This window comes from Notamacropus eugenii, chromosome 1 (assembly GCF_028372415.1).
Source record: "Notamacropus eugenii isolate mMacEug1 chromosome 1, mMacEug1.pri_v2, whole genome shotgun sequence".
Taxonomy (NCBI): domain Eukaryota; kingdom Metazoa; phylum Chordata; class Mammalia; order Diprotodontia; family Macropodidae; genus Notamacropus; species Notamacropus eugenii.
The window spans coordinates 451577666-451649754 of NC_092872.1; the positions used below are offsets into that span (position 1 = coordinate 451577666).

Genomic DNA, 72089 nt, shown 5'->3' on the forward strand with positions numbered 1-72089 from the left:
ATGCTAAGGGGTGATATTCTTTTCAAGAAAGGCTAAACAAATTTTGATATATGAATCTGATGGACTATTATTATGCAATAAGAAAATATGTAATGTATATTTTCAGAGGAAATCAGGAAGATCTCTATGAATTTATAAAGAACAAACTGAGGAGAACTGGAATAGTTTATATAGTGATAATAAAGAAAAAAACAATATGAAAGAATTCTGATCAGTACAATAATAAACCATATATTCAGAAGAAGGATAAAATATATCAGTCATATCCTACCAGAGAGGTAATGAACTTGAAATATAGCTATACATCTTTGAACATGGCCAATGCAGTAATTTGTTGTGTTGGACTATGCATAAAAAGTATTGAAAGCTTTACTGGGGGTGTTTTTTTTTTTTTATTTGCTCAATTTTAGGTGATGAGTTAGTGGGAAGATTTTTTTTTAAAAGAAAAGAATCAAAAGCTATTCATATTATTGCACTTTTATTTCAACATAATTTATTGTTGCACAGTGGTGTTGCTCTGGATTAAAACAAAAGAATCCAGATCCCAGATTCAAAAAAATTATGCAAAAAACTCAAAATGAACAAGTTTGTACTTAGTAGCCTACTATGCCCACCTGCTTCTTAAAAGGACTACATTATTTGCATATATATTATTTGTTTACAAATATATGGCATTCACATTTTAATAGTTTTGATATTACAAGGACAATATTTCCATGATTTAGAGAGCTGACATTTTGGGTTCCTCTCCTACATGAGTTCTCCAATGTTGAATGTTTGATAACGTGCCACTGAAGACTCTACCACATTTGCTATCTTTATAGATCTTTTTTTCCTCCATTAATATCACTAATGGATTCACTAATATCAAATAAAATATATATTGTAGCTACAGGAATTGTCATATTCATATAGTTTCACTCCTGTTTGGACCCTTTGACTATGGAGAACGCATAATATTCATAAGACTTTTCTCCAGCATGAATTCTCTAATGTCAAATAAGAGATGATCTGTCACGGAAAACTTTTCCACATTCATTACATTCTTGTAGTTTCTCTCTAGTATTATCTAGACATTGAATAAGAAATTAATTTGTTCTTATATATTACATATACAGGTTTCTCTCCAGTATTATAATGTGTGCTACTCTTGTTAGCCTTCCCACATATTTTACATTCATAGTGTTAAAAATATGAATTTTTTGGTGGCCAAGAAAATATAGATGGGTACTGAAGGCTTTCCTACATTGGTTGCATTTACAGGACTTTTTTCTTTGCGTATATTATTCTATGATGTTAAACAGGGGATGATCTGTAACTAAGTGCACATATTTCCTTTGGAAAGCCTTCTCATATTCACTGCATTTGTAAGGTTTCTCTCCCAAATGAATTTTTTGATGTTCAATGAGATATTCTATTTGAAGGCATTTCTGCATTCATTATTATACTTTTCAATGTAATGTTAAATAAGAAATGAGCTATTGTTGATGGCTTTGCCACATTAATTACATACATAAGGCTTCTTTCCAGTGTGGATTTTCTGCTAACAAAGGCTGAACTGTTATTGAAAGATTTGCACACACATTACATTTATGAGAATTCTTTCAGTGTAGAATCTCTGATGTTGATTATGATGTATTCTCTGTCTAAAGGCTGTCACATGGTTATTACAGTGTTACAGTTTCTCTCCATTATTAATGTTCTGAAGTGTGGTAAAGAACAAGCTGTCACTGAAGGCTTTTCCTACATTAACTACGTTTATATGGTATCTCCTTTAGATGTTGAAGAAAGTATGAGTAGATGCTAAAGGATCTGCTACATGCATTACAGTCATAGGTTTTCCCCCGCAATATAAATTTTCTGATGCTTACTTAGGTTTAAGTATTAAAGGATTTCCCATATTCATTACATTCAAAATATTTCTAGGATGATTTTTTGATGTTTGCCAAGGGATGTCACTTAAGGTTCTGCTACACTTGGTCATAGGGTTTCTCCATAGTGTATTTTGTCATATACTTTTTAAGAAATAAGATATGACTAAATGCTGTGGTAGATGTGTCATATTTATGATTTCTAGTGTCAACAATCTGATATTAAAACTAAGGTGTGTAGTCTAAGTAAATGTCTTGCCATGTTCATTACACTTACAGGGTTTTTCTATAGTATGAATTCTCAGATGTTTAGTAAAGGATGAGCTATCATGGAAAGCTCTGCAACATTCATTGCATTCATATGGTTTCTCCTCAGTATAAACTGATACTGACGAAAGTATGAGGAGGTCCTGAAATCTCTGCCATATTCATTACATTTATGGGGTCTTTCTTCAATACAAGATCTCTGATGTTGAGTAAAGGGTGTTCTCCAGGTGAAGGCCTTCCTATATTTATAAGGTTCCCATATTTGTACAGTTTTTTTCCTTTCGATAGGTATTCTGTGATGTTGGATAAAGTTTGAGTAGTAACTGCTTCATGAGTTGGACCTGTGTAAAGAGCATCTTCACTTTTAAAATAAATTGGTTTCTACATGCTTAAAGAAAGCCTAGGAAGAAGTCCACTCCTTATTCCTACCTATGCAATTCTAATATTAAGGAAAGCAATTCAATTCCCTAATCCTAGTAAGACTCACATATTATTTCTGATGTTTTATCACCAAAAATGATGCAAAAATGTTTGGCAGAAGCCCCAAACTACAAATATAGGTAAAATATGACTCAGCAATAAAAAATTGCTTATTAGACAAGTTAGTGTTAAATGAATCATTAAGCAAATTGATCATAGAAAGTACTACTATTGGATGAACTGATGTAGAACCTTTTGTAAAAGCTAGGGAATATACTACCAGAGAAAGCTATACAGCAGAGAAAGGGATGGGGAAGAAGCAGCATATTTCTCATTTAAGTACACCAAACAAAATCATAGCTGGTACTATTATGACCACAGGCTATTTGAATGTGTGGGATAATTTCAAACGAAACTTTTTCATTTACTATATTCCCAAGATCGTATTTCGTTATGAAGTCTCTTGATATATGACCAGGGCTGAACTGTGTCTGAAGATATTCCTATACTTATTACACATTTAAATTTTCTCTCTTGTATGAGTTCTCTGATGTCGAGTAAGATGTACACGCAAGCTGAAGGCTTTTCCACATTCATTACATTCATAAGGTTTCTCACCAGTATGAGTTCTGTAATGTAGGGTAAGGTCTGCACGTCGGATGAAGCCTTTTCCACACTTACTACATTTATAGGGCTTCTCACCAGTATGAATCCTTTCATGCTTGTTAAAGGATGACCTATCAGAAAATGCTTTTCTGCATTCACTACATTCATAAGGTTTCTCTCCAGTATGAATTCTCTGATGTTGAGTTAGGTTTGTACTATATCTGAAGGCTTTCCCACATTCATTACATTTATAGGGTTTCTCTCCAGTATGAATTCTCCCATGTTGAGTACATTCTGCCTTCTGACTAAAAGTTTTCTCACATTCACTACATTTATAGGGTTTCTCACCAGTATGAATTCTCTGATGTTGAGTTAGCTGTGTACTCCATCTGAAAGCTTTCCCACATTCTTTGCATTCATAAGGTTTTTCTCCAGAATGAATTCTTTTATGTCGATTAAGACCTGTCTTTTGGTTGAAAGCTTTTCCACATTCATTACATTTATAAGGTTTCTCTCCAGTATGGATTCTCTGGTGTTGTATAAGGAGTGTAGTATTCCTGAAAGCTTTTTCACAGACATTACATTCAAAGGGTTTCTCACTAGTATGGATCCTAAAATGTTTTTTAAGGAGTGCACCCTTACTGAAAATTTTCCTACATTCAGTACATTCGTAAGACTTCTTTGGTATACAGTCTTTTTGATGACTTATTAAGTACGAATTACACTTAAAAGTTTTCCCACATATATCATATTTATGGTCTCTCTCTCTAGTGGGAACACTTGGCTCCATAACAGGGATTGAGTCCAGATGAAATTGATTACATTCAGGGTTTTTCTTCCCAAGTAGTATTTCATTCGGGGCAATTCTCATTTGTTTCAGATATTTTTCATATACTTCTTGTGGGATGTCAAACTGGTCTTCAAATCTCCAGATTTCACATGACTTAGAGTAACATATACTATCCCTTGTGAGTCTTTCCACTTCTACCTTCTGGGATGATTCCTCTTCAGAAATGTCCTGCTTTGGAGTTAATTTTCTGGTTTCAGGTGTTATCTCCCAGTCTGAAAGAAAGAAAAATGTAACTCTGTCTTGCTGCTTATGTTATAAGAAAGAAAACCACTGAAGTGAGAACAGAAGAATGGAAATGGTAATGAGTACAATGATCTGACAATCTTCAAATATGGACTTGGAGACTGGGGAAAGGATGGAAAAGGGGAAGAAATGGAAATGATAAAAGGGTAATTTCTCTGAGCTAGCTGTGGCAATGCATGTATCAACCTCATCATCAATGTGCGCATCCCTAGAAAGTATACTGCCAAGGTAAGTGAACTTATCCATGTAACCAATGGTTTCACATGTGGATGGTATGGTACTGGTTGGTGGAGCACCTGTATTTTCTTGATGTTAACTGTTAGGCCAAAATTAACACAAGCAGCAGAGAAGGGATCCATATTTGGTTGCATCTCAGCTTCAGAGGCTGCACTGAGTACACAATCATCTGTATACTAAAAATCACACATCAATGCTCCTTCCACTTTAGTCTTGGCTTGTAGCCTTTTCAAGTTGAATATTTTACCAGCAGTAGCTGAACCTTGATGCTATGCTTATCCTCATTGAAAGCATTTGACAACAAGGTTGAAAACATCATGCTAAAAAGTATGGGAGCAAGCACATAGCCTTGTTTCACTCCACTGGTGACTGAGAAAGTGCAAAAGTATTGTCCATTATCAGAATCAGGGCAAGCATGCTGTCATGAAAATGAAGCATAATACTGATGAACTTCTCTGGGCAACGAATTTTGATATAATTTTTCATAAGCCCTAGTACAGAACTCTTCTCTGCTCCTGGCATTTCTCTTGGAGTTATCAGGCAAGTTCCTTAGCCCTGTCTGAAGCTACACTGGCTCTCAAGTAGATGAACATCTTCCAGGTGAAAGATCAGCCTATGAAGGAGGACTCTGGCAAGAATCTTGCTAGCAATGACTAAGAGAGAAGCCTCCTGGTGATTGTCACAGGAAAATCTATTTCCGTTACCTTTATAGAAGTGGGCAATAGAGGCACTTTTGATCTCCTGGGGAATAACCTCCTCTTGTCATACAACCTGGAAAATTTCAGCCTGCTTTTATATGAGCAGTGGACATTAAAATGGCATTAAAATTATTATTTACTAATATAAAAATTATTATAATTATATATAATTATGTAATAAACATAATTATACATAAATATATAACTAAAATAATAATTATTATCAATGTGACTCCATCAGCACCCAGTAGCTGAAATGTACCATGTGACTTTGGCCCATAAATAGCCTTCAGGGCATCATGAAAGTGCTTTGGATTGTTACTATCTGCATAAAACTGAAATTCACCTGCCTTCTTACTGAGTCAATAATCCTGCATCTCTTTCTTCTCCCTGTAACAGCAATTTAAATGGAGAGATCTTTTAATAGATATTGGGGCAGAGGTCTCCCTTATATATGGAAATCCTGATAAGTTTAAACATGGAATTCCTATCATCATCACAGGACTAGGAGGGGCTGAAATATTAGCTAGACAAATCAAACTAATGATGAAAATTAGACAATTACCTAAGAAAGAATATGCTGTGGTAATTGTAGTCATTCTTGAATACATCACTGGAATAGATATATTGAAAGGTATGACTTTAAATTTACCTGAGGGGAGATACCAGTTTGCAGTAAGGAAGATGCAATATCAGTGGGTAAAATAAAAATGGACCCAATAACTTTACCCGAACCTTCTAAAGTAATTACTTTAAAGCAGTATTGTGTGCCATATTCCTATAAAGGAATATGCTGAGGCAGGAGAGTTAGTCCCTACAATCACTCAGTGGAATAATCCTGTCTTGCTAGTAAGAAAGTCAGATGGGACATGGAGGATGACAGTGGATTATAGACAACTGAATAAGGTCATTCCTTATGCTGCTATTCCAGATACTATAACCTTAATAGAAAACATCCAGAAATATGATGGGGCTTGGTATGCAGTTACTGATTTAGCCAATGCTTTACTATCCCAATAGATTCGAAACAATGGGACAAATTTGCTTTCATTTGGCAGGGCTCATAATTTACTTTTACAGGCTTGCCACAAGGATATCTGCATAGCCCCACTATTTGTCATAGGATTGTAGCTGAACATTTGGATGAATTAGAGCCACCTGGTGTACAGCTTACCCACTACAGAGATGATATTATGATACAGGGAGAAACTGTAGAAGTGGAGAAGAGTTTGACACTTTTAATTGAGCACATGAAAAGCAAAGGGTGGGAGACTAACCCTGCAAAGATTCAAGGGCTAGCTCAAACCGTAAAGTTTTTGGGTATACACTGGATTCAGGGGTTGCGAGAGATTCTCCCACAAGCCCAACAAAAGATTTAGGATTTTCCTATCCTCACCAATAAGAAAGAGGCCCAAAAGTTTGTAGGATTATTTGGATATTGAGGACATCAAATACCACATCTAGGACAAAGTTTGAAACCCTTATATAAAAGTACTAGGAAAAAAATATGAATTTGACTGGGGACTTGAGCAGAGTAAAGCTTTTGAAGAAGCAAAGGCTGCTATACAATTGACCCTCAATTTATGACTTACGCAAAGTAGCCTGGTAGAATTACAAGAGATGGTACAGGATGAATATGCAAACTGGAGTTTATGGCAAAAAACAACAAAGCTGAAATGTACCCTTCGGATTCTGATCTAGGAAACTCCCTTCATCTGAGGCTCAATATATCCCTTTTGAAAAGCAGTTGTCAGCTGCATATTGGGCTTTGGTAGAGAGTGAAGAGATCACTTTAGGCCATGAGGTAATATTAAGGCCTAGAATCCCAACTATGATCTGGGTAATGAGTACTTCATTTTCTCACAGAATTGGACATGCACAGGAAGCTAGCATAATTAAATGGAAATGTAATATTCAAAATAGATCTAAAACAGGCAAAAGTGGAGTTTCCGCTTTACATGAATCTATAGCAAACATAGACAATGAGGGAAATGATACACTCTCTGAACCAAAGCAACAGTTGTTACAGTTCTTGGTAAAATGGAATGAGGGATATGATGGATTAACTGAAGAACAAAAGAGACATATATGGTTTACTGATGGGACAGCAAAATATTTGGGCCACAAAAGACATTGGAAAATGGTAGCCTATAACCCATGAACTAGGCGGACTTTAGAAAGTACTGGGATAGGTGGAAGTAGTCAATATGCTGAACATATGGCAGTACACTAAGCTATCAAAACAGAGCAGGGAGCACAGTGTCATATATTCATTGATTCATGGGTGGGAGCTAATGGGTTAGCTACATGGATCCTCATGTGGAAAAATCAAAATTGGGAAATTCATAGCAAACAATTCTGGGGCAAAGAATTACAGAAAAATATACGAGATATGTCTTTGGTTACTAATTTGTCAATTTTTCATGTAGATGCTCATGTGGCCCTCACCATGACAGAATGTGAGTACAATTCACATGCTGACAGACTAGCAGAGATTGCTACTCAACATATTGTCCCTACTCTGACACAAAATGATGATCTGGTACTAGCAAAATAGGTTCATCAAAAGATTGGTCATTTAGGGGTCCAGGCCACACACCAGTGGGCACAATACCAAGGTATTAGAATCACTCATTCATTGTTAAAACAAGTAGCAGAGGAATGTTATATATGTCATTTGGAAAAGGAATGAACTGTTCCTCAGGCAGTAATTCGAGAGAAAGCAAGGGGAAAAGTATCATTTCAAATTTGGCAAATAGATTACACTGGACCCCTATTCCAACATAAAGGACACAAATTTATATGTACTTGTGTCGACACCTATTCAGGTGTACTACTGGCTTGTCCCTATAAGAATGTGACCCAGAAAAACACTTGTAAAACTGTAGATATCATAAGTCTATATTATGGAATCTCAATGCAGATTCAAAGTTACAATGGGCCATATTTCAAAGTTAATGAAATGGAGAGATGTTGTGTATTAACCAACACAGAATGGCTATATCACATTCCATAATATCCACAAGTCTGGGTTAATTGAAAGAATGAATGGATTATTGAAAGAACAGTTAAGGAAGTTAAGTTCTAATAATGCTTATCAACATTGGAAAGATAATTTGTTCATTACATAATTTGAATAACAGATCATTGGAAGTATACCTCTAACCAAAATGGTGATCCCAAATCTGCAAATTAGAAAACAACAAACACGTAAGATCCCAAATGCTGAGTACTGGACTATGAGGCTAGATGTCCCAGCATCCAGGGACACTCGATTTAGCAGGATATGATTTACACTGTTTAGAGGACTCCTGGCTGGATAGGAAAGAAATAAGAAAAATCTCTACTGTAATATGTATGAGGATCCCTAAGAATCATTTTGGATGGATATTATCTAAATCAGGATTAGCAACTTGAGGAATACATATATTGGCTGGAGTGATGGATTCTAATTATCAAGGAGAAATTATGATGACATTCCAAAATTTAGGTGATGAACACACAGTTTTGTAAAAATGATAGAATAGTTCCAGTGATTATTATTCCTTGTGAAACAATACCATTTGTGAAAAGTGATCCTCCTTTGGAAATAACTGGCAGAGGAATTGAAGGATTAGGTTCTATTGATACAATAAAATTGGGAGCTACAGTATGGGTAAAATGGAAGCTGGACGACATTTCAAAGGCTGTGGAAATTATAGCACATGGGAAAGATAATATTGTTAACTGTTTTTTATTCAGGAGAGGATGACTACCAAATTGTACCCTTAACTCATATATTTTACCATGAATGAGGCTGTGATAGTGGGTTCATGGACTCCAGAAGCATGGCTGACCCTATATCTACCCCGCTTCTGGTTACTGTCTCCTTGTTTCTTTATGGCTTTTTCTCTGTTAAACTTGTTTCCTACAAGCTTAGTACCTTCCACCTGCAGATGCCTGATAGCTTAAGCTGAATGCTATCCCCTATCCATGACTGTGATTGTCACAGTTGGACTTGATGTTGACCAAGCTAAAGAACTGATGTCTCAAATGGGATGTCTTGGTGCAGAGACAGCTCTACATCCAATTTCAGCAGGAACTAGCTATGAAAGAAGAGACTTTTGTCTCTTACCCCAAGATTTTAGGCCCCATTCATTTGAGGGGTGAATGATGGGGCGCTTGTGCTCAAGCCCCACCCTAAGATATTGTTTTATATGCTTATATTCTGTTATCTCTGTTACAATTCTGTTGATATCCATTGAATATGAAAGATATTGGGGCTGAATGTAATAGCAATTTAAATGGAGAGATCTTTCCCATTTATTAATAGGCCCATGTGACCTGCTTAAATAACCTGGAAGCCTAAGTCACATGTGGTGGGAGGAACTTGCTGAAGGGTGGAACAGGAAGGGCAGAGCAGAACTGGGAAGAAGTTGGTGAGAGCAGTCAGGGTAGAGGACAGAAGACGCAGGTCAGCAGGCACAGTAAGGCTCATGAGTGTTTGCTTGTGAGAAGCCCCCAGCAGAGCGACGGAAGCTTGGGAATGCCTTTGTCCCCAGCAGCGCTTGGGTACCATGACAGATTTAACTTTCTGGTATTGGGATTTGGATTTCTGGTGTCTGAATAGGTGTTTTTTTTCTGCCTTCTATATGGGGAATCTTTTGTACTTTGTGATTCAGAACTATGCCAGCATATACATAGCCATCCTCAGTGCTGTGAATATTGCTTGGGTGATACACTCCTTTTAAAAAAATAATTTATTAATTTTAATCAACATTAATTTCCAAAAAATTTTGAGTTCCAAATTTTCTCCCCAACTCTCCCCTCTCCTCCTCCCACCCCAGATGGCTTGTATTTTGATTACCCCACCCCCCAGTCTGTCCTCTTCTCTATCACTCCCCTATCTCCCTCCCCCTCATTCTCTTGTAGGGCAAGATAGATTTCTATACCCCATTGCCTGTACATCTTATTTCCCTGTTGCATGTAAAAACAATTTTTAACATTTGCTTCTAAACTTTTGAGTTTCAAATTCTCTCCCTTCTTCCCTCCCCACTCACCCTCACTGAGAAGGCAAACAATTCAATATAGGTTAAACGTGTACTTATGCAAAACACTTCCATAAGTCATGTCGTGAAAGATTAATAAATGTTTTCCTCCATCCTTTCCTACCCTCATTTATTCTATTTTCTCCTTTGATCCTGTCCCTTTTCAAAAGTGTTTGCTTCTGACTATCCTCTCCCCCAATCTGTTCTCCCTTTTATCATCCCCACCTTTTATCCCCTCCCCACTACTTTCCTGTAGGGTAAGATACCCAAATTGAGTGCACATATTATTCCCTTCTTAAGTCAAATCTGATGAGATCCCTTAATACAGAAGCTAATAGATCTTGTGTTATCCTGATTGTGTTTCCACAATACTCAAATTGCTTCTTTCTGGCTGCTTGCAATATTTTCTCCTTGACCTGGGAACTTCTGAATTTGGCTACAATATTTCCAGGAGTTTTCCTTTTGGGATCTCTTTTAAGAGGTGATTGGTGGAGCCTTTCAATTTCTATTTTACCCTCTGATTCTAGAATATCAAGGCAGTTTTTCTTGATAATTTCTTGAAAGATGATGTTCAGGCTCTTTTTTTGATCATGGCTTTCAGGTAGTCCCATAATTTTTAAATTATCTCTCCTGGATATATTTTCCAGGTCAGTGGTTTTTCCAATGAGATATTTCATGCTGTCTTCTATTTTTTCATTCCTTTAGTTCTGTTTTATAATTTCTTGATTTCTCATAAAGTCATTAGCTTCCATTTGCTCCACTCTTATTCTGAAGGAATTATTTTCTTGAGTGAGCTTTTGGACCTCCTTTTCCATTTGGTCAATTTTGCTTTTTAAAGCATTCTTTTCCTCATTGGCTTTTTGGGCTTCTTTTGCCATTTGGGTTAGTCTATTTTTTAAGGTGTTATTTTCTTCAGTATTTTTTGGGTTTTCTTTAGCAAGCTGTTCACTTGTTTCTCATGATTTTCTGAAAAAAGCAGAATGCAATCCCAACCTGCTGTGGTAAACTGGTCAGAGTTGAGTAAACAGCCAATTTTTAGGGCACCTTTTCTAGCTACTTTCTCACACCAGGAGGTGAGCAGTACAGTTCTTAAAAGGCTGCTCAGATACCTAGGGGACTGCCAAATCCCACTGCTGCTTCCAGTGAGAAGATGACCCTAATGCCTGGGCTGTCTATGAGTTGGGTTGTGACTACAGCTCCCAGTGTATCTATCTGCACCTATTGCTTTGTCACTTGCCTGTCTTGGCCACAAGACTTCAAGATAAATAAAAATGGTAAAATGGTACAGGTGCTGTTGATTTGCACATAAATTGGATTTAAGTGAGGCAGAATTACACAAAGTAGTCAGCCTCATTCTCTTGTCCAGAGTTGTCACAGTCCAGTGGTGGGACAGAGTCAAGATGACTGGTGATGGCTCAAAATACAGTGGAAGACCTTGGTGTCTTTGATGTTTAACTGAGCTCTAAGTATTCCACAGCATCTCCCTCAGCTGCCTTCATGGCTGTAGGAACAAACTGTTCTCATCTGTCCCTTCTACCAGAAGATATCTTCATATGCTTGGGGTTGATACCCCCCCTCATCTTACCAAGGAGTTTGAGACCTCTTGGTTACCATCAAACTGGTTTAGCCTGTCTCCCAAAATAAGTCACTGGAGCGTGGGCACTGTGCATGCTATAGCTTCTTGGAGCCATAGGTGAAAAGTGGATCAGATAGACACCAAAGGTTGAAAGTAGAACTGAAAAGAGCTCAAGAGTCCTCACGCCAGAGGTACTAGTCTTCTCTGAGCACACTTACAACATATGACCAAATGCAATTCCAGTGGACTCATGATGAAACATTCTACCTACCTCCTGAGATAAAAGTAATGGACTCAGAATATACATTAAAGACTTTTTTGGGGGGTGGGGGAGGGCAGGGAAAAACAGGGCAGAACATGGCCAATAGAGGAATTTGTTTATAACATATTTTTAGAAGTTTTATTCTTCTTAATTTTTCAGCTCAAGGTTGCAAAGGTGGATGAGAAGGAAAGAAGGTTATGAAGATAAAATAAAAACTTACTAACAATTACAACTGTCCAAAAATTAAACAAGCTACTTCACAAAGTGTATGTAATCAAAGCACCTGAGAAATTATACAGCCTTGCCTGAACATCTCTGAAGAGTTGTAGAGCCACTTCTCTCCTTATTCCTGAACATCCAAAAAATGTAAGATTTTACCTTAGTTTAGCAAATTTAAAAAAAAAGTCTTTTAGAATACTGAAGTCTCTAAACATGGCCTATCTATATAGGTATAGTTTTCTGTTTGATCTCTGTTTTCTTTCATTTTTGCAATTCTTTCACTGGATGGAAATTTGGACTAGATGACTTCTAAGATCTCTTTCAACTCTAAGATAATTTCACCATATCGTATAAGCTCAGGGTACTTGTGGAAATTTCTGCCAAATAACCTCAGTCTTATGGCTTGAAAGAAAATTACAGAAACAAATCTACAATCTTTTTTGACTTACATATAGTGATTCATCTCCTTGGGTCTTTCTCACTCACCTGGGAAGGCATATCTTGGGATTTCTCTCTCTACAATCCAAGGTTCTTTTCCTTGCTCCAACTGGGATATCAAATCTGGTTTATAAACTTGATGTCCTGTTTACAGGGAAAAGAAACAAAGGATTTGGATATTTGTGCTAGGGGAAAAAAATCATCCTTGGGTTAAATTCTAACTTTTTGTTCCTTAGGGCTTCTGAAGGATAAGAAAGTGGAGTATCATGGACAGTACAACAAAGCTATCAATTTTATACTCTAAGAAGTATATTTTCACCTAGAAAGAAGGAACAAGAATATATGGTTTTTGTGCCCAAAGTGAATTAGGAAATTCTGATCAATTATCCCCAAATGAGAAGTTTTATACCATTTGTCCCATTTAATGACTGATGAAACCAAACAACCCTGTTAAACAGGAAAACCACACTTACCCACTGAGACCAGATTTCTATAGTTCTCCAGCATTACATCCTTATACAGATATCTCTGACCAGGATCCAATTGCCCCCACTCTTCCTGGGTAAAGTCCACAGCCACATCCTTGAATGTCAATGATTCCTGAAATGCCAAATACATTCCTGCTCAACCTACCACCTATCATGTATTCATTTACATGGCCTTGGAGAGAGTTGCTAGTGATTGAAGAGGACAGGATTGTATATGCTGATAATTTGCAGAGATGTCAGTAAGCCAAGTAAGGTAAATTATTTCCTGATTTCAGACTATGTGGCCAGAACTAACTCTGACTAAACAGGTGGTACAAAAGAGGTAAAATACGTGGTCAGTGTCTTTGATGGAGACATGGTTTTGCCAGAGAGGAAAGCATACATGACACAATTGAATATGGTACAGTGATAACTTATTGATACAGATAAAGTAAATACATGAGTCCTGAGTAGAAGGGAAGCAAGTAAAGACCTCATGGAATTACAGAGCTTTCAAATTTGAAGGACTGTGAACATTATCTCACAACTCTCCGTCTAATGGATGAATATTTGTGCTCTACAACCATTCTGACCTACAGAGATATGAAATCATCTAATCTCAACTGGAACACATTAAAGGAACCACTACTTCAAAAGCTACCCAAGTCATTTTCATGCATGTTAGAGTCTTGCTTCTATTGGAGCTGCAGCCTGACTCTTTATAATTCCTACTCATCGTTCCTAGTTCTTCCACCTGAAACAAAATGAATAAGTCACATTCATATTTTATATGAGTCCTTCAACTGTTTGAAGATAGCCAATCAAAATTATCCATTTTGCATTTTGTAATGCTCTATTTACTCTGGTCTCTACATAGGTATTCCCAAATCTATATATCTAACTCTAATGAACTCCACCCAAATTTCCTGAACCCCACCTCCACCATCTATTGCCTATCTCTAGTTAAATTGTTCTGTAAGCATTTCAAAGGGCAGCTATATGGCACAGTCGATAAAACACTGGCCCTGGAGACTGGAGGACCTGAGTTCAAATCTGAACTTGGACAACTGACTAGTTCTGTGACCCAAGGCATGTCACTTAACTCCTGCCTTAGTTCCTAACATGTAAAATGAGTTGGAGAAGGAAATACCAAAATACTCCAGTATCTTTGCCAAGAAAATTCCCAAATGGGGTCATGGAGAGTTGCACATGACTGAAATAACTGAGTAAAAACAAAAGGCATCTGAAAGTGATTATGAAGGCAGAGGATGGAGCAGCGAGGAAGACTGAGCCAGGTACTGAAGTCACTGAATAAGTCTGGAGATTGGTCAAGGTCTTCCACTTCATCCTGGGCCATCTCCAGTTGTCCTGATCTGTATCTGGCCACTGTACCCAGACAGTTCTGGGCGAGAAAGTGAGGCTAGTGACTCTGCATACCTCTCCCTCCCTCAAATCCAATTCATGGCACCATCTTCCTGATATCATGGTCCTCTTTAAGAATGAAGGACAAACCACAAAACAAAACAATGTAGAGATGGTACTTGTTCTCATGAGAGTAGATAAGATCTCCAAGAGAGTATCTATAGAGAGGAAAAAAGCAAAAGGCAGAGCTTTGAAAAACAGCCACATTGATGGGGCAGGAGATGGATAATGGTCCAATAAAGGAGACTAAGAAGGAGCAGTCAAGCAGTCAAGAGAGCCAGGAGACAATAGTGTCATAGAAGGATCAAATAAAATGGCAACTTAGGAAAGGCTACTGAATTTAGCAGTTAAGAGATTTGGAAACAGATCACTGAGGTGTGTAATGGTAATTTAAGTGGGAAGATCTTTCCCATTTTTAATAGGCCCATGTGACCTGCATAAGTCACATGGAAGCCTGAGTCACATGAATCTAAGTCAAATGGAAAAGGAAGGGAGGGAGCAGGAAGGGTACAACAGGAAGGGGTGGAGCTAGAGCAGAGATGAGAGGAAATTTGGTCAGAATAGTCAGAACTGGGGAAGAGAGAGAAGGCACACAGTTGGGCTCATGAGTGTTTGTTTGTGGGAAGGTCCTAGAATGGGGAAGGCTTGGGGATGGTGTTATTCCCTGCATTATTATGTATAGGTTTTTGTTACTATGATGGATTTGGTTTTCTGGTATCTGAATAAATATTTTGGTTCTGTGTTCCATGTGAAGAGTCTGTTGTATTTTACAATTCAGAATTGTGCTGGGATATTCATGGCTGTTGTAGGCACTGTGAATATCATGTTGGTGCTACAAGGTGTCATGAATTCTTGGAAATCAGTATCTGTACAGGCTCTTAAGGCAAATTTTGTGGCAAGTATTTTGCATAGGGAGAGAATGAAAACCACTAAAACTGCCAGAGCCATTCTGGGGAGTTAATCCCAAACAATTCCAGTGAGTCATGGGAATCTTTTTAGAATAAAATTGTGAAGATACAAACAGAAACAATTCTGATAAGGTTGGAGAGTTATTTTTAGAAAAAGTCCAATGTGAATGCAAAGCAACTCACTGGCCAATTTAAACATAAAAAAGAAATGTATAAAAGATAGAAGAAAAGATAAAAAATTGAATACAAATACAAAAGTATGTCATTGTTCTGTGAGAACTATGTTAGGAATACTACAATACAGAACAAACTGAAACTCTTCAGGAATGCTAAGGACAACAAAAAGGATTATTTAAGCTATATTACTGGAACGTTCAAAGAAGGCATGGGACCACAGCTTCAGGTGGATGGAAAGACAATAATGGATATAAAGTATAATTACATAACTCTTATATTGTTTCTGTTTTCTCTGCCAAGAAAAATCTTTGGACTGCACAAGACTGTACAAAAATATTCAAAGGTAGCTGAAATCTAACACAAGGGGAGAGATAGTAAGAGACCACTTAGCTGTAATTAATGAGGTCAAGTCACTAGACCCAGACATATAACATTCCCAAGTTCTAAAGGAAATTACAGATGTGATAACTAAGGGACAGTTAATGATCTTTTAAACAGGGGTAAGGGGCCAGGGAGTCCATAAGCAAAAATGTTGTTTTGATTTTTGACAAAGGGAAGAAACTCGAGTCTACAACCTGAGGCCAGGGATCATGAATCTAACTCTTGACAAAATTCTAGCACATTATTAAAGAGATGGTTATAAACGTTTAGAAAATAGTGATCACAACAAAAAAGTCATTACAATATGGTTTTCTCAAGAAAATCCATTTCAAACTAACCAAATATCCTTTCATGATTGTGTTTCTAAATTGGTAGATAAAGCGGGTGCTATATATTTAGGTTGGACCCAAGATTTTTCACTAATGGGTACATGATAACTTGGAAGGTCTCTAGTGGAGTATCTCAAGGGTTTGTCTTTGACCCTGTGCTGTTTACCATTTTTATCACTGACTTAAATAAAGGCACAGATAGCATGTTTATTAAATTTGCAGATGATATAAAAGCAAATAGTTATTAGGTTGAATGATAAAGTCAACTTCAAAAATATCCCAAAAGATTTGAACATTAGGCCAAATCTATTTATAGCAGCTCTTTCTGTGGTGGCTAAGAATTGGAAATTGAGAGGATGCTATCAATTGGGATGGCTGAATAAATTGTAGTCTATTATTGTGATAGAATATTATTGTTCTACAAGAAACTACAAGCAGAGGGGGGTGGAGCCAAGATGGCAGAGTAGAAAGATGGACCTGTAGAAGCTCTCCCCCATAGGCCATAAAATAACTGTAAAAAATGATTCTAAACAAATTCTAGAGCAGCAGAAGTCACAAAACGATAGAATGAGAGATTTCCAGCCAATGGAGCCTGGAAGGCCAACAGGAAATGTCTATCACACCAGGCTTGGAGCGGAGTGCAGCCCACCCTTGGCGTGCAGCAGGGACAGCATAGAGCAGGCTTCAAGGCACCACCAGCAGCAGCAGTTCCCAGATTTCTCAACTCACAAATGTCAAAGACAGCTTCAAAGGTCAGTGAGAAAGCTCCTTCACCTGGGTGAGAAGGGAACGTGGTCTGGTCCCACCAGCAGCAGCCACTGCAGCAGCAGCTTCAATTTTTGGAACCCTCAGCTTAAAGACCCTGAGGGAACTGAGTGGCTGATCTGGGTCTCAGCCCTGAGTGGAGGTCCTGGGGCGAGGTTGGTGGAGCTGGTGGAGGCTGTGGACAGGGAATACTATTAGCAGATCCTGGGCAGAAGAGTGCTTATGGTTGCTCCCAAACCAGAGCACAGGTCAGGAGAGAAGTAAACTCCTCTCCCTTGAATGTGCCACCCTGGAGGAACTGAGAACTTACAGGTCCCCAGAGTATACCCTCCTTTTGACAAAGTCAAAAGTCAATGAACTGGTTGGGAAAAATGCCCAAAAAAGGGAAAAAAAATAAGACTATAGAAGGCTACTTTCTTGGTAAATAGGTATTTTCTTCCATCCTTTCAGATGAGGAAGAACAATGTATACCATCAGAGGAAGTCATAAAAGTTAAGGCTTCTGCCTCCAAAACCTCCAAAATAAATATGCAATGGTCTCAGAGTTCAAAAAAAATTTTGAAAATCAAGTAAGAGAGGTGGAGGAAAAATTGGGAAGAGAAATGAGAGTCATGCAAGAAAAACATGAAAAGCAAGTCAACAGCTTGCTAAAGAAAACCCCCCAAAAATGCTAAAGAAAATAACACCTTTAAAAACAGATTAACTCAATTTGCAAAAGAGGTCTAAAAAGCCAATGAGGAGAAGAGTGCTTTAAAAAGCAGAATTAGCCAAATGGAAAAGGAGGTACAGAAACTCACCAAAGAAAATAGTTCTTTAAAAATTAGAATGCAGCAGATGGAAGCTAATGACTTTATGAGAAACCAAGAAATTACAAAACAAAACCAAAAGAATAAAAAAATAGAAGACAATATGAAATATCTCACTGGAAAGACAACTGACCTGGAAAACAGATCCAGGAGAGACAATTTAAAAATTATGGGACTACCTGAAAGCCATGATCAAAGAAAGAGCCTAGACATCATCTTTCATGAAATTATCAAGGAAAACTGCCCTGAGATTCTACAACCAGAGGGCAAAATAAGTATTCAAGGAATCCACCGATCACCGCCTGAAAGAGATCCAAAAAGAGAAACTCCTAGGAACATTGTGGCCAAATTCCAGAGTTCCCTGGTCAAGGAGAAAATATTTCAAGTAGCTAGAAAGAAACAATTCAAGTATTGTGGAAATACAATCAGGATAACACAAAATCTAGCAGCTTCTACATCAAGGGATCGAAGGGCGTGGAATATGATATTCCAGAAGTCAAAGGAACTAGGACTAAAACCAAGAATCACCTACCCAGCAAAACTGAGTATAATACTTCAGGGGAAAAAATGGTCATTCAATGAAATTGAGGACTTTCAAGCATTCTTGATGAAATGACCAGAGCTGAAAAGAAAATTTGACTTTCAAACACAAGAATGAAGAGAAGCATGAAAAAGTAAATAGCAAAGAGAAGTCATAAGAGACTTACTAAAGTTGAACTGTTTACATTCCTACATGGAAAGACAATATTTGTAACTCTTGAAACTTTTCAGTTTCTGGGTAGTGGGTGGGATTACACACACACACACACACACACACACACACACACACACACACACACACACACACACAGAGACAGAGAGCACAGGGTGAATTGAATAGGATGGGATCATATCTTAAAAAAAAGAAATTAAGGGGTGAGAGAGAAATATATTGGAAGGAGAAAGGGAGAAATGGAATGGGGCAAATTATCTCTCATAAAAGAGGCAAGCAAAAGACTTTTCAGTGGAGGGAAAAAGAGGGGAGGTGAGAGAAAAACATGAAGCTTACTCTCATCACATTTACTCAAGGAAGGAATAAAATGCATACTCATTTTGGTATGAAAACCTACCTTACAATACAGGAAAGTGGGGGAGAAGGGGATAAGCAGGGTAGGGGGGATGATGGAAGGGAGGGCAATAGGAGGAGGGAGCAATTTGAAGTCAACACTCTTGGGGAGAGACAGGATCAAATGAGAGAAGCAATGGGGGGCAGGATAGGATGGAGGGAAATATAGAGGAAATATAGTTAGTCTTACACAAAACAACTGTCATGGAAGTCATTTGCAAAACTACACAGATATGGCCTATATTGAATTGCTTGCCTTCCAAAGGGAATGGGTTGGGAGGGAGGGATGAAGAGAAGTTGGAACTCAAAGTTTTAGGAACAACTGTCAAGTTCTGTTCTTGCTACTAGGAAATAAGAAATACAGGTAAAGTCGTATAGAAAGTTATCTGGCCCTACAGGACAAAAGAGAAGATGGGAACAAGGGAAGGGAGGGATGATAGAAGAGAGGGCAGATTGGTGATAGGGGCAATTAGAATGCTAGGTCTTTTGGGGTGGGGGGAGGGGACAAATGGGGAGAAAATTTGGAACCCAAAATTTTGTGAAAATGAATGTTAAAAGTTAAATAAATAAATTTAAAAAAAAAAAGAATTTATAGAGGATTAGATGACCTCTGAAGTTCTTTCAAATGTCTACATAATTTTCCCTCACCTTTCTTATGAACCTAAGTCTGCATCACCAACTGCCTGGACATCTCCACCTGGATAAAGGTATCTCAAACTCAGCATGTACAAAAATGATCTCTTTCCCTTTATCCTAACCCTACTCTTCCTCCAAACTTTCTTATTTCTGTCAGGGGCACTACTGTTCTAGTCACCTAGATTTAGAACCTTAGCATAACCTTCAGCTCTTTACTATCTCTTCTCTCTCAACATCCAAAAAGTTATATAACTCCACAACCTCTTTCTTCCTCTCCTCCTCACTTCCCCATCCCCAACCATGCTCCATATAGCTGCCAAATTTAAATGCTTAAAGTCCTGAAGATACTCCTCCCACACCCCCATGCTCACTCAAGAATCTTCAGTGATTCTTTATTGCCATGAGGATAAACTAGAAAATCTTTTATCCTTTAAAACTTTTCAAAATCTGACTCCAGTCTATCTTTCTAGACTTCATATTACTCTCCTTCATCAAGTCTATGTTCTAGCCTAACTAGCTTACTCACCATTCCCTGAATACTACATCATTTTCCACCTCCATGACTTTGTAAATTCCCCCATTCCTGGTATGCTCTCCTCCTCTTCATCTCTACCTCTTCAATCTCAAACTTCTTTTAAAACTAAGCTCATATGCTAGCTCCTACCTAAGGCCTTTCTTAAGGCTCCTTACTCCTCAGGTGTTAGTAACTCTCTCTCAATACAAAATCAGATTTCCTTACTTAGCATAAATTTGTATTCACTTAGCTATGTACATATGATATTCTCTTTCTCCTTCCCTTCCATCCCCACCTTAAACTATAAACTCTTTGAGATTAGGGACTGTTCAATTTTTGTCTCTGTATGCCCAGCATCTGGGCAAGAGGTCCTTATGCTGTAGATGCTTAATAAATTTATAGTGAATTGAATTATGACAGATGAAAACAAAAATGGGCAAATCCCAGCCTCCTCCATCCCTCTCCTTACAGTGCTTTTCCCTTCCAAATTACCTTGTATATAACTTATATATCTATCTCCCATGATAGAATGTAAGTTCCACAAGGGCAGGGACAATTTATTTATTTTTTAATTTGTAACCCCATGGCTAGTACATAGCAAGCACTTAATAAATACATGTTGACTGATTATCCATATATAATACACATACAAACATATATTTGAAATACTATAAAAATTGCTTCTTTTGAACACAGGATCACAGATTTAGACTGCAAAGGGCCTTAGTAGTCATCTAATACAACATCTACATTTTACATATCAGATATATTAAATGACTGAGCCAAGGTCACACAGGAAGTAAGCAGTAGAGCTGGGATATGAACCTAAATCTTCAGATGCAAATTCAGTACTCTTTCTACTGAATTATTCTCAAATGTAACAATACCTTGCTATTCCAATATTAATTGTTGAATGTCTATAGGTCAGTATTCTCCAAAGCTAATTTTGCCATTGAACACATTTGTGTTTGAAATATATTATGGAACTGGTAAGTATAAGTCTAATTTTACGGGTATGAAAGGATGGAATTGTCTCAGAACAAAAGGGGATAGGAGAAAATTTGGAGCAGAAAGAGGAAATTTAAGATTACTTTTACACAAAAAAGTTAATAAGAATGTGATACTTTCACATAATTCTATTATCCTATTTCCTAGATAAATGACAATAGAAATCTCTATTGAATTTCTGTTTTTGTTTTAAATTCATCCAACTGAGTGTGAAAAGATATTCACTAACTTAATGTTGAACACCATATTTATGGGATATTCTCTCTTGAATTATAAATCACTGAGCAAGATATATTATAGTGAAGGTTGTCTTAGAAAATACAATGAATTATGAATCTTGCTTTTTCCCAAAGCCAAAAGAAACTAGCTCCTCTGAATCATCTGATTTTATAACAATGACACATAAATGTGAAAGTTGTCCTATGATAGTTAATCTAATTAGGTAAGTACCATGATATTTAACACATGAATTAAGAAACTACAAAAGGTCATACTGAATACTTAACCTCCTGGTATATATTACCCAAGGATTTGGTTTTCTTTTTAAAAAATGCAGAAATTAGCAGATTCAAAGAAAATACCAATCAATTCCAAACTCCAGCTTCTGTGAATGGTGTCTCCAGGCCCATTCATCTTACTGGACAGGAAATCACATAGGACTCCCCAGAACATGCATAGCACATGGAATTCTTTTGGTGAAAACTTTCACATGTGCTATGTTTAGATCACTGTTTATGTACTGTGACACCAACTTTAAACAGTCATATCCATCTTTACTACCAAGATCCCCATTCTGCCAGTTGCTCAATGAAGAAGATTTGGAGTCAGCTTTGACTCTTTCCCATCTTTCATAACTTTTAGTGAATCAATTTTTTTTAAATATAGTTTTCTCTTCAAATGTATCATCACAGTTTCCCTTAACAGATGCTTTTCTCTGTAAGGAAAAATTCCAAATTCCTCAATCTGGCATTCAAAGTCCTCTACAATATGGCCCTGATTACGGAGTCAACTTGTTTCCCTCCATTTCCTAAAACATACCCTTCATTACAGTCAAGGTAGTCTTCAGTGCATCTTACAGATGACACTTTTGCTCTAATCTTCTGTCTGTAACAACCTCTGCCACTTTTGTTAACTATCTAAATCTAATCCATCAAGATCAGTTCCAGTCTCACTTCTCTCAGAAAGCCTTTTTATCCCACCTTTCCCTTGGTTATAACTCATATACATACTTGTATCATTTAACTTTTTCAAGTGTATTAAAAATGAATATTTTATTTCATGAGACTATCTTTCCAATGAGCTTATAAAGCCTTTAAGGACAAAAATTATGCTTTCTACTTTGTTCTGTTTACAGGTTCAAATTCAGTTCTAAGAATATGGGAAGATGGAACAATCCTGCTGAACAGATAGATGGCAGCCACAGGAAGAAAAGGTCACTGAAAAGTGACACCAGACAAACTGGTGAACACTTCCAGCGTATTGGGGTCAAATAATTGGGACTCAAGTTCCTTAATAGGACTTGGTTAGGCAGAATAGCTTGAGGACAAAGGAAAGAAAAGTTTTTACTCTTTGAAACTAGAGATATAGTACTTCAGGACAGAGACAGCCTAACTTACCTGGGACCTGGTGATCAGCAGCCCAGAGTTCATTCTCTTCTGCTCAGTGGTCGCCTGTTGAGGAAGGGTCAAGTTTTGAGAATGAAAAGCTGGGGAAAAGAAAGAAGCCATGAGAGACAGCTTTTTGTCTTGTGGTTTTCACAGGCTAGAAATTCTCATAGAAGATTTCAGTGTGATGCTCCACTTCCAACCCCAAACACTTTATGAAGGAATTAAAAGGAAGTGCAAACTCCATATCCATCCTGGACCAAAATAAAAGTCCACTGACATCACTGCCTGGGTCTCACACTCTATTTTTTCATGCTTTTTTATGTTTTAGGTGTTGTATCTACTATATACCATCAATGAAAGATCACCTCCAAGGAAAAATCTGATCACTCAAGGTGTAGTTCTGAAAGCTTTCATTAATGTGAAACCTACTCCATGTACAGCATCAATGAAAGCCAAAGAATTCTGTTGCATACCTTCCTGTCTATATTCAAAATCTTATAAATCCCCATTTTTTATCCCAGCCTGCTTCAGAGGAGGGACTAACTTACAATTCACTAGAATATCCCTTCTTCAATTACTTCCCAGAAACATCCCTTAGAGAATATAGAGTGAGAAATGTAGGGCTAGGTCCACTTTAGACCCCACCATGAATATGTTACTTCATTTGATGGGTGTTTTAAAGGAAAAGGTAATTCCATGTTGAAAAAAAATGCAATATTTTCTATACAGTGATGGTTCTGACATCAATACCAGGTACAATCACCTTCTTAGACAATCCATAACCTTCCCTTCTTCTCTGTAATGCTCACCTTTTTTCTCAAGCATCTAGATCAAATTCTTCAAAGTCATTCACTCTTTACTGAGTTCTCAATGTTCCAATGTCACTCCGGTTCTGTATCACCCAGGCAGGATGATCATGAATTCTTCTGGCAGCAGACACAATAGGATATGCAGCTTGTTCTAGGTTCTGCTCTAGCACTTCGGCCAAAGATTTCAGGTCAATTGTTTTTCTGCTTGGTATGGATTCCAGGTCTCCAAGGCCCAAGAGTTCAGAAACAAGGTCACTTCATTCTGGTGATCAGATCTCAGTAGGGAACCCTACTTTTACTGCCAAACCTGGATACTTGTAGAACTGCTGCAGGATTGATGTAAACAAAGAGAAGATGGAGTTAGAAAAAGGGACCTAGCAGATTTGGTTATAGGTTGAACCTTAAAGTGTAAAAAAATAGAGAGAGCTATGCAAATAGGTATATGGCAATTTTTTTTATTCATTTAGCAAACTGGTAAGGGCTGCCTACTATTTTCAAGTCCTTGTGCCAGCTGCTCTATGGGATAGAAGGATGAATAAAACAAAGTCTCCAACCTTGAAGAGCTTAAGATGTAGAATAATGGTAGGGGACAGCATCTAATGCTTAACAGTCAACATACATGCATCTTACCCCGGCATTCAGCCTTTTACACGCTGGCTCCATTAAAGCTTTCTAGCTATAATTCCTATGACTGCATTGGAAGGGGAATGACATACTCTATATCTGAACAATACTAGACCACTCTCCAGTCCTTTTTTGGACTGGCCTTTTCTTCCCTGAGCATGTGCTAACACTATATCAAGGTCTGCACCTGGACTGGACTCCTAAGCCCCAACCTCACTTCCTGATGCTCCTCTTTTCCTTCAAGGCCCTGCAGGAGTGCCATCCTGGACCCACCCAACATATCCAGCTGTTTTAGGTCCATGTAGTGGCCCTTTCCACTGCACCTATCTAATAATCCTGCATGTAAGGGCTTCGTGGATACATGTCTTTTCTTCCTAAGACATTATACAATGGGAGGAGGCCAATATTTTATTGGAGATCTTTGCATCCCCAATGTCTATCACAGTGACTTACACAGAGCAGACTGTTAATAAGTTATTGCTGACGCAGAACCCGGGGCTCTTCTGAGCTCCTGTATAAATAACACACACAAGGGAGCTTGTCTTTCTACGTGTAAGACACACACATGCCCAACAAGCACCTTCCCCTCAGCCGTTAAGACCTTTCAACCGCCCCTCTCGGGGGAGGAAATGGCCCAGATCGCGTGCTCGGCTCCCGGCCCTCAGTCCCTTCCCGAATCAAGCCAGTTAGGGTTCAGGGTGCTATGTGGAAATAAGATCCGGAGACCAAATACCTGGAATTGGGCTCTAGGCCTGACCTGACCTCTCATAAAGAACTGATTCCGGGCCAAAGAACCAATCACTGCATCGAGGCTGCGCGTATTTTTAGCCTCAGAAGAGGGGCGGGGCCTGCCACCTGGGAATGTCAGGACTACCACACCCAGAATGCACCGCTTCCATTTTCAGGCAGGTTCCGGTCAGTTGTTTCTCCCAGGTCTTGCGGGTTTGCACCGCCAAGTTCCTGCACCCTTTCCGAACTCTACCCAGAGCACTTGGACGTCAAAAAACTAAACCCTGTTTTATCTTGTAGGTAGTGAGCGACCTTTCGACAAGGATAGATAGTGGTCCCTCTCTACCATTCTGTCACTTATCACGGCAAGTTTTTATGGTAAAGGCTGCAGTACGCCCTTTCCGGTTCTCACCATTTGTGGGCCTGGACCCAGAGAATGGTTTATTTATTTTTATAGTATTATTAGTGGGAACCCGGAACCTCTAGATTTGAACTGGGAAAGTGAAGGGGACCTCGGGAGGCGGGACCTGGGGAAGGAATCAGAGGAGGAATCAGAGAAGGGCGGGGCGTCGTAAGAATCCTTTGGGGGCGGGGCCAAGAGGGTTGGCCAAGAAGGAGATTGGACGGGCCTTGAATGAGTGAAAACGGGAACCTGTAAGTTTCAGAGCTAGTAAAGTCTTTTGTAAGGAGAAATTGATTAATTTTCTGAAGCTGCTTTAGGTGTGGGAGGACCCATGACGTATACCTTATATAGTCTTTTCAAAGAGTTTTGATAGGTGGTTTTTTTTTTTTTGGTTTGGATTTTTTTAAGGGCAGTGAGTCACTAATTTAGAGAGAAGACTCTTTATTTTGGGGGGTGAGGGGGGGGGGCGGAGCTTTTAGGGAACTGGCCTTACCCTTAGCTGCTTCTGCTCTTCTGATTGGAGGGAGGAGCAAAAATTACTTCCCAAAGCTTCCCCCTGCTCCGTTGGTTTCAACTTTACTGTCATCATCCAGCCTCCCCCGCCTTTCAGCTTCGTTTTGTGTATTGTCTTTTCTGTTAAACTGTATACTCTTTGAAGGTATGGGCTGTCTTTTTCTTATTTGTATTCCCAGTGCTTAGCACAGCGCTTGACACGTAATACAGATTTAATAAATATTTATTATATTGTACGTGCAGGCAACAAAAAGTTGGAATAAACAGATGTATTTGAAGGGAAAACTAAATAAAAGAGGCACCCCAGACCTAGAGCAGAGTCATGAAATTTAATATTTTAAAATCTAAATCCCTCTGTCTTTCATTGAATGCCCAATAATATTCCCCGGCCCAAGTCCTAAGTGGCTTATTGTTTAGGGCTTAGAATGAATCTAAACAGCAATTGTTTTCTACGAGGGTCTTCCCCTCCCAAATTGATATTTTTGTGATGGTACATTGGGTCATCTTTTGTCTCAATTCTTACCTGACCCCTAGTCATTAAATGGGTGTCACCTCAGACAAGCTGAAACCTGGGAAAGATCTTAATTTAGAAAGGCCAGTGACAGGAGGAGAGGGAGGCTGACAACTTTGAGCTACTCCGTTTCATTTAAATCCCAATTCATGGGCAAATCAAGACTTTACCCTTGTAATGCCATTGGTTCTTTTCTGGAATGAACAATAGCAAAAGTAGTCATAATGGCAATATTTATAAGCAAAAAACTGGAAACAACTGAAGTTCATAATATGGATTTTGGAAAATAATGGATTAAAGACATATGAAACATTTTTATATATGTGGGTTTGAAGTAATGTCCAAAAAGGAGAAAGACCTTGCACATAATCATCCAACTATATAAAACATTTAGTTGCAAGTAAGGAAAAGTAAGATAATTTGGAATGATGTAAATATTTTTAGGACATTAAGATGCTATTTAGATAATTTAAGTAATGTGCATTTTAAGCTTTACAATCCTATAAAAATGATAGTTGTTAATGTCACTACCACTAGAAATGGTGAGGTTCAGGAGTACCTCACATCTTGAAAGAATTCACTCAGGCTGTCTCCAAATCAAGTAAAGGTGTTTATTATGGAACACACACACACGCACGTACACACATGCACACACCCCAAGCTGGCTCCTTTACCCTTTAAGGGAGAGAAGCAGCTTAAGACAGACCTCTGCTCAAAGGGGTGTGCAGTCTCGAAAAGGAGATGGCCCCTTCAGGGACATGCCTCCCTCTAAAGGGAGACAGATGCCCACGTAAGGGGAATGCCCATCAAGGGAGACCAAAGCTTAAGAGAGATGGGTCCTTAACAGAAATGCCGTTTAAGGGAGACATCCTCCAATTAAGGAAAACCCCACACTAGCCAGGAGAGGCTAGGGATTCTTACAGAGGAAAACTTGCCGAGGTTGGGGAGGTGAGCTACCTGAATCTTGAAGTCTCTTAAACTGGCTTTAATTGGTACGTGAGATAATGGGCTTTTCTGTGACCTCTCTATTTGAATCTCATCACTACTACCAAGGCACAAAAATGCCTTGGTTAGTAAGTCTCACCTAGTTTAGCCCCTAGAAAATGTATCTGATTAACAGTTCTAGCTGACCTAGGTGCTCTTGCCCATCAAGCTTTTCCTTGAGCACCAGACTTAAACCTCCTTCTCATAGCTAAGATCTGAGTCACATGTGATATGGAGGGATAGCAGAGGATAGCCGGATCATATTCTTTAGACTCCAGTACCACCCTGTTCTGCCTACCTGAGTAAAGACAGTAAGCATGATGGAAACTCCAAGCAGTGGGATATACTAACTATGGCTTGAATTTTACATTCAAATGCTGCATCTAGGTTGGATGAGTCCTTGTTTTAGCTACAGCTAGGCTGCTTCCAGAAGGTCATTCATTGGGCCTCAAAATTCCTTGGACTTGTAGCAAAATCTAGCATGGACCAATTTCCTGAATCTCCTAGTGGATTGCTTTCTTGACCTTTCAAAATTCAAAAGATCTCCAATCTTTATCAACTGAGGAACCTAAAATAATGAACAGAGTCGCAAAGAACCAAGATCTCTATTTACAACCACATTCTGATACTATAAGAAACAAGTGTCTTATCAAGAACTCCACATAGCCATTAATGAATTCAGGGGGGAAAAAAAGATTTTTATTGAACATTCTTTGAATGGGTAACCTGACAGGCTCACACCCCTGTGGCACAGAAACGTGATCTTTTATCTTCCTGTCCCAAATGCAAACCCCTCCCTTGGTTCCCCATTGGTTGAGTACTGCAAGGTTCACAGCCTATCTGAAAATGCCTTGGTGCCCTCCCGCCTCCCTCTGTGAGTCTCTTCCCCTGATTACATGATTACATTTCTCATTCCCGCATTTCAAGCCCTAAATACTTTTCAGGATAGGATATCTGTGTTTGCCCTACTACTAACATAAGAGAAGTCTTATTATTCAAGACAGTGCCTTGGGCTGGTGCTCTCTCCTTAATCAATGGAGCTTTATCTGGCTCTGCAATTGCCTATACAGTAAAAAGGCATTCTTAGAGAACAAAGAAAGGAATGTCTGCTCTATTACTGAGCTATATCCCCCATTACATTTTCAACCAGTTCATTTCCAGAAGTAACCACAAATCATGAATCACATGATTTCTGTGAAAGTAAAAGTTCAGTCATCCCTCACAATATGAAAATGACACAAGGCTTCTCCCTTTTAGCATTGCCTCTCACCAAAATGTCACCAATTTGGAACAAGCCAAACCAAGATAAGACATAAGGTTGACTTTTGAATGCACCCCAGTTTTGGCTATGCAGCCATAGCCAATTAAAGTGGTTTTTCCTATTTACCACGTGATTACCAGACTGGAACCAGTTAAAGAATGCCTATGCATTCTCAGAAGTTCTTATTTGAACTCCATGAGCTGAGTCTTCACATGCTCATAAACACTGGGTTCATTGGTCAGTCTTCAGGATCAGGGTGAAAGAAAGTCAGATTCTTATTTTATGTGGGGGTGGTTGTGGTAGAAAGATTGTGAAAAAAAGTAGTATTTCTTTAGGTAGTAATCTTGTCTATGGGAGTTCTTTAAGGCATTAGGAAAATAAATAGATACATCTCTCCTAGGATAAAGCTTCTTTTAAAGGTCTAGGCCCTAGACTCTAGGGGAAGGTAGTGGGAATGAATCACCACTAGAGGCAAGTGGGATGGAGATGGGGAAAGAATTTTTTCCCCCTGAATTTGTACTTGTATGAGTGCATCAGTAAATGAATATACTAACTACCTCATCTTGCTTGAGTCCCCCAGTTATCCAGGTAACCAAGAAGAGCTATATGAAGACTAAGAAGCAGAATGGCTTGACATAGCAACAATCCTTTGCAGTGACTGAGAGTAAACGCAGCTGGACATTGATAATATTTAATATAAATTTTGGACTTTAATAAAGGCGAGAGTGGAATTAAGAAGAGTCTGGACCTAATAGTCTCTTTTTTATGTGACATAAACTCAGAGAATGCCTTTTACTATGTCAACAAAGCCAAATGGGACGGACTTAACATTTCTTAAGAGACCCTTATGGCATGCTAATGGTAAAGAAAATACAGATATTCTGAATCATAATTTCAATTGAAACTTTGTTAACTCTGTTAAAAATACCCTTTCCTGTGTCAGCAATTTCAAAGACCTGTTTATGACAGAATGCCTGCTACCAGAGTGGTGGGATTTTCTTCTTATCTTGTGTCACTGAGACATATGCTATACACACAGCCTGGAATCATAAATTCTAACTGACATTACTTTGTTAATTGTCTTGTCTCACTAAATTTACAGCTTGTTCAACTAAGAAAGTTCCTTTCTCATGGTAAAATGTATTTAAGCCTAATTGTTCTTATACTGGGTAGTCAGATTAATATCTGGCTCCATAGATCTATGTAACCATTACTTTAAAGGGAATAATAAGTACATATGCATTTAGTCTGTTGCCTTTTCTTTAACCAAACTTTCAGGTCAATAACATGCAGAAAAGCAACAACTCTGAAGCCAGTTAAGACTGTAGAAGCTTTGAAGCAGACCCTGAACCATTTGGTGGTTTATGGACCTCTAAGAGCCATCCCTATCTTCAAAGACTTTTCCGACTGCAAGTTATGATACTATGGGCATATCCTGTTTTATGTTTTTTGGAGACAATCTTATCTCCAGAGACTCTCCTAACTTTGGTTATGGGACTCTCAGAATTTCCTGTTTTTGGAGACATCTTATCAAACCTTGAACTATGAACTGCTTATTATAAAGGATGCCTTCTGATTTGTGTATCAAAGGGCCATAGTTTTGATACCTGAAATCCCCCTCCCATCCCCGTGGGACTCACTGACTCATTCTTTTCTAAGCCCACCTTTCCCCTTTACCTTCCTTTATTTAAAAGGTATATAAATTCTTCCCATCCATTACCTGTTGTCCTGTTCAGCAAAGGCTGGATAGTATACATACACGTTATTTTTTTCTTCCCTGCTTAATAAAAACCTTTCTTTAATTTCACAAGCATTGTCTTCCTTCGATTTTTCTTCCCTTTAGGGAAAAGGGGGGTTTAAATCTTGAGAACTGGCCTTTGCTGGCATTTTTTCCTTTGGGGAAAAGAGATCTAAATTCCCTCAAGAGAGCGTTTGCCTTGGTTTACCGACTTGACTTTGGCATTGGAAGAAACAACAATGATTCATTCGTCTCTGGAAACTGAGCCATGCAGGAATCTAACATTCAACTTTTTTATAAATGCTCTGCATGAAGAAGCTCATGGCAGTAAAAAAAAAAAAAAATTCCATGTTCTTTGATTCAGCAAAAAAAAAAAGAAAAATAGATCAGCTTTGTAGCTGCAAAATCTTTTACTCTGAATGCCTTCTATGATCTAGATCCCACCTCCTGCTTCCATTTGAAATTCTTATGAGCAGGCTGCTTAGCACAATGGAAAGAATTGTGGCTCTGGAGACAGAGGATCCTCTTGTGACTTATTGCTTCCATCACCTTGGGTAAGTCATAGTCTCCCTGGGCTTCAGTTTTCTCACTTGTAAACTGAGGGCATTGAAATAGTTGCCCTCTAATATCCCTTTTAGGTCTCTGATTCTATGACTCCCCTTCACACTGTCTTGATTCCAGTCAAACTTGCCTCTTAGCTGTTCCCCATCCATAATATCGCTTCTTCTGCTTCCTATCTGCCTACCTGGGCACAAGAATGCTTCCAAGTCTGCAATCCACCTTCCATCCCTCTGCCTTGAAGATTCCATAGCTTCCTTCAAGACATATTTTGAGTACTATCTGAAAGACATGAGATCTCCCTGGATTCATCTCCCCACCTTATTCCTTCCCTCTCCCTTGAAATTATATGATTTTTATATATTTTGTACTTATTTAACAAGACTTTTAAAAAGCTATGTCCTGCAGTTCCAAAAGACTCATGATGGAAAATGCTATCCACATCCAGAGAAAGAACTAAGGAATCTGAATGCAGATCGAAGCATACTATTTCCATTTTTTTGTTCTTTTTTTCATTAACATGGAAATATGTTCAATGTGATTGCACATGTATAACCTATATCAGATTTCTTGCTATCTTGGGGAGTGGGGAGGGAAAGGAGAAAAATTTGGAACTCAAAATCTTACTAAAAAATGAATGTTGAAAACTATCTTTACATGTAATTGGAAAAAATAAAATACCATTTCCTTAAAAAAAAGTTCTGTCCTATATTATCTTCTCTTTCTGTATTCTCTTAGTGATCTCATCAACACCATGGGTTTAATTATCATACCTATGCATATGGCATTTATATGTATATGTATACTTATGTGTGTATATGTATATGCAAATGCATGTGTATATCTATATCTATATATCCACTCACAATCACTTTCCCTTGAGCTTCAGCCTCATGTCAGAAACTGTCTACTGGACATTTCAAAGTAGATTTCTAGGAGCCATCTCAAACTCAGTATATTAAAAACAAACAAACAAACAATCTTCCCTTCTTGAAGCCACCACTCTTCCAAACTTTCCTATTTCTATCTGATGCCATCATTATTCTACTCTCATAGGTTTGTAAACTCAATATTATCCTTGATTCTTTTTTTTTTTAAATTCTAATTTATTTATTTGTTTTTAGTTTTCAACATTCATTTCCACAAGATTTTGAGTTCCAAATTTTGTCCCTATCTCTCCCCTCTGCCTGCCTGAAGACAGTGTGCATTCTGATTACCCCTTCTTTCAATTTGCCTTCCCTTCTATTACACTCCTCCCTTCTCATCCCTAACCCCTCTATTTTCTTGTAGGGCAAGATAGATTTCTGTACCCCATTTCCTGTATATCTTATTTTCCAGTTGCATGTAAAAGCAATTTTTAACATTTGTTTTTAAAACTTTGAGTTCCAACTTCTCTCCCTTTCTCACACCCAACTGAGGATGCAAGCAATTCAATATATGTTATACATGTGTAGTTATGTAAAAGACTTCCATAAAAGTCATGTTGTGAAAAACTAACTAGATTTCCCTCTATCCTATCCTGCCCCCCCCATTTATTCTATTCTCTCTTTTGACCCTATTCCTCCTCAAAAGTATTTACTTCTAATTATGACCTCTTCCCATTTTTCCTCCCTTCTATCATCCCCACCTCCACTTATTCCCTTTTCCCCTACTTTCCTGTAGTGTAAGATAGATTTTCATAGGAAATTGAGTATACATGTTATTCCCTCCTTAAGCCAAATGTGATGAGAGTAAGGTTCACTTTTCCCCCTTACTTCCCCCTCTTAATTTCCACTGAAAAAAGCTTTTTCTTGCCTCTTTTATGTGAGAGATAATTTACCCCATGCTCTTTTTTCCTTTCTCCTCCCAATATATTCCTCTCTCTACCCTTAATTTTATTTTTTTTTTTAGATATCATCCCTTCCTATTCAAATCACCCTGTGCCCTCTGTATATATGTATATAATCTCTCCAACTCCCCTAGTACTGAGAAAAGTCTCAAGAGTTATACCTATTATCTTTCCATGTAGGAATGTAAACAGTTCAACTTAAGTGCCTTATGATTTCTCTTTCCTGTTTACCTTTTCATGCTTCTCTTGAGCCTTGTGTTTGAAAATCAAATTTTCTATTCAACTCTGGTCTTTTCATCAAGAATGCTTAAAAGTTCTCTATTTCATTGAATTACCATTTTTTCACCTGAAGTATTATACTCAGTTTTGCTGGGTAGGTGATTCTTAGTTTTAATCCTAGTTCCTTTGACTTCTGGAATCCATATTCCAAGTCCTGCTATCCCTTAATGCAGAAACTGCTAGATCTTGTGTTATTCTGATTGTATTTCCATAATACTTGAATTGTTTCTGTCTGGATGCTTGCAATATTTTTTCCTTGATCTGGGAGCTCTGGAATTTGGCTACCATATTCCTAGGAGTTTTCTTTTTGGGATGTCTTTCAGGAAGTGATTGGTGGATTCTTTCAATATTTATTTTACCATCTGGTTCTAGAATATCAGGGCAGTTTTCCTTGATAATTTCTTGAAAGATGATGGCTAAGCTTTTTTTTTTTATCATGACTTTCAGGTAGTCCCATAATTTTAAAATTATCTCTCCTGGATCTATTTTCCAGATCAGTTATTTTTCCAATGAGATATTTCACATTGTCTCCTATTTTTTCATTCCTTTGGTTTTGTTTTATAATTTCTTTATAATTTTATAAAGTCATTAGCTTCCATCTGCTCCTTTCTAATGTTTAAGGGAATTATTTTCTTCAGTGAGCTTTTGGACCTCCTTTTCCATCTGACCAATTCTGCTTTTTAGGGCATTCTTCTATTCATTGGCTTTTTGGATCTCTTTTATCTTTTGAGTTAGTCTATTTTGTACAGTGTTATTTTCTTCAGCATTTTTTGGGTCTTCTTTAGCAAGCAGTTGACTCATTTTTCATAATATTCTTGCATCACTCTTATTCTCTTCCCAATTTTTGCTCTACTTCTCTTACTTGATTTTCAAAATCTTTTTTGAGCTCTTCCATGGATTGAGACCAATTCATATTTTTCTTAGAGGCTTTGGATGGAGGAACTTTGACTTTGTTGTCTTCTATTTGCATGTTTTGGTCTTTCTTGTCACCAAAGTAAGATTCTATGGTCTGATTCTTTTTTTTTTTTTTTTTTTGGTTTTTACTTATTTCCCCAGCCATTTACTTGACATTTGAGTTATTTGTCTAAGTAGATCTCTGCTTCCAGTAGAGCTGGGGGGGCTAACCACTTGATTGCCCCCCAATCTGTTGGTCTAGTGCTCCATAAACAGTGCTGTCTCTGCCCCTGCTGCTGCTGTGACTGCTGCAGGTTCCTCCACCCCCTCTCCCCTCTACCACCCTGGGGCCAGACCACTCCACAATCCCACACTGGTCCCACAGGTTTTTCCTACTGACCTTCCAATTTGTCCTCGGTATTTTGGGGTTGTGAAGTCTGGAAACCGTCACAGATGTGAGAAATTCAGTCCCCCCAAGACCTGCTCAGGTCCCCTCTGTATACTCACAGCCCACACTAGACTGTACTCTACTCTTAGCTTGGCATGATAGACACTTCTCAGGGACCTTCCAGGCTGTCTTGGGCTGTAGATTTGCTTCACTCCATCATTCTGTGAGTTCTATAGCTCCAGAATTTGTTTAGAGCCATTTTTTTGCAAGTATTTGGCTGGACTTGGGGGCAGTGCTCTAGAAAGTGCGTGCTATTACTCTGCCGTCTTGGCTTCACTTGTTCTTGATTCTTTACCTTCTCTCACCCTCATAGTTACAGTCACTTGCCAAATCTTGTAGTTTCTACCTGTGTAACATCTCTCTCATCTTACCCCTTCTTTGCGATTTATGTAACCATTACTTTACTTCAAGCCTCAAGACTCTTCCCACTCCAATTTATCCTCCACACATTTGCCAAAGTAGTGTTCCTCAAGTACAGATCTGAACATGTTATTCCCCTCTTCAGTAATCTCCAGTGACTCCCTATCGCCTCAGGAATAGGAAGGAACTAGGTATGTTTATGTTCACAATTTGTTGAGGCATCCCCCAGTTTATGGTTATTAACTTAGTTGCTAATTCTTAGCTATCACAAAAAGTGCTCCTATAAATATTTTGGTGTATTTGTAGACTTTTTCTTATTTACCTCCTTGAAGCATAAGCCTAGCAATAGACTCTCTGGTTCAAAAAATATGGACATTTTAGTCACTTTATTTGCATAATTCCAAATTGCCAGTGTGCTTATCTTCCCACAGGTTCTCCAACATTGCCTAGTTCTACCTTTTTGTTGATTGCCAATCTGTAGGGTGTTAGGTAAAATCTCATGGTTGTTTTGATTTTTCTTAGTGATTTGGAACATTTTTTCTAATGGTTGTTAGTAGACTACTATTCTTTTGAGAACTGTTTGTTCATATTCTTTGCTTATTGAGAATAACTTCTAGTTTTATATATATGTGTGTGCATATGTATATATGCAAATATATATGTATATACACAAATACATATGTATATACACAAATACTTATGTATATACACAAATACATATGTATATACACAAATATATATGTGTATATACATACATATATATGTATATACACATACACATATGTATGGTAAATGTTTATGTATCTTGGATATCAAACTTTCTGGAGATGTTGGATCCTATTTGATTGCTTTCCTTCCTATTCTTGGTACATCAATTTTGTTTGGATAGAAGTTTCTGTTCCATATAATCTGTATGATTTTATCTTTTGTTTTTGGTTTTATCAGTTGTTTAATTAAGAATACATCTTTCACCCGCAGCTGTGAGAGGTATATTATCTTCTCTTCTAATTTTTTAATAATCTGCTATTTAATATTTAAAGTCATATATTCATTTTGAATGTATCATGGAATATGGAATAATATGTTCATCTAAGCTAATTTCTGACAGATTATATCCATATTTTCCCAGAAATTTTAATGGAGTCTTTTCCTGATTAGGTTTTCTAGTATGAAAGACTAGGGTATTGAGTTCCATTTTTTTCTAATTCCCTCCTCCCTACCCTTGTCTAGTTTGTTCCATAGATTCATTGATACATGCGCACATATACACAAAGACACACACATAGTCACATACACACAATTATCAACACCACATAGATTTTTTGACTGCTGCTTTATAATGTAGTTTGAGTTCTTCGAAGTGTTAATCCTCCATTGTTCCTACCTCTTTGCATTATTTCCCTTGATCTTCTAGTATTTTTGTGTTTTCAATGAATTTATTATTTTATTGAGTTCTTTAAAGTATCCCTTTGGAAATTAGTTTTTTTTAGCATTAAAAATATAAATTAACTTTGATAGCATTGCCAGTTTTAGTATGTTGGCACAAATCATCCATGAACATGCAATGATCTTCCAGCTATTTGTACTTTGTAACTGAATCTATATAAGTGTTTTCTGTGCTTTGATAGTTTGATCTATAGGTACTTCATTCATTTTGGAGTTATTTGGAATAGAACTTTCCTTTGAATCATTGCCTCTTTAATTTTATTATTATTATATATTCTTTTTATTTTTGAGGTTTTATTTTGTAGCCTGCATCTTTGTTGAAGCTATTGTATCAATTCCTATCTTTGCTGATTATCTAGCATTTTCTAAGTTAACCATCATGTCTTTAGCAAATAAGGATAGTTTTATCTGCTTTTTCTCACCTTTATGCATTTAATTTCTTTATCTTATCTTATTGATATTGCTAGTATTTCCAAAACTATGTCAAATAATAGTAGAAAGAGTGGACATCTTTGCTCAAAGGCCAAATTTGTTGGGAAAGATTCTAATGTACAGTAGAATCGCATTACACAAGTAACCTCGTTTACATATGCTTTGCTGGATAAGGAAAAATTTTTTGCAAAATTTGTCTTGCAGGATGAACAAATGTTTGCAGTATGAACATCATATTTGGACTTGAATGGCTAGTGAAGGAATGACATTCAACTAGTGAAATGGGGTTTTTTGAACCTATATAAGATTGCATGCCTGCTTGGAGAGGGATAGGGGAGGGAGAGAAAATTTAAAAGTTATGGAAGTGATTGTTGAAAACTGAAAACAAATAAATTAATTTAAAAAAAATGTAAAAACTAGTGTTATTAGATTCCTAGTCAGAAGCCAAAGAAGAGGAAAAAAATTCAGAAAGTAAAAAAAATCAGTGAGTCAAAACATGAAAGTGATTCTAAAACAACGAAAAATAAGTGAAGGCAGTAATGTTAGTCTTACTTTTAGTGAAAGTAGCATAGGAGAGAACACTCTGCACATTGAAATTCCAGATGTTCTCATAGAAGGAGATTCTCCTTCCAAGCAGTAATGCTTCTTCTTCCTCCTCTTCCTCCTCCTCCTTCTCCTCCTCCCTCTAGTCTCTCTCATGCCAGCCACAACTCTTCTCAAAGGTAAAGTGCAGGCGAATTTTATTTTTGGTTTATATTGTGTACTAATCATTGCTATTGTATTTCAGGCACATTAGGGACAAAAAACTTACTTAAAATTATGAATAATTATTTTTTGGGATGTGGTACCAATCATCTGACTTTACATTATTTCCTATGGAAAAATTCACTTTGTAATATGAACAAATCACATGGCGAACAGAATCTCTGAATGAATTAAATTCGTAAACTGAAGTTCTACTCTATTATGGTTGCTTATGATACTTGCTTTTGGTATAAAATAGTTTCTAATGATGATAAAAAAAATCTATTTATACCTATACTTTGTAGTGATTTGTGGCATAAATATTATGTTTGTCAAAGGGATTTTCTACTTCCATTGGGATAATTACATAGTTTTGAATGTTTTTGTTTTTAACATAATTGATTATATTGTTTTTCTTATAGTGAATTATCTTTTCATCTTTGATATAAACCAAATTGGTCATAATGAATGATTTCTTGGATGCATCTTTTTAGTCTTTCCTAGATTTTATGTAATATTTTAAAATTTATACTCATTAATGATATTTGTGTATAGTTCTTTTTTTGTGCTCTATCATTCTCCAGATTTAAGTATTAAAACTATATTTATCTCATAAAAGGGATCTGGTGGAGTGCTTTTCCTCCCAAATTTTGGAGAAAAAATTATTTAATATTGGTGCAAATTATCCTTTAAAAGTTTGATAGAATTCTCCTGTGAATCCATCAGGACCAGGGATTCCCCCCTTCTCTACCCTTAGATATAGTTCCTGTACAGTTAGCTCTATTTTCTTTATTTAAGATCTGTCTTTGGTCATTTGTTGTTCAGTCAATCATCCTACTGTTGGTGACCCCATGGACATGTTTGTCCATGGGATTTTCTTGACAAAGATACTAGAGTAGTTTGCCATTTCCTTCTCAAGTTGATCACCTTTTTGTTAGTGATCCGTTAAACAAATAGAGGTTAAATGACTTGCTCAAAGGCACACAGTTTGGAAGTGACTGAGTCTGGATTTGAGTCATCCTGGCTCTAAACCCAGTGCTCTGTGTACTATATCACCTATCTGCTCTTTCTTTTATTTGAATATTTAAATTTTTGAAAGGTATTCCTCTATTTCATTTGTGTTCTCAGTTTTCAAAGAACCAGTTTTAATTATTTATCATTTCTATTATTTTTTTATTTCCTATTTACTTTTGCTCTTTTTTAATAACATTTTTGGGTGTTTTTTTTTTTTAGGTTTGATCATTTGTTGGCTTTTTAATTTAAAAAATGCATATTCCGTTCATTAATCTTTTCTTTTCCTATTTTGTTAATGCATATTTAGAGAGATATGATTCTCCCCTTCCTGATTATTGCTTTAACTGCATTCCAGAAATTTTGATATTTTGTTTTATCATTATCATTTTCTTTCACATAATTATTGTTTCTAATATTTGTTTTTTGACCACACATTATTTAGGTTTCATTGGTAGGTCTCCATTTGGGTCTGCATCTTTTGTTTGTGCTGTAGTAAACGTTTTTGTGTTATGATCTTTAATGAATATATTTGTTCTGCCTTTTTTACATTTGTTCATAATATCTTTCTTCCCTAATACATGGTTAATCATTATAAAAGTTCCATATGGCGCTAAGAAATAAATATATTCTTTAGTAATTATATTTAGGAGATGTCATACATCTTTTAGCTCTAGTTTTTCTAGTTGTTTATTCAGTTACATATTTTCTACTTTAACTTATTTTTATATTTGACTTATCCAAAACTGAAAGAGGGACATTGAAATTCCCTGTCACTATTGTATTAGTCTGTGTCTTATTGCAGCTCAGTTAATGTTTCTTTTATGAATTCAGAAGCCAAGACATTTGGAGCATATAAGTTTAGTATTGATACTGGTACGTTTTCTGTGGTTCTTTTCAGCATAATAAAATTTCCTTGTGTATCCCTTTCTGTGTTTTGAGACTTTTGCTTTATTTGATAGCTTGATTGTAATTCTACATAAAAATTCAATTGCTGGATAATAAATTTTTTTCTTGACCCTCATTTTTATTCTTTCTATATTTTTGTTTTTTAGAATGTGTTTCTTATAAGCAACAGATCATGGTTTTTTTTTTTTAATCCAAATCTTTTAATTGTATTATTTAATTCTACTTACATTTAAAATTATGAGAACTGAGTTCATATTTTTCTCCATTTGCTTCTAATGCTACTGTTTTTTTTCAGATTAAGATGTTTACTTATGATCAATTAGCATTGTATCAGATTTTTTACTGTTTAGTATCTCTCTTGACCACTGATACAGTTTGTTTTTCTATTCATGCCACCATGGATAATGTCTTGGAAGCCATTTTTGTGCTGAGGAATGGAGGTCTTTTCCCCTTTAGAGCACTGAATTTGGGTTTATAGTTTCTCCTATCAAGTGGAAGACTAACTCTACAATGCTATCTTTCCCCCTAATACATAGTTGTTTACCCTTTCCATTGTAAAATTAGGTGAGTTCAGTGCATATAGGGCAAAAACAGAAGCCACCATCTCCAGAGCTCAAAAGAGAGGACTATGGGGTTAAGTTATGTGACTATAGTACACAAACTTTATTATTTTTCATATGTTTTCTTTTTTTCTGGGACCTATGATAATTAAAAAAATAAATTGTTTTATTTTTCCTGATACTTTTGTTTTTCTAATTCATTCATTTCTTTATATATTTCTCACTCTTCCCTGATATAGCAAGTCATTTCTTTGTAACAAAGTTTATAAAACAAAGAGAAAAAAAAGCAGTTTAGCAAAACTGACAAATACATCAATGGTGTATCTGAAAGTAGATTCTATATTTCATGGTCTCCCACCTATGCACTGAAGAAAGAGAGGTGTAACTCTCCTTCTGGGACAATTCTGGTCATTATAATATTTTGGTGTTCAATTTTTGTTATTGTATTTCATTGTTGTTTGGTTCTCCTTGCTTCACTCTATGTCAGTTCACTTAAGTCTTCCCATGTTTATTTGAATCCTTTCATATTCAGAGGTTATTACAAAGAATGTGATAGTGTTGTAATATCCTATTACATTCATATACCATGTTTTGTTTAGATATTCCCCAATAAATGGAACCTAATTTTGTTTCTAGATCTTTGCTGCCACAGAAAAGTGCTGCTAGGAATATTCCAATTTGGATGGGACCATTCATTCTGTCTTTGCCTAGGAGTGGGATTTTTAGCTCAAAGGATATGAATAACTTTCTCACTTTTTTTTTTTAAAGCAAAATTCCAAATTGTTTTCCCGAATGTCTGGACCAATTCATAGATCCCCTAAAAATGTAACTGTCTTCCTTTAACCCTTCCGTCATTGACTAATATTGAGCCTCTTTTGTTATCTTTGTCACTTTAATGTGAAACTTGAGGTGAAATTTTAGAACTGTTTTAATTGAATTTCTGTAATATAACTAGAGTTAAAGATCTTCCCTGCCCATTAATAGGCCTCAGATACTTTTTATTAGTTTCTAATGAGGCACTGGATCACAAAAGGTTGTGTTCTTCAGCTCTGAAAAGTGTATATAGACTCTGAAGTAAAGTTTTAGTTTGGGGCTTACTCTTTGGAAGAAGGTTCTTGTGCCAGATGAGACTCTGGGCAGCCATTTTAAGAAGCCCCCTGGCTTTGAAAACTCAGATGTTGTTGCTTCTCTCTCTGGTAACTATGTATGCATGTAAGAGTAAGATAGTTGGCTTGCTCTGTTGATCTGTGATTATATATATTGCTTATGGTCAGGCAGGTAGAAGCCCCATCTGTTGGTATTTATTTCTCTGTTTGTATTTCTCTGTTGGTAAATGTAATTAAAATAGATTGTTGACCCCTCAAAAGTTGCTTTCCTTTTAGAAAAGCAGATCTAAGAAACTGTGCAGCAGGCCCTCCTGGGTATGCTGGTGTCCTTGCTACTACAATTTCTAACATTGACATACTGCTTTATGTTGCGCTTTATGTGCATTATCTCATTTGAGCTTCACAACAAACATGGGTGGTGGGTACTACAGGTATTAATATTCTCAATTCAGAGATGAGGAAACTGAGGCACAAGAAGTTTAAGTGATTTGCACACATATAATAAGTATTGCAGATGGAACTTGACTCCCAAGTTCAGCTCTTTATTTCCTTCACCATCCTGCCTTTTTGCGTTTGTCCTTAAATTCTATCCCTACTTAATTCCATTTCCAGCAAAATTAGTCATAATTTGTGAGAGCCAAGGGATTTTCTGAGGGTCCGCTGGAGTGCAGCTTTCACTTCACTGTTCCTCAGGCTGTAGATTATAGGGTTCAACATGGGAGTCACTACAGTGTAGAACAGTGAGAGCAGCTTCTTATTCTCAGGTGAGGTGTTGGATCGAGGTCGGAAGTAGGTGAGGATGGCAGTGCTATAGAAGAGGGAGACAACAACTAGGTGGGAAGAACAAGTAGAGAAAGCCTTGTGCTTTCCCTCTGCTGAGGGCATCCTGAAGATGGTGGAGAGGATTCGCACATAGGACCCCAGGATCAGCAAGAAAGGAAAGAGGATAAATAAGACCGTGGCTGTCAGTGCCTCCAGCTCAAATAAGGAAGTGTCAGCACAGACTAGTGCAATTACAGGAGGGCTGTCACAGAAAAAGTGATTTACTCTGTTTGGACCACAAAATGGGAAGCTGAAAATCCATGTTGTTTGTACTGTGGCCACAGGAAACCCGGAGAACCAAGAGGCAGCAGCCAATTGGATACAAGCTTTCTGGTCCATGAGGATGGGGTAACGCAAAGGGTCACAGATGGCCACATAGCGGTCATAGGCCATGGTAGCAAGGAGGCAGCATTCAGCAGCTCCAAAGAAGAAAAAAAAATACATTTGGGTTGCACAGCCAAGAAAAGAGATAGTTGTGTCTTTGGTTAGCAGGGTACTTAGCATCTTGGGCACAATGACCATGTTAAAACTAATTTCCAGGAAGGACAGGTTCTTGAGGAAGAAGTACATGGGGCTATGTAGGGCAGAATCAGATGTAGTGACCAGGATGATAAGGACATTGCCCATAAAAGTGACAAAATAAATAATCAGAAACAACAGGAACAGTAGAATCTGTAGCTCAGGGGGCAGGCCAGAGAAGCTAACAAGGACAAATTCATTCACTATTGTCCAATTCCCCCAAACCATTCTAGGCCAGAACTGTTTACACTTTGGGGAGGTGAAAGAATTTCTTTCAGCCCCAAGGGGACAGAGAATTTACCATCCACTGTCTACATCTCCATTCCACCTTACAGAAAAATGTCTTTATATGAATTTTCTCCTTTACTTTTTTGTCCTCACTTTCTCCTCAAGTTTCTGAAGATCCAAGGACCTGCATCTTCCAAAAGACAAACATTTGGCACTGTTTCACATCCCATAGGATAAATAAAAAGATCATGTAGATCACCTTTAACCCTTCAAATTCTTCTTCATGATCTGTCTTCTCTGCAGGGATTTGTCACAAATGTTTCACCATTGTATCCCTCTTCCCTCGCTTTGTCTGTCAGTTTTCTAAGACAGGAAGTAGGGCTATTGCAGCAATAATGAAAGCTGTTCAAATCAGATGGAATTCTTATCTGCAAAGCAAAAGTTGGGAAACATAATTAAGACAACACTTCTTTATCAGCTAGTCATTGCCTTCCCTGTGATCAGAGCCCTGGACTAGATGCCATGGAGGGTACAAAGGAAGGAGAAGGTACAGTTCTTCCTACTAACAGAACTCTTTAATGAAAAAAAAAGTAATGCCCTCAAAGAGCTCTCAGCCTAAAGGGAGACACACAGAGGATAAGGATGGGATCCCAGACCTCTTCATCTGATTGTCTTAGCACCACAGGAGGTGCCATCAGACACAGGAGCGAATCTGTGACACAGGTGAGGGATTAACTATTACTCAAATCAGTCTAATAATTCATGTTAGTTCCAACAGCAGGAGAAGCATGAGTCTTAATTTTCTTTGTGGTATTACTCTTTTTTGGGGGTGATGGTGGAGGAGGAGGATTTTTTTGCTTCATTAACATTTTTATTATGCCTATAAACTTAAGTTAGTGTGAATGTGTAGGTAGCTAAATTTTCATAGCTACAGTATCTCATGAGATACAGTAAAGACCATAGTCTAGGGTGCCAGGCCTAGAGGCCTGTGGGCTACCCGAGTCTTCCCTTACCTCTATCGGAGGTCTTCGGTTGGCCAAACCGGATGCTCGTATGAGAGAAAGGATGTTCCAGAGTCGAACAAGGGTTGAGCTTTATTCAGGGTTCTGGTTACAAGTGCAGGGGAATTCTTCCTTAGGAGGGAGCGAAGAATCTCCCAAGGAGGCAAAGATCTTACAATAAGAGATTGGAAGTAGAAGTGTAAGTGGGGAGAGAGGGGGAGGGGAGAGAGGAGAGAGGAAAAGCGGAGCCTTCTGTCCTGTCCGCTCCACGCCCCTCTGCCCAAGAGAACTTTCAGGCTTTCCTGATCCTACTTAAGCTCTCCAGTCACGTAGTTTGCACGTCAATACCGAGCCTGTTAGGTAACTAGGTGTGCCCAGATCCGGGACAATCTCGAGGGCAGGGAGAGCTCTTTCCCATCACGTTTCTCACGGGAAGAGGCAGAAATACACGAGATAGCTCGGTTCACTTCGATTCCCAGTCGTTTCCTGGGGGGGCCTCGTGAGAACTCTAAGATTTAGAAGTTCCCACCTTTACCCGCCCGAGACTGTCCACCTGGAATTGAGCTTCCATCCCCAGCACTAGGGCATGTGAAAGATAATCAGGCCATTGTAGCTATGTCAGTTATAGACTCCTTAAACTGCATAGACTGGAAATATCTAATCAAATCTATACCTTCTTCAGTATCCATTTAGCCAATTGACTTTTGGCAAACTCATCAGAATTTTTTTTGTTTTTGTTTTTGTTTTTTTTAGTTAACAAACATTTATTTTCTCTTTCCTCTTCCCTTCATCTCCTCTAAATTCTTTATATTTAGCCAGTTTGCTCCCTGCAACTTCTGCCACCTGGGGCTGAACAACACACATTTTTCCAGAAGGAGAATCCATTAAATATCTTAAGAGATCTATCATGGTCCTTCAAATCTTTTCTTCTGCAGACTAGACATTCTCATTTTTTTTCAATTCATCCTTATATTTACTTTGGGCAATTTGGCTACAGCAATCTTATTTCAGCTACTATCCTCAATAGTCGATCAAGATCTTTTGCCTTTACTGTTTATTGACCCTATTTCTCATAGGCTGAAACTAAGGCCAATGAAAATCATTAATCATAGTGAATAGGCAAAAACTTTTCTTATGTGAGACTCTACATTTTCTGAACCTCAGTTTCCTCATCTATAAAATAAACAGAATCGACTAGACAACCTCTGAAGTATCTTTCAGCTTTAATTCTATGATCCTAAAAATCTGATTGACCTCCCACATCTTCATTCCAGACTGTCACTATCCTTCTTGAAATACAGTGCCCTTGAACAATGCATTGCCAATATGATCTGATGAGGGTAGAGTTCAGCAGGAACAAGTTCCAAGGTCAAGTAACAGCCGTTTTTTATACCAGCAATGTCTGTTCCCTGTTGTTTATGTATTCTGAATAAATACAGCTCCCAAATAGTAACACTTATGTTCTAGGTGTTATGATGGCTGCCTTAACTTCTTCCCACTCCATGATTTCTCCTCTCTGCTCCCACCTCCTCAATGCTTCCTTCTTTGTTGTGCCAGTGTCACCTTTCTTTGGTCTTTTCCCTCTTTACTTTTGACATGATGGGTAGATAGAGGTCCTTAAAATGCCTTTGGTGGAACAAACTCACCATGGATTCATGTTCTACTCCTTACATTCTCAATTTATTAGCTGTGAGATGTTCACAGCATGAGGATTGGGAGCTGGCCATGGGGAGAAGAAGAAATCAGTTTTAAAATTTTATACATTTAAAAAGTCATGAAAGGTTGTTAGAGCAACAAATATTTGTCATAGAATATACTGCTTAGCAGTATCATTTATAATATTATTATGATAACTAGTAAAGGTTAAAGAGCTTCTTGATTACTTAGTATGGTTAGAATTTGAATAAGGTTGTTGCAGCCAAAATGGATGAGTGGTTGGGAAAATCTGTTCAGACCATATCCCCTATAATCTAGTGAGTAATACATTATTCTTTCAATGCTACCTAGAATTTCACAGACAGCATGGTCTTCCCATGGTCTTACTTGGACAAGAAATGGTAATTACTGCTGCTGTTGTGAAGATCCTAAAGAATCCTACTAGAGATTGTATCAGCTTTGGTACTCACACTTCATCAGTACCCTCTGACTGGAGAACTGGAGAGTGGAGCAAAAAAAGCTCCTTCCATAGCTTCTCCTCTCAGAATCCCAGCCATCCATTCCTTGTGTCCCTTCCTCTTTCAGCTTCCTTTTGTGTACTGTCTTCCCAACTGGACTGTGAGCTCCTTAAGGGCAAGGACTGTTTCTTTTTCTTATTTGTATTCTCAGTGCTCAGCACAATGCCTTGTACAGAGTAGTTGCTTAATAAATGTTTATCATATATATTGGTTTCAGGTGTGAAATATGGAAATGACTGAATCTTCTAGGTCCTGGGTTATCCCAACCCAAAAATAATTATGTTAAATTTTATATAATTTCATTTATGGCATGAGTTATAGTGTTCTAACGTAAAGGAAGACCTATTAGTTTCCTTGATATTAACAAGCTAAATTGAGGAGTTTGGCTCTTTCTTAGTTTCCCTGATTCCTGACTCATTCATATGAGTGTAATCAAACTTGTGTTATATTCAGTTCATCTTGAAAATATTTCTCCCACTTGGCCAAAATAGGTTGTGGAACTCAGCCATATAGTAATTTGAGCAGAGATATCCTAGTGGTCCCGTATAAGGAACTCCTTTTGGTGAATCCAGGCACAGGTCCAGTCAGTTCAGTGTTCCATATAGCAGTGTAAACATTGCTTAACATGCCATTTTCTTTATGACATACCCACTTGCCCATGAATTGTAGGTTGCTAAAAGTAGAAGCTAAACTCATCAACTTCTTTTGAAGGCATTTCCAAAATCTGGGTGTAAATTGTAGTTCCTGGACTAGTGGGATCTGTATAGAGAGCCTATGTAGATCCAGGCTTCTTTATGAAAATATCAGGTCATCTAGGAAGTAGATGTTAACTCTGCACAGAAGGTGAAATGGGAGATTGGGAAGACAGAATTAAAATGATTACTGAGCCATTTTCAATTATTTTCAGAAAGTCATTGACTTGGACAGGATATAAATAAACAGTTCAGATATTCAAAAAATGGTAGAAGTTCATTGTTTTCCACTTACATCCCAATGAACTTGATTTAGTTCCAGGCAAGATTCTGGAACTCATTAACTAAAGGAATAGTTTGTAAAAAATTAGAAAGGAAATTAGTGATGATCAAGATCTAGGATCAATTAATGAAGAATAATTGATCCCAGATTAACTTCTTGCTATTTTTATAATTACTAGAGTTGTAGATTCTGGGAATTCTGTATTGATTAATCAATAAAGATAAATTGAGCACCTTCTATGTGCCTTGTACTGTACTGAGCACTGGGTATACAAAAAGAGGCAAAAGACAGTTTCTGCCCTCAAGGAACTTACAATCTAATGAGAGAGACAACATGCAAACAAATATATGCAAAGCAAACAAAATATAGGATAAATAGGAAATAATTAACAGAGAAAAGGCACTGAAATTAAGGCATACTATATCTGTATCTAAGCAAGGCCTAACAAAGTTTTTTGTCCTTGTGGATAAGATAAAGAGGTATGAACTAAATGAGTTCAGTTAGGTCCATTCGGATTGTTCTGATCCACAGAATAGGGATGAAATGATTTATTTCAGTCTGGAGGGAGGTCTTGTGTGGAATACTCTTAGGCTCTGTCCTTGGTCCAGTTCTGCTCAACATCAAAATAGTGAACTTAGATGAAATTTTAGGTGTCATGTTCATCAAATTTGTAGGTAAAATGAAGTTGAGAGGGACAGCAAACAATCTTATAGACTAGAACAATGGACCAAATCCAAGAAGTCAAAATCGAATAGAGCTGAATGTAAAGCACTATACTTGGGTTAACTCTCCTCCCTCCAACAATTGCAGAAGTACAGAACAAGGAGCTGCCTTCCCTTCACCTCCTCCCCTCTACTTTCCTACACCTGATTCCACATCTTCCTTTCTTTTACATGATTGACTACACCATCATATGTCAATCAGAAAAGAAAGAAAGAAACATTTATCAAGAATCTACTAAATGTTAGGCACTGTGCTAAGTACTTTACAGCTATTATCTTATTAGATAGATCCTTGCAGCAACTCTAGGAGGTAGGTGTTGTTATTAGCCCCATTCTACAGTTGGGGAAACTGAGACAGACAGTAATTCCATAATCTGGGTCACACAACTTGAAAGATCTGAGGTCAGATTTGAACTCAGGTCTTCCTGACTCCAGGTCCAGCGCTTTATCTATGGTGCCATGAAAATCCCTGTTAAATTTACAAGAATAGAATATTCTGCTAATCTTAGCTCTTTCAGTCTTCATTTAAGCTTATTTCTGGTGCTCACTCTCTCAAGATTATTGAGTCTGCTTTGAGGCAGCAACAATACATTGCTATCTATTGTCTAAGCATAATGACCAATTGAAGCCCCTCCCAAATGAGATGCACTAGTGTGTGTCCTCCAGTTATGGTAGCACCTGATTCTTTCTGGACCCTGTAGTTTAACTATATCTTCAAGACTATCTCCTCCTAGGCTCAAATGGCCCTTAAACGTCTGCATTCAATTGGTTTATTCACTTTAAAGACTAAAGTGTTGGATACTCAGCAGCATGGAAACCAGGTTACTCTTGTGATGGTTTCATGTTCAAACCACCTGTAATTAGCCTTAAGAGGCTGATTGGAGGATCACTCTCTCAGTCAGAGGAATGACCCAATCCAAAACAACCCCTCTGACCTTGACTACCCTAACCTGGTCTGTTGAACGGATCTGGAGCTAGGATGAACCTCACACTTGCACCAGCACTGGAAAATCCACTTATTCTTATTAACTCAAGAACATGAGACTATTGTCTGGGGGAATCAGGGGTAACCTTTGTGGTACACTCCTGCTATGCCATGACTACATCTTTCCTACACACATCTCCCCACCCCCACCATTCTTGTAGCTGTTCTCCCAACATTTTTTAAAAAAAAAAAAACACTTGAAATAGCCCATTTAAGGGGACTCCACAGATGACAGACAGGGTCCTCAGCTATTCTCAAGAGAAAGCACAAGGCTGAGGAAAATAAAATGCTTTCAGATATGGAGGCTCAAGTTTCTAGCCAAGCTGATCCCGGGACACTAAATATTCTCTGACTAGGAGTTTATAGGTAGATATTTACCAGTATGGTCATGCATCATTATTCTGTTTCTTGAGTCAGGAAGATCCCAGACACTTACTAAAATTGAGTTGTGTGATCCTGGGCAAACCATAAAAAAAATCTGTCTCAGTTCCCTCATCTATAAAATGTAAATGATAACAACACTTACCTCCCAGGGTTGTTGTGAGGGTCAAATGAGAAAACAACTGTAAAGGGCTTAGCACAGCATCTAACACATATACAAATATACAAATTTAGATGTTGTTGTTATTGTTATTATTACTACTTGCTACTTGTGTGATCTTGGACAAGTCACCTAAACTCTCTGGGTCTTGGTTTTCTCTTTAAAATGATGGGTTTGGACAATGTGATTCTTAATCTATGGTACGTAGTGGCACATCCCCCTGCTAGTTACCATTCCTGAATGGGAAATAGAATACACTCAAACACACACACACACACACACACAAATACCCATCCATGCATGTGCACATGCACACAGACCCCACCCATGGAAGGAAAGGTACCTAATAACTCAAACTATGTCACACAAAATCTTTCTATTTCAGAAGTCTCCTTCCTCACCAACACCCCCATCAGTTTTGCATTCAAGGTCTCATGATAGCATTGTGGAGGCCAGTTTAAAGATCCAACAACAGCAATCTCCATTGTAGTCCATGGCTTTAGTTTGCTCCTATTCCTAGCTCCTTCCAAACAGAAGCACCAATGTACTTCCTGGTGCCATGGCTACAGCTGCTTCCTCCCATTTTGCAGTTTGGCTGTACTGCCTTTTACTTTATGTTAATATCCTCCAGAATTACATTGATCCATCCATTAACACTTTTGATTATTTTTACTTTTGATCATTTGACCAGTTAATATTTTACCTAATTATACTTTTATTTCTTCATCTTCCTCATGAGGATATCATGAAAAACTATATCAGATTTGTTGTTGAAATCTACATTTCTCTGATTAAATACTAATCCTTTAAAACACAAAAGTAATGAGGTTAATGTAGTATGAGTCACTCTAAATTAACCGGTGCTAATTCATAGTGATCACTGCTTCCTTTTCTGAATACTTAGAAATGATCCATTTAATAATAATAATCTTGGTAGTCATGCCCTATTACTAAGACACCACACCAAGGTTCAACTTCTTTAATTCCCATTTCTCCCTTTGTGTGGCTCTCTGATCTCCTCTTGCTCAACTGATTTTTGCCTGGTGTTCTAGTTCCTGTTGCCACTCCAGATCATGCTATTTTCCCCAGACCCCTAGCTTTTCTGTGATTATTGGCTTCCTAATCCCATCTAGATGCATTGATCCACTTTTGTTCCTATCTTATATTTGGCTTTCCCTGTTCTTAAGATTTCCTAGCCTTAGTTCTTTATCTTATGTTCATGCCTTCTCTTATCACTGCCATTCTTAGTTGTGATATTCTAAAAATGTAGGCATTACCCAGACATGTCTGTCTAGGAATTTTATACATATGCACCCACACATACAAAATGCTAGTAAACAGAGTCCCCTCATTCTTACCCCTTTATTCTTTTCTCAAATATAAAATGATAGAAGGGATCTGCATTCTAAAAGGTCTGAGTTTTGGAGGTCCTTTGAAAACTTCTGTGTGGAAAAGGCACCTTAGCTTATTCCTCAAGACATGAAGGAATGAAATGAATGAGGAGTGGGAAAAAGCACTGAATACCATTAAGGAAAGTCAAATGAATTTTCAGAAATTCAAATCTGTACTCTTATTGCACTCATATGAGAGTACAGCTAGATCTCTTCAAGTTCAAAGGTCAGAGGAATGGAAGGTAGAGGAGGGGGAACAAGATGTGGAAGAACAAGTGATTGACTTCTAGTCAAAACAGCTGCATTCCAATCCCATCTCAGACATTCACTAACTCTTTGACCTTGAGCAAGTCACTGAACCTCTTAAAACCTCAATTTCCTCATCTGTACAATGGAGCAATGACAATAATGACACTATCTACTTCATGAAATTCCAAGGAAAGTACACTTCTTAGGTCTCTAGATAATCCTCAGGTCTGATCAGGCCTGAAATATTACTTGTAAATTGTCCCTGATATATGCTGCTGTGGTCAGTTTCTTTTAATCAGAGAACCACATTTCTAGACACACTCAAGGAAATGGGAGTTTCTGTCATAACTAAAACCTTTTCAAAAGTAGGAAGCAGTTGGGAGAACCCAGTGAAGAGGACCAAGGAAGCAGGACTGCTTAGGGAAGGAAACTAAATCCTCCAAACTCAGCATACCTCAGGAGATTCAGAGGTGGCTGCTGGCAAGCATGATGTAACTGAAAGAATACGACACCATAAACAAGACAGAAACTTCAGACCTGCCACTAATCTTGATGTGATTTTAGTCCCCTAACCTCTCCATCTCTCAGTGACTCCATCTGTAAAATGGGGATAGAACGTATGTCACAGGGCTTTTGGTGGGTGTAACGTATTAGATGTGAAAACACTTAGAGAAGTACAAAAAGTATAAAGAAAGCTGGATTTGTAGTCAAAGTTTGGGGTTTGAATCCTGATTTTGAATTTTTAATATTGTAATCTTGGGCGAATCATTTACTCCCTCTATGCTTTTAGTTTATTTCCCTGCAAATGAAGGGATTGGACTAGATGGCTTTTAGGTTTCCTTCCAGCTTTAAGTCTATGATCCTATGAAGGCTATAGGAAAGTTTGAAGCATTATTATTGTTTTTGTCTCTGTAGCTCTGTCAGGGCAATATCTCAAAACAAAATAGCCTAGACCTTGCCCAAAAGACTTAAGGGAAAATTAAGCATGAGAGGTAGAGAAAAGAGAAGAAACTGAGGCACAGGGAGGTTGCAGACATCCCAGGATTCAATCATGGCTCTAATGAAACACTGAGGAGCTTATATTCTGGCAACAATTCAGTGTCTTCTAGAAGAATTACCCTTTATTCCTAGTCATTGTGTCTGGGAGTTTCCAGTCTCTGTGTCTTAAGAAATTCCAACAATTATAATTGTCATTTTTTCTTTTCTCTTCCTTCCTTCCTTCCTTCCTTCCTTCCTTCCTTCCTTCCTTCCTTCCTTCCTTCCTTCCTTCCTTCCTTCCTTCCTTCTTTCCTTTTCTCCCTCTCTCCTACCCTTTCTTTTTTCCCCTTGCCTCTTTTTATTTCCTTTCCTTTTTCCAGTCTCCCAGAGTTAGGAAAAATGGTGATGGGAAATGTTTCCTTGCCTACTTTCCAAACTCATTAAACCTCTGAAGTTTGCTGATACCTCAAGCCTTTACTCTCAATCCCTTACATTCTTATCTATAACTCCAGACTTTGACCTCTATGCCTCCCATCCTCATAAGAGTGAGATGTGAAAACAGAAATGGTGGAAATAAAGAGATTATTTTTTGTATAGAAAATCCATAATGCCTTCTCCCATCTTCTGTCCTTTATATACCTGATAAGGTCATCTGCTTCAGTCACTTCAGAGTAGCCTTGTATTTAGCCTGTGTCTAAAACTTCAGTAGAGCCCAGGCTGGGTCTGTGTTACTCACTTAAGAGGAACTCTGACCTGAATTACGACTTTTTTTTTTAGCTGTTCCTGGAGACCATAGGGATGGGGAATTCTCCAGGGTACCTCTTCCTTGAGAGTCATATGTAAAATCACAAAACTGTCTCCTGTCAGGAGGGTGAGATGGGATTCCTGAAGTCTCTCTCTCCTCATGATTGGAAGAAAGTTTCAGCTACAGCTTCCACCTTGTAAGCAGATGGCTGGGCAGATAAGTAGAGCTCAGGGGACTGGTATTAACATACTCTGTTTGGGCTCAGGAGAGACTGAAGGAAATGTTAGTTTGCCCATCCCCTTGTATCTTTGCCATATTTCTAGCTTGGCATGGACATGTGTGCCTTGCATCTTGTAAATAACCTCAGGTGGGGAAAACCATCAATTGTCTTGGTAAAAGACAGTCAACGGGCAACAGTACCAAAGTAACCACTGGGTACATTGCACAGAGACTATTACTTATAAAACATGATTTTGTGATTACAAGATGGCCAAAAGTTGTATGAAATGATGTTTCCTGTTGCCTTTGGAAGTGGGGTAAAACCCATCTCTATTAAAACCTATAGTTACTTTCATTTATAGTGAGAATATCAATTGATATGATTCCGATCAAAATACCCCCAAGTCTTACCTTATGCATACAGAGTATGGGGCAAACCTTCTATACCCAGAGATACTCTGCTTTGTAAAACGATCTCAAACTGCTCAGTATTCTCAGAGGAAGAGGCAATGATTGGGAATGGGAAAAAAAACCCAGAAATGATATTTGGGAAGAGTTGCTCCCTCCTGCAGTGTCCCATAGCTTTTCAAAAACATTTCCTGAGAAATTCTGATTTCCATGAAACTAGGAGTGCCATAGTAAATGCCATCTCCTTTCTTCTTCTATGGCAGAGTCACCAGAGGAAAGAAATCCTTCCTCACCAGTGACATTGTCTTATTCCCTTCAGCAGCATGAGGGTAGATGAGGGGAGTTTATGATTACAACAGGGACATAAATGTTAGGGGCCTCAGATAGTAGACTGGCATCTTCTGGGAGCCTATTGATTTTGCTTTAATCAGAGGAGTGGCATTTTTCCCAGAAGGCAATTCAAGGCACAGTGTTCCTTGTTGTGCCTGATGAGGGTATAGGGAAACTGGATTAGAGGAGTCCTCTTTGTGAGAAAGTTTGCTGTAGAGCCTAGGATTTTATCCACTTCTTTGTCAGGAACAAATATTCTACACATTCCATGGTACTAAGTTCTGTCTTTTTTAAAACAAGCTTTGATAGTATAGGATACTATGTTTCCTACGTGTGGGCCAAGAAACGACAGTTAGAACCCAACATGAAACAACTGATTTACTTAAGATTGGAAAAGGAGTATGATGAGGATGCATACTGTCACCTTGTTTATTTAACTTTTATGCAGAGTATATCACTCAAAATGCAAGGATGGATGAATCAAAATCTGGAATTAAGTTTACTGGGAGAAATATCTACAATTTCAGAAATGTAGATGATACCAGTCTGATGCCAGAAAGTGAAGAGGAATTAAGAAGCCTCCTGATGTTGGTGAAAGAGCAGTATAAAAGCTCATTTGAAGCTTAATATATAAAAATCTAAGATATTGGCAGCTGGTTCCATCACTTTCTGGCAAATAGAGGAAGAAGAAATGAAAGCAGTGTCATATTTTATATTCTTGTGCTCAAAGATGATAGTAACAGTTATTTCAGTCATGAAATTAAAAGACACGCCTCTTGGAAGGAAAGTTATGGCAAATTTGAACAACTTACTAAGAAGCAGAGACATCGCCTTGATGACAATGGTTCATATAGTCAAAGCTATGGTTTTTCAAGTAGTTGTGTATGACTGTGAGAGGTGGACTATAAAGAAAACTGAGGGCTGCAGAATTGACACTTTCAAATTGTGGTGCTAAAGAAGACTTTTGAGAGTCCCTTGGGTAGCAAGGACATCAAATCAATCAATACTTAAAGAAATTAACTCAGGCTATTCACTGATAGGTCAAATACTGAAGCTGAAGCTTAAGTACTTTGGCCACATAAATGAGAAGATGGGGCTAAAAGGCTCAGATGTTGGGAAAGATTAAAGGCAAAAGGAAAAGGAGGTGACAGACGATGAGGTGGATAGATAGTGTCATGGAAAGAATGAACATGAACTTGGACAGACTTCAAAGGATAAAGGAGGATAGGAGGGCCTGGTGTACTATGGTCCATGGGGTCATAAAGAGTCAGATATGACTGAACAACTTGAGCAACCAAAACAACAAGGAACTCTGAGTTTCTGAAAACTACGGAAGCAAGGCATTAGCTCGGGAAGATTCCATCATGGTGGAAGGATTTCAGATACCTAGTTACCAACAGACAGTTTCTACTTTCTAAGGACTCACCTATCCAAGTATTGTGGAGGGGCTAGCAATACAGCTACTTTTTGTTAAATTCTTTGGCAATCCATGAAACAAACAAACGAAAAAATAGACAATGACCTTCAGTCCTATGTGATCTCCTGCTGCTGCAGTGACTGAAAGAGTAGCAAAAAAGGGGGCTAGAGGATGGTAAAAATCATACATTCTTCAGACTACTTATAAACATAAACTGAGGTGTTTGTCTCAATATGGGTTCCTTGTCAAATGATGGAAGACTAGACATACTACTAGAGCAACTGAATCATGTCAGTTGACATTCAATCAGCAAGGCAGTCAACAAGCTTTTATTAAACTCTTACTAAATGCCAAGCACTATACTATAAATAAAAGTAGAAGATAAAAGAAAAACAACTCTCAAGTTATTTTTATAGAGGCAAATAAAGGAGTTGTTTTTATCCTGCCTTCAAAGGCAAAAAGAAACATCATTTCCATGGGATTTTTTGTCATCTTGTAGTAGAGTATACATGATATGTATTTGCAAAGTGACCACCATGAAAATCATTGTAGCTTCTGTGCCAACACCTGGTGCAAATGATAAAGACAAAGAAAGATTCTATGTAGAACTCAACAAAATCCTCCAAATTTAATCAATTTATGCTTTAAGGCTTAGAGATTTCAATACAGAGGTAGATATAGAAGAAAACTGAAAATTATGTGTGAAAATATGGTTCAGCAATAAGAAATAACGGAGTTCAAAGATGCAGATTTCTCAAATGCCTTTTTCCAATTTATTATGAATACTTCAGTCAAGAAAAAGAATAATATAATAAATAATATAATAAAAATCAATATGCTATTTTAACCAATAGGAAATAACTTACTTATGTGGGAGTCATTCCAGAATTTGTTGTCTTTATGTCCCTAGACCATTCTATTGTTAGTGGAAAGACCCAAAAAGTAATATAAAATTAAGAGAAAGAATAAAAATGAGAAAGAAGATATGGCATACAATTAAAAAATCTTTAATGTATTTAAGGGAGTAGGATAGGAAATATATAAAGAACTAGAATTGACAACAATTACAATCATTTCCTAAAGAAGTTAGGGTAAATTAATTGCCAAATCAAGAACAAAAGAACCTGGAAATTGTTTCAACTTTATCTCCTTGTAAGAGAAGAGATATTTCAGTCAAGACCAGCACCGATTTAGAATAGAAGTTCATTTGTAAATTTGTGAAGAGAAGGATTGCTGATGATTTTGTGTAGTATTTCCCCATGAGGTGTGTGCTGATTTTACCAAGTATTGTAACATTACAGAGCCCTCAAATGAGATTCATAATTACTCAGAAGAGTTTAGCTCTATGCAAAAAGAAAACAAAAATCAAGTGGATGAAGACTGTCTATTGTTGGCAATATAACGTATTCAATTGAAATGACAACCAACAGTATATATATTATTACTTATTGAGAGAGTTATTAGCATACAGTATAAGGCAACTTCTGCCTCCTGCTGCCCCCCCAAACTTCCAGCTGGAATGTAAAGAACCTTCCGTACAAAGAAGAGCAACCCTTTTTTAAACTTCAGGATTCCCGTCTCCTGCTGCCGCTGTCCTTTGAGGGTAGAGGAATGCCCTCAACCTAATGATGAACTTTCTCACACATGGTCATGCCTTTCATATCCCAGTGACCCTGAACTGTAGAACACCACTGAAATCCCATTCCACACTGCATACCACCTGGTTCCTCATTTCTATCCCCTTCAACTCTCTTACCACAAAATTTCATCCTAACTCTACCAGTCCTTCCACTGTTTCCTCTGGAAAGCTTGCTCCATAGGTAACAAACTTCCCTTCATCTTAAATCTTTTTTCCATCTATTTCCTCTTCCAGCTATTAGCACTTACTGAAACTTGGCTCCTCCCAGATGACAGTCTCTCTGGTTGCCCTTTCCAGTACTGATTGCTTCTTCACTTATTCTCCTCTACTTATTGGTCTAGATGGAGGAGTTGGAATACTCCTTTCTACCCATTGCCACTTACAGGTTCTTTCCCTGGCTCCCTCACTCAGTAACATTTTGTCCTTTAAAATTCATACTATTCACATCTACTATCCAAACAAAATCCTGGTAGCTGTTATCTACAGACCCTTAGGTCACTACCTTCTTTCCTCAGAAAATTTGGTGCCTGCTCACAGTTTTTCTCTCCTTACCAATTCCCTTCCTCATACTAGGAGATTTCAACATATACATTGATATTCCCTCAAATACCCTAAATACCCAGTTCCTTAACCTACCCATCTCCTGTGAGCTACTCCTCCACCCCACCTTAGTCAAACAAAAATGGTCATACCTTTGATCTTGCCATCACCTACATATGTGGGTGTTCCATATTCAAAAATTCTGAAATTCTTTTATCTGATCATAATTTATTGACTTTTCATCTCTTCCTCATTCTTACAAAACCCAACTCTTCCTCTCTACTGGGATCTCTAATCCCCTGATCCTTCGATTCTCTTCCAGGCTGCTTCCCCTGCAGTAGCCACTCTCCTCTCTTCTCCCCATATTGACACCTTGGTGAACCAATTTAATTCCACACTGTCATCCTGTCTTGAATTCCTAGCCCCATTATCATATCACTGATTACACCCAGTCAAGCGTCAGCCATGGATCACTCCAGTCATTCATTGCTTTTGCTCCTATACAGGTACTGTTGAATGAAGGTGGAGACAATCATGCAACTGTTCTGTGTCCACTGTAAATTTATGTTCCACAGCCTCAGATAGGCCCTCACTGCTGCTTGGCAATCCTACAATACTTTCTTTATTAACTCATTATCCCATTCTCCACAACAGCTCTTCCAAACCTTTTCATCCCTACTCACACCTTCTCCACCTACTCTCTTGGCTGAGAACCTTGTGTCATATTTTACAGAGAAATTGAAGTATTCACCCTGAACTCCCTCTTCTGCCCTCTTCCTTATCTCCCATCCCTCAGGTGTCTTATGTCACTTTCTCCTCCTCTTTCCATCTCACATGATGAAAGCCTTCTTACCAAGACTAATCCCTTCTCCTTGTTCAAGCTGTCTCATTCTATCCCATCTTCTCTGACAGACTGCCTCCTCTGCCATCTTTACTCTATCATTTGTTTTCAGTCTCTCCCTATCTACAACTCCTTCCCTAGTGCCTACAAATGTGCCCATGTCTCCTGTATCCTGTTATTTCTACCTCTACAACATTTCTCATGTCTACATCTTCTCTTGCTCACAGTTAGGATTCTACTTCAGGTTCAATAATCATCTCTAGCATGGACTATTATAATAGCTTCCTAATTTGTTTCCTTCCTCAAATGTCTCTCCTCTCCAATTTATTCACCACATAGCTTCCTAACTGATTTTCTCAAAGTGCAAATCTAACCATCTAACTATATCTCCCCCTACTCAATAAAGTAACTTACTTCTATGGTATAACTTACCTCTATGGTATAAACTCCTCTTCATAACCTGCCCCCATTCTACCTTTCCAGTCTTATTACACATTTCTCCTCTTTACAGATGCTGAGGTTCAATGGGTGACCTCCTTGTTATTCTTCACACACACATTCTTCCTCTCTCTGTACCTTTGTATTATCTCTCTCCTATCTCTATGGAAGGCATGACATGTCTAGCTGTCAAGAATATAGTAGATGCTTAACAAATACTTATTGATTGTAAAGATGAATTAGGTCACAGTTTATATAACTCCTCTATTCTGTTGATTGGAATCATGGAATTGATTTGAGGATATACATACTGACAATCAGGGGATTAACAGGAGTTAGAAGGCATTTTATAACCCAACTTAGATTGGTACTAGGGACAAGTTAGCAGTAGGAAGACAATTAAAATAATAGACTCATGTAGCAAAGGCTGCACCCCCTTCCCCCACATACATGTAATATGGGGTAGGGATTGTTATTATAAGGACTCAAAGGGAGACAAATTAGACATCTCTTTCCTCTTTTCCTTCTACCCTACTCCAAGGGAGACTTTAATTCCTGCTAGGAGGGGAAGCAGGAGTTTAGGGCCAGAAGCTTAGCCTATGTCTCACAGATGCCTTATGCCACTTTCTCCTCCTTTATCATAACCTCCTCAGATAGAAGGTTACTGGGTTAGAATTGTATCTATATGCTCTCTTAAATATTATTTGTCTAGGGGCTATGGTTTTCATGTTCAAGCTAAATTCCTGATGAACATTAATTGGGGAAAAAGTGGACCCCAAACTTTATATCCAAGGCTTGACTCTCTTCCCACCAAATACCAGTTCCATAATGAACACAGATAGAAAATGGCAAAGAAATACATTTATCCAAGTTGATAGCAAAGTATAAATCAGAGAAAGGATACATAGGAGAATATATGCCAGACAATACAGAGTGAAGGAGTTCTTCCATTGGGAGCAGGGTGACTTAGATCAACCAAAAGAGTTCCAGATCTCACCTAGTGGGAAATTCTCCAAAGTCTCTAGCATAACAAGCTGGAGAGAGAGACATGATAGAGACTACTAGCTTCTCTCAGGTTGGTTTCTTTCCAGAGTCTTATTCTTCCTTCAGTAACATGAAGTTGATATTGTCCATTTTTCAAAGCTGGAAGCTCGAAGCCCCTGAAGTGACTGCAGAGTCCAAAGATACTGAAGACACCCAACAACATGAATAGTGAAGAGACCCTTCTCTTTCTCTTCCAGTTCCACCCCGCCTCTCACACAGACCTGGGGCATTGATCTTTACCATCAGGAAAGAGTTCCATACCGCTGGGCTTTGGGACTTGGGTTATATTAATATTAGACTGTGGCTTTTGTGGGCTATTTGTTGGTTGTATGGCTTGACATAATTGTTCAAAGCCCTAGACTTTAGACTAAAAGTGTTATAGCCCTCCCTTATTATGGAAAGGCTTATTTAGCTACTTTATCTCCAGAAGATGCTAGCAGACAGCAATGATCCAGAAGAGGTGGAATTGTTGAAGGCCAGCAAATGTTAGCACATGGTACTCCACTGAATAGCTTATTGTTTCTGCTTGTTTTGATTGCTGAGCCAATTTATTTGTATCCACATATAGATTTCAGGGACTTCCCAGATAAAGCTCATAACTAGTTGTCCCTATTGCCATTGCTTTCTTCATGATTTTCTGGAATTCTCAGCAAGAGATGAGTAGACCTAACAGATATCCTTTCTATTATTCTATTCAGAGATTTGATGTAAGCATCACTCTCTACTAACAGGTCCTTCTAAATTCTCAGGAATTCCATCATCATCTCTATTTAGATGATTCTAAGATTTATAGCCAACCATCACTTTTCACCCTAACACCAATCTTTCATTACCAACTGGACATGTTGAACTGGACACCCTATATCCATCTCAAACTCAGCATGTTCAAAACAGATATCATTATTTTTTTCTCCAAATCTATTCTTTTTCTAAACTTCCTATTGCTGCTAAGAGTACAAATATCTTTTGTCACCGAGACTTGCAAACTTGGCATTGTACTGAACTCCCCACTAATACTCATCATACAAATTCAATCTCTTCTTAAGTCTTGTCATTTCTACTTTCACAACATCTCTTATATATGTTTCATCTTCTCTACTCAACTGCCATATTGGTAAAGGTTCTCCTCACTTCATTCCTGGAATATGGCAATAGCCTGTTGGTTTATCTCTTTGCCTCAGCCTTCTTTCCACTCCACTCTATCGTCCACTCATCTGCCATCTTCCTAAAAGCACCGGTCTGATCATGCAACCTACTCCTCTCGCCATTCAATAAATTTCAATGTCTCCTTATTATCTCTAAATATAAAATCCTTTATTTGGCAGCTAAATTCCTTGAGAACCTGTCCCCTCCCTACATTCCAGTATTCTTACACTTCTCTACTATGTGCTGTATGATCTTGTGACACTGGCCTTTTTATTGCTCCTTGTTCATGACCTTCAATCTTTTTCTCTGACTTTTTACCAGCTCTTTCCTATGCCTAAAGTGTTCTACCTCAATATCTCCACCTCCTGGCTTTCCTTACTCCTTCAAGACTCAGTTCAAACCTTACCATCTCTGGAGCCCCTTCCTGATCCACTTTAGCCCCATTTATTAGTGCCTCCCCTCTGAGATTGCTTTCCATTTACTCTTTATGTATCTTGTATGTGTAATTTTTTTTCATATTGTCTCCTCATGTGAGCTATTTGAAGGCAAGGACCACATTTTTGCCTTTCTTTGTGCCACTGGAACTTAGCTTTATATCTGATACATAATAAATGCTTAATTAATTCTTGTTGAGAGAAGGATCTCTAGGTAGGTTGTGAAAAAAATCCAAGAATTTTTCAAGTTTTACAATTTCAACACAGACCTTGAGTATTTTTGACTCACCAAAGGTTCTTAAACTCACTGTGTAAATGCTCTTATTTAAAAATGAATTAGAGGTCTCCTATTTCCTTGTTATTTAACTTTTCTCTTTTATTGTGAGCATTTTGCCTCTCGATAATTTCCACATCTTACTCTTGAGAAGTTTAAGTGCCCCAGCTTTTCTCTCCTTTGTATGTCTGGTTACATTTTTCTGTCAATCATCCCTCTTGCTTCCCATGTTTCTCTCTAAGCTCTTTCTTGAGATTGGTGATGAGCTTATATTTTCTTACACAATTTATTTTTTATTCACTTAGGAGTTAATTCCTCAAGTTCTGGTGCGTACTGTCCCCTTCAAGGGAAGGTCAGTGAAGACTAGACAACTTCTGTCCCATTTTCAGAGAGCTCTGTTTCTCCAATCATACAACCACTTGTGACATCTTTTTTCTGGGGGGGGGGGGAGGGGGTTCAGTACACTCCCATGGACACCTCTTTAAGCAGCTAGAATATAGCCCAAACTAATTAGCTAATTCACCTCATGGTCACAGTAAGTCCTTAATATTCAGTCTTCTCAACATCCCATTTAGCTGTAGTTTTAAACAATCACTGAGGTGTGTTGTGTAAAATCAGAAATAGAATCTGGGGAGAAAAACTTAGTGTGCCACCTACTGTAACTACATTTGAATAATAGTCTTAATAATATTTTCCACATTCTCAAAATTAGAATTAGCAATTTAAAAAATTTAGGATTAAAAAGATATTTAAATATAGTTTTTTATCATTGGGATGAAATGTTATACTCCTGTGGAATTGAAAGTGTCTTGAAAACTTGGAATTTTTTAAATTCATTTTTATATCTTGCAAGAAAATGAAACAAAAAAAGTGAAATATCATCTCAGTTCAAAATGTTAACATAGCTCCTTTTATATGTTGGAATCTAGGTGATTAGGGACATGCTAGAGAGTGATGGACTCCACAGGCTATGTCTTTCACATGACTAGTGAACTCTTTCACTGTCTTCTCTATACCTACCAGCATTTCTTCATTCTTTCAAGTTGTCCAGGGCCAATATGTGGGCAGGGTTATACTAGAGACTATTTACTTTGATACTTCTTCAATGAATGTGTAATAATGAAATAGTAATTGTTTCTCTTTTACCAAGGAACCCTGAGGGTCTTCCCCTCCCAGTTTGATTTTTTTTTTTTGATTAAAGGGGCCATCCCTTGAGTAACTTAAAGAAGCCTATTCATTGAATGGGTATATCTCACTCAAAAGAAAAATTGTGATAAGACCTAAGCCTGAAAGGGCCAGGATCTCACATTATATTCTGGGCTGTCTCCAGTTGTCCTGATGAATATCATGCCACTGAATCCAGATGGCTCAGAAGAAGATGAGGTTGGTGACCCTGCACAGCTCTCCCTCACTCAAATCAAAGTCAGCTGCAAGTCATGTCATCATCTTGATGTCATGGTCCTCTTTGAGAATGAAGGACAGAGGGTGGAGGCAGGATGGTGAAGTAAAAAGACACACATACTCTAGCTCTTCCCCCACAGCACATAAAATATCTCTAAAGAATGACTCTCAACAAATTTTAGAGCAGCACAAGCCACAGAATAACGGAGTGGAGATTTCCAGACCAGGGTGACCTGGAAGGCTGATGGGAAAGGTCTGTTGCACTGGACATGGAGTGGAGCACAGCCCAGTCTTGGCCATGTGGCACTGGGAGGAGCAGGAACAGAGCAGGCCTCAGGGATGGAATTCCCAGCAGCAGCTGAGGTTATCATATCCCTCAACCCACAGGTGACAAAGACACTTCAAAGGTCAGTGACAGGGCTTTTTCAACTGGGCAAGAAGGGAGCATGGTCTTCCCCTAACCCTGGCCCTAGGTGGTGGGGAGGCAGCAGCAGCAGTAGCAACAGCAGGCCACGGTAGGCAGCAGCCAGCATCCATTGTTGGAGCCCTTAGCTTCAAGCTCCCGGGGGAACTGAGCAGCTGATCTGAACCTCAGCTCTGAGTACTGGCCCTGCCCTCTGCCTAAAGCCCCTGGAGGAATTGAGGGGTGAAAATTAATTTCACCCCTGAGCATGGTCCTGGGTTAAGAGGGAGTGCTGACATGGCAGAGCTGGAGGCCACTGAGGAGTGAGCTCCTCTTCCTTGATTGTGCCACCTTGGAGGAACTGAGATCTTACAGGTCCCCAGAGTATACCCTACTCTTGAAAAAGAACCCAAAAGTCAAATAACTGGTTGGGATAATGCCCAGAAAAGGGGAAAATAATAAGACTATAGAAGGTTACTTTCTTGGTGAACAGGTATTTTCTCCTATCATTTTGGATGAGGAAGAACAATGTTTACCATCAAGGGAAGACATAAAAGTCAAGGCTTCTGCATCTCAAACATCCAAAATAAATATGCGATGGTCTCAAGTCATGGAACGGCTCAAAAATGATTTTGAAAATCAAGTAAGAGGAGTGGAGGAAAATTAGGAAGAGAAATGAGAGTCATGCAAGAAAATCATGAAAAGTGAGTCAACAGCTTGCTAAAGGAGACCCAAAAAAATGCTGAAGAAATTACCACCTTTAAAAATAGGCTAACTCAATTGGCAAAAGAGGTTCAAAAAGTCAATGAGGAAAAGAATGCTTTAAAAAGCAGAATTAGCCAAATGGAAAAGGAGGTTCAAAAGCTCACTGAAGAAAATAGTTCTTTCAAAATTAGAATGGAGCAGATGGAAACCAATGACTTTATGAGAAATCAAGAAATTACAAAACAGAAGCAAAAGAATGAAAAAATGGAAGATAATGTAAAATATCTCATTGGAAAAACAACTGACCTGGAAAATAGATCCAGGAGAGACAATTTAAAAATTATGGGACTACCTGAAAGCCATGATCAAAAGAAGAGCCTAGACATCATCTTTCATGAAATTTTCAAGGAAACCTTTCCTGCTATTCTGTAACCAGATGGTAAAATAAATATTTGAATAATCCACCAATCACCTCCTGAAAAATATCCAAAAAGAAAAACTCCTAGGAATATTGTAGCCAAATTCCAGAGTTCCAAGGTCAAGGAGAAATTATTACAAGCAGCTAGAAAGAGAATGAAGGACAAACACAACAACAACAACAATCTCATGCTGCTAATACCATGAATAGGCTGGAGTTCATTCCATTACATACTGACATTCTAGAGATAATCACTGAGTTTGAATATACTAGAACCATAATTCCCACTTTCCTATTGACACCATCAATTTCCTTTTAAAAAAAGTTTACTAGTATCTTTTGTTTTTACATTGACTAAATTTCTCTTTCCAGTTGTTCACAAGAGCCATCCCATATAACAGATTATTTTTTAAAAAAGAAAAACATAAAGAGAAAAAAAATCAACAAGACTGATCAATATATTAAAAAAATCTGACAATATATGCTACATTTCACATCTATGGACAACACCCTACACCCCACAAAGGAGTGAAGGGAGATGTTTTCTTATATCTCTTCTTTGAATTCAAGCTCCATATACTATTGTGACAATTATTTTCAATTATTTTGTGGTTCTTCTTTATATTTGCATTGTATAGTATGTATAGTAATGTATATTGATTTTTTGGCTCTGATTACTTCACTTTTCATCAGTTCATGTAAGTCTTTTCACAATTTTATATTCATCATTTGTTATATCACAATAATACTCAATTATAATTCATATACCATAATACATCTAGCCATTTCCCATCTGATGAGCACTTAATTTGTTTCCAATTTTTGCAAGATCTTAGCACAATAACTGAAACTTGGAAGGCACTTAATAAATGCTTATCTACTTGTTTGCTTCCACAAAACAAAGTTTTGGTGTGTATAGGGACCTGTTTTTTATTAAACCCTGCAGTTTATGCATAGTAGTAAAATCTCTGAGCTACAGGGTGTGGGCATCTTAGCCACTTTATTTGTACAATTCCAAATTGCTTTTCAAAATAGATGTACAGATTCACAGTCCTACCAACTGTGCACTAGTGTGCCTGTCTTCCCCAAATCTCTCTAACATTGAATTCCCATCTTTGGTCATCTCTGCCTGTTTACTGTATGGGAGCTGAAACTTCAGGGCTATTTTAATTTGTCTTATTTTTACTAATTTGGAATATTCTTTCATATGGCTGTGAATAGTTTGTAATTCTTATTTTAGTGCAGTTTGCTCATATCCTTTGACCACATGACTATTGGAGTATAACTTTTTGTCTATACTTTTCTTTTAGCTATTTAAGTATCTTGGATTTCAAACTCATTTGAGAAATTTAATACAAAGGTTTTCCCCCTCCCCTCTTATTTCCACTTTTCTGGATAATTATTTTGTTTATAGAAAAATTTTTACAGTTTCCTGAGATAAAAAATCTCTTTTATTTTTTGCAATTGTCTCTATCATTTGTTCAATTAAAAACATGTACTACCCATAGTTGTGAAAGGTATATGATTTGCTTCTTATGTAATTTCTTTACAGTCAGAACTTTAGCATTTAGGTTGTATATCCATTTTGAATACATAGTTGAATATAGTATAAGGCATTATACTATTAAAACATTATACATTAAAAACTTTTTATGGAAGCTTCAAGTTCACTCTTAAGCACCTCAAATATGTCTAGTCCTTGTCACTCAGTCATCTGAGTCTTGGCCCTTTTGTAATCTGAAAATACATTTTCCACAGATGTTTCCCAAAAAATAAATGACTAGGGTAGAAGCCAGTCTACCATACCACATTGCAGGAAACTACATTCTTACTCCTCAACATCATTTCTGCTCATGAATCAGGTGGAATGACATATGAATAACTATAGGTTGCCATTTTTTTAGTCACCCAGGTTTGCAACCTTATAGTCATCCTTACCTTTTTCTTTCCTTCTCACCCTTAATACCTTGCCATTTTTGTTTCTCCATAACAGTTGTCACACATGTGGTCTTTTCTCTTCTCACTCAGCCACTACCTTAGTTCAGCCTCTCATTACCTTTAGCCTAACTATTGCAATGACCTCCTAATTTCCTAATTTTATTTTTCTCTTCATTCCAATCCATCTTCTGCACAACAGCTCTAAAGAGTGGACCTTTTTTGTGCTGTCACCTCTCCCCTACCCACTGCATTTCTCTAGCTACATGTTGTCTTCAGCGATAGAATCAAAAGTCCTTGAGAGTTTTCTTTGTTTCATTGTTTTGTCTTTTTACCCTCAGCACCTCAGACTCTTTTACTAAATGTTTGTCAGCTGATCAGTTGATTAATCAGAATGCCAACTCAGTATAGACTTATGACTAGATGGATGGTTAAATGAAAATAGCATTTAGGTGGGGAAAAACAGTTTCCAAGGGATGGAAAACATGATCTCAAGAACTTCTTCAATAACTTAAATCATTCATCATGGAAAAAAGGAAACTGAGAGAAGATTTCAATGAAGGCTATAGATTAGGAAGTAGCTTATTGATGTAAAGTTGTTGATCTACTTACTCCATTCATATTGAATACAAGAGATCAATATTTATGAAGAGATTCTCTCTTCTTTTTCATCACTAGTTGAAAGACAGAGAAGTCATGTTGTGTAGTGTTCTAGAGAGCCAGCTTTTGAATCAGTAATAGTGATAATATTTTTCTTTTGATTGAACTTATAACTTCATCATTATAGTGATATTGAGATTAAGAATTCCATCTAATAATGAAAATTAATATTTGTGCAATTTATAATCTCAGAGAATTTCCTGAGGCACTAAATGTTAAGTGACTTGCCCAGGATCACATAGCCAGTAGGTGTCAAAGGCAAAGCTTGAACCTATTTTTTTCTTTTTACAAAGCTAACTCTCCAATAGCTATGTTACTTTACTACTAAACAATAATAGTTTTCACTCACATATATAAAACTCTTTAAGATCTGCAAAACGCTTTATAGGAAGGAATGGGTTCATGTCTTATCTATCATATTTTAGATTTGTGACCATGGGTTCATGGGCAAGTTACTTAATCTATCAGTATTCCAAGCAGCCCTTTTAGACTTTCAGTTACGAAAGAGTTACTGCTCTACTTTAGTGAAGGAGTTTTTACACCAGGGAGTCCCCTACTATGATGAAATTACAGACCGACAACAAATATGTATGTATGTGTGTATATATATTTGTGTACATTACCAGCAGTTGCTATGCTGAGCTGGTAAATAGGTCACACTTCTATCAGTCTTTCTTCATATTCTTCCCAAAGACAATGAGGTCATCAAGGTACACCAATGCTTTCAAGTAGTTTGGATTCCTACCTAGTTTTTTCCTTAGTCACTATGAAGTGAGAAGTGCCTCTGAGATGCTTTAAGGCATATATTGAAACTAGCAAAATCCACTGGGCAGATGAAACTGTCTTCTTCTTCCATAGAAATCTGGTAGTAGCCCCTGCAAAAGTAAAACACTGAGAAATTCTGGCTGCCTAATAGACAGTCTTGGGCATCTCGAACTTGAGACATGATGTACCGATGAGCCACTTTGAATCCTTTGTCCACAGTCTGTTAGCCTTCACACAGTCATATCTTTCCATTCTTCATCCCTATGCCTATTCTAGGTGCATCATATAGGCTGTTGGACAATGTGAAGATGCCATTGAGATAGCTTCTGTGGTCTTCTTACTTACTTACAGGTAAGTAAATATTTCCAGATTTTTCCTGGAATGGTAGGAAACCTGAATTAATTTCTATAAGCTTCTCCTTGTGCACATTTTAAGTCTTACATATGGAATGAAAACATTCTTTCTCTCTTTGTGAGCATCAACCTCAATTAGTTCTGCCATTATTCTAGTACTATAAAATCACCAAAGTTAAATTTCTTAGGATTCATTTTAGAGGTTGGGAGATTGGTAGACTCATGATATTTGATGGTATTGCTTGCCTGTCTCCTTTAGGATTCTGTACAGTCTATATGGATATTCAAAGTCTCAGGTATATGGTCTCAATTTGTCACTTGTGCTATCCTCCTAGTATTCTGGATGGACTAAGATTGGTTCCAGTTAATAATAATACTTCAGATATAGTTGTTGAATGCGAACACATCAGAACAATACTGCTCCCTGTTGACACTAGAGAGCTTCAAGCTTGCTCTAATGTATCCAGATACGAGTAGCCCTTGTTACTCAGATAACAATAGAATCCCACACAACAAAGTGATTTCCTCCTGTTCTCCAAACTCTCCAATCCATTCTGGAACAAAATGGGGAATTATCCCTACAACTGAATGTTATAGTTTGCAAAAACTTATTGCCTTGAGGAAGGTCCTAGAAAGTGCTGCCTTCACTTCATTATTTCTCAGGCTATAGATGATGGGATTCAACATGGGGGTCACTACTGTATAGGATAGTGAAAGCACTTTCTTGCTTTCTGGAGAGTTATTGGACTTGGGCCGAAAATAGAGGAGGCTGAGAGATCCATAGAAGAGGGAGACTACAACAAGATGGGAAGAGCAGGTAGAGAAGGCTTTGCGCTTTCCCTCAGCTGAGGGCATCCTGAGGATGGCAGCAACAATACGGGCATAAGAACTCAGTATAAAGAGGCAGGGTGTCATGACAAACACAGTGGTCCCTATAATAGCATAGATCTCAAACAATGCTGTGTCTCCACAGACCAGACTTAGCACAGGTGGGCTGTCACAAAAAAAGTGGTTAACCTTATTGGAATGACAGAATGAGAAGCTGAAGAGCCATGTAGCCTGTACAGTAGCTACAGGAAGACCTGATAGCCAAGAAGCAGCAGCTAGATGGACACAGATCCTGTGACTCATGATGACTGGGTAGCGCAGGGGATCACAGATAGCCACATAGCGGTCATATGCCATTGTGGTCAGGAGGCAGCACTCTGAGACCCCAAAGAAGAAGAAGAAATACATCTGAGTGGCACAGCTAAGAAAGGAAATGGTTGCATCATGAGCCAATAGGGTTCCCAGCATCTTGGGTACAATGACCATATTAAAGCCAATCTCTAACACAGAAAGATTCCTGAGGAAGAAGTACATGGGACTGCACAAGGCTGAGTCAGCAGTAGTGACCACTATGATGAGGGTGTTGCCCAATAAGGTGACAAGTTGAATGATGAGAAAGAGTACAAAGAGCACGAGTTGAATCTCAGGTTGCAGGGCAGAGAAGCCCAGGAGGACAAATTCATCCACTGTTGTCCAATTCTCCTCAGCCATTGGCACAGAGACTGCTCCCAAGCTGCAGACGGAGAGAGACAAGTTTTCACTGGAGAAGCCAGAGTCTAGTTACCCTGTTAGAATTCTCTGCTGTAACCCAGGGAGGAGATGGGAGGACAGAAGATCTTGACTAGAGGAAGAAGGTCCTACCATGGCAAAAGACTGAGAACACAAGCAAAACACTGAACTCTGAGATGGGGCTGGGTCAACCTTTGGACTCACTATAATCACAAAAAGGTGAAATTTGCTCTCTTGATTCTACCAGGATTAATTTTCTTTTGGGATCATGGAAATCAGTGTTATGAAGTAGAAGAAATGATGAAGTTAGAAGAAAGAGACCTGGATTTGACTTCTTAATACTTGCTAATTTTTTTTTATCATGGATAACTCAGGTAACATTACTGAATCTCTGATTCCTTATTTGTAAAATGATGTTAATATTTGTATTATCCACCTCAGAGGTTTGTTGGGAATAAGGCTATCTAAACCCTAAAAGCACTATAAAAAATGTGAGTTTTTTAAAGGACATTAGATTTGGTGAAGAGATCTGAGGCTGATTCCTGGTTATCCATACTATCTATGTGACCATGGCTAAGTTATTTAACTTTTCTGAGCCTGCATTTCTTCATTGACAAAATAAGGAAGCTGAGAATCAAATTAAGTCAATAAGCATTTATTATACATCTGCTATGCCAAGCTGACAAGAGGAGATTATATGCAAACAGCTACACATATACATGTATATATGTATATATGCACATGCCTATGTACTTATTTATGATAAAGTGGAGCTAATCTCAGAGGCCTGACTTTAGCATTAAGAGAACTGGATAAGACTTCTTGTAGAATGTGGGATTTTAGCTGAGATTTGAAGGAAGCCTAGAAAGTCAAGAAGTAAAATGAGGAGGTATGGGGTTCAGTCAGTGGAAAATGTGTAGAATTGGAAGATGGAATTTGTTAGGCCTGTGTCAGCGTGATACAGTGGATAGCCTTGGAGTCGGGAAGATCTGGGATTAAATTCTACCCCTGGAACAAACTATTTGAGCACAAACAAGTCACTTAAACTTTAAATTCGTCAGACACACCTCTAACGCTATAAATTATAATTGAATTACTGATGTGCATTGGTGGAGGAAGCTTCTGCACTGGGAGTTTCTCACAGTGAGGATATCACAGGTCTCAGGATTGTTATGAAGAAAGTGCTTTGTAAACTTTAAAGCACTATAGAAGTGTGAATTATGATTTTTAAAGGGTAGGATTGTCTGTGACATTGCTTCAAAAAATTTTATGTCTCTCAGGAACTTCCCTAGTTTCAACAACTCATATCCACACATTTATCTAAACTTTATGTGTTACCCTGTTCATATTCCCAACATCAAAGTCCTAGGATCTGAGAACTGGAAGAGACCTTTGAGCTCATCCCATCTCAAAAATCCCCTTTATTTTATATCTAGTTGACAAATCTGAGGACCTAAAGGAGAAACCTGAATTGCCTCTGTTCTCACAGCTACTGAGTCACATACCCAGGATTAGAAACCAGAACTCTTGGCTCTTAGTTTAATATGCTTTCCATTGTTTTTTACTTGTTTAGGTATTTTCAGTCTGGTCAGACTCTTCCTGACCCCATTTGGGGTTTTCTTGACCAAGATGAACGAACAGGGTTAAGTAACTTGACCAGGGTCACTCAGAGTCTGAGTGTCTGAGCCTGGAATCCTTTTCATAGTTCTTATTAATGATCTATTTAATTTATTCTGTACTCAGGCAGGCTATCTCACCTGGAAGGAGATTGAAGTATCCTAAGTGACCTGAGATCCAACTCTTTTCTGAAGTGGAACTTATCTGAGTAAGGGTAGCCTTTACTTGTCCACAGGGTTGTGGCCTCCAAAACTCCTTGAATTATGATGTTGTAGTGGTATTTTCCATCTTACATTTAGCCAAATTCAAATCTTTAATGTAGTGAGTGAACACTTGCCTCTACTAAAATCATATTCCAAGTTATCTTTATTTACTTTTTTGGAACAGTGGATAGAAGTTTCAGAGACACATATTTTATTGGTATAAGGAAAACTTGCTAATATTTACTAAGTTCCTTATTGCTAGATGTTCTCACATATAGACTGGATAATTGTGATAATGATAATTTGCATTTATATAGTGCCTTTTGGTTTGCAAAGCACTTTACCTCCATTTGATAGATGAGGAAATTGAGGCAGACAGGTTAAATGAGGTCATATAGCTAGTAAGTGTCTCAGGCCACATTTGAATTCAGTTTTTTCTGACTCCAGATACAGGGCTCTATCTCCTATGGGATATAGTATAGGGGATTTCTACTCAGGTTAGCCTAGATAATCCGTGAGGTCCCTTCGAACACTGCAATTTTGTAATTCTATGACTTTGGGTTAACAGAATATATTTATAGAAAAAAAATTCACAGAGGCAGACTGTAGAAAGCTCAAGTTCATGAAAAATAACAAGGATTTTAAAAAGAAATATTTATTAGAAATATAAATAGATATATTTATAAAAATTAGTAAGGCAAATGAAAAGTGCAGTACTTACATGATTTTCTTTAAATCATAAACACGTCTAAGATGAACAATTCAGGATGTCTCTGTCTCTCATGTAGGTCAGTTATCTAGAGATTTGGCAATGGAATGCAAATCATTCTGCTAAGATTTCTCCACATATCTGGTACTTTGCTGAGGTGCCAGTCAATTGAGAATGACTTGGATGAATCCTGGAAAGAATCTCTAGGAATTACGTAATATTTCATGAGAAACTGAAGAATTTGTGGTTTTTGTGAGTGCTTCTGATAAGTATTTTCAAAAATAAATTATGAAAAATGAAAATCTGGTTAAAAAGGTA

At 37.8% G+C, this 72089-nt stretch overlaps 3 protein-coding genes and 1 long non-coding RNA gene across 5 annotated transcripts; 1 reads left to right on the forward strand and 3 right to left on the reverse strand.

Moving 5' to 3' along the window:
- Positions 1–2109: 2109 nt before the first annotated feature.
- Positions 2110–25143, reverse strand: LOC140519189 (uncharacterized). Of its 2 annotated transcripts, none has more exons than XM_072632001.1 (6): positions 25005–25143; positions 23648–23973; positions 22848–22901; positions 13188–13314; positions 12763–12858; positions 2110–4226 (listed from the first exon to the last, which is right to left on the reverse strand). In XM_072632001.1, the coding sequence occupies exons 3-6, from the start codon at positions 22878–22880 to the stop codon at positions 3079–3081; spliced, it is 1404 nt and encodes a 467-aa protein (XP_072488102.1). In that variant the 5' UTR covers positions 22881–22901; positions 23648–23973; positions 25005–25143; the 3' UTR covers positions 2110–3078. The 2 variants fall into 2 exon arrangements, with proteins under 2 accessions (XP_072488102.1, XP_072488101.1); XM_072632000.1 differs by having other exon boundaries at positions 22848–22936; positions 25005–25141.
- Positions 25144–25552: 409 nt separating this feature from the next.
- On the forward strand, positions 25553–30482 carry LOC140519193 (uncharacterized). The gene is made up of 2 exons (XR_011972118.1): positions 25553–25654; positions 29245–30482. It is a non-coding gene; the product is annotated as an uncharacterized lncRNA (long non-coding RNA).
- An 11124-nt stretch (positions 30483–41606) lies between these two features.
- LOC140526682 (olfactory receptor 10A4) lies at positions 41607–42628 on the reverse strand. Its single transcript, XM_072643090.1, has one exon. It carries the CDS (start codon positions 42552–42554, stop codon positions 41607–41609), a length of 948 nt encoding a protein of 315 aa, XP_072499191.1. The 5' UTR covers positions 42555–42628.
- Positions 42629–68276: 25648 nt separating this feature from the next.
- On the reverse strand, positions 68277–69280 carry LOC140526687 (olfactory receptor 10A5-like). The gene has a single exon (XM_072643103.1). It carries the CDS (start codon positions 69222–69224, stop codon positions 68277–68279), a length of 948 nt encoding a protein of 315 aa, XP_072499204.1. The 5' UTR covers positions 69225–69280.
- Between the last annotated feature and the right edge of the window lie 2809 nt (positions 69281–72089).

Coding starts and splice junctions, on each gene's coding strand:
- LOC140519189 (XM_072632000.1), bottom strand. Junction 13,315..22,847: donor TGCTGATCACCAGGTCCCAG/GTAAGTTAGGCT, acceptor TTGGCATTTCAG/GAATCATTGACATTCAAGGA. Junction 4,227..12,762: donor CCCAAGATATGCCTTCCCAG/GTGAGTGAGAAA, acceptor TCTTTCTTTCAG/ACTGGGAGATAACACCTGAA.
- LOC140526682 (XM_072643090.1), bottom strand. CDS start 42,554: ATGGTTTGGGGGAATTGGACAATAGTGAATGAATTTGTCCTTGTTAGC.
- LOC140526687 (XM_072643103.1), bottom strand. CDS start 69,224: ATGGCTGAGGAGAATTGGACAACAGTGGATGAATTTGTCCTCCTGGGC.